The following is a 72,089-nucleotide window of genomic DNA, read 5'->3' on the forward strand; positions in this document are numbered from 1 at the left end:
TATTTTCAAAGCCATGTGACAAGGGAAGTGGATCCCTAAAATAGGGCAATAGCATTGTGCTGACATTTGGGTACACTTAATTCCAAAAGAAAAAACAGGAAAGAACTTCCTAGTGAGCTACCATAATGACTCTGTATCTTAGATCTGATGCTCTCTGTCACCCTTTGATTCCATCTTGGCTTTTTAGAAATGTCTTATTTGGTATAAATGTTTATTTGAGAGTGATGTTTCTGGAAAATGAAATTGTGGCACATGAAAGGTGTCATTGAGGGGACTCTCCTGAGTCTGGGTGGGCTTATGACTTATTTGACCAGAATTTACTTTGTATTATAAAGTGTTAGGTTAGAAGAAACCTTGCTCTCGTAGAAATCCTGCTTTCTGAGTACAAAGGGTCAAGTCCACCTATGAGCTAAGACATACCCAAACAATACTTCTGAAGACTCATAGGAGTTTTGTCTAGAGTTCAAAACTAAAACAGAAAGGACAAATTTCAGATATTTATCACAATGCTAGGGCAATAGGGAGAACAGCATAGATGGAGTTAACCTAAGCTAACACACTGACTGCCACACTAGAAAAAATTTTTTTTCCTTAGAGCCTCAGTGTTTTATTACGAAAAGAGAATAAAAACTTTGAAAACAAAATGATCCTTTCTAATTTAGTGAAAAATTAGGGTTTTTTAAAAATTGTTTTCTGTGTATGAGTTATATGTAACTTGAAAAATAGTTCACATGGCTCCCGAGGTAAAGAGAAATGTGAGTTACATATGCTTCACAAGGCCCCAGGCTCAAAACTAGCATGAGTTAAATATAATTCACATGGCAGTTAATGTGTGAAACAAATGGATAATTCATCCAAAGAAAAGGATTCAAATGACTAAGGGTATAAATGACTAAGCAAAACATGTCTATATTTGTTTTATCTCTTGCCATCCTGGTCACAATCCTCATGAAATCTCAAAATGTTACAAAGTTGAAAAAAATTTTTAGAAGGACAGATCAACATTCACTTCTTATTTTGGGAGATATAAGTAGGCTTCTAAGGCACATGTTATTATTATAACCAAATGTTAATAGGAGTTTTAGGAGAAGACTCTAAGATCATGAGAGTACCATTAGAGTAATTTTTATTAAATTCTAAAATACTTAAAAGGGGCTAGATCCCTTAAGATATAAACAAATTTTAGAACTATTTTAGAATGAAAAAGATCTCTATTTTGTAGATAATAGTGAGCAAAGCAAAGAAAAATCAATAGATGATAGACACATACACATTTATTATTTATTATGCTGTATAACATTTTACAGAGGTGACTTGTCTAAGGCCTCACTGAGATACCAAGTGGTGGAATAAAGAAGAGGATTCAGGTTATAGTCATATTCTTTTGCCTACACCTGGCTGCATCTCTATAGCACACTGTTTCTATGGAAACCCAGATGAGACAAAGACATTTGAGAAATAAACAACTTCAAACATGTAATCTGATGAGCTCATTGCTATGACATTAATCTACTAGAATTTAACTGAAAAATTGGTTCAGGCGTCTAAAGTCATAGATTATTCTGTTTTTCTTGGTGGTTCAACTGGTAGATATTATGAAGTTCAAGGAAAGATTGCAAGAACTTTTTTTTACACTCCAGCCTCCATTTTATCTTGGATTCATATTTTGCTGGCCACACATTAGGTTTTATAAGTGCTTGAAAAATAAATTTCAAATAAAGGACGAAGAGTCCACGTTGGTTCTATAGAGATATGTTAATGAAATTGAGGTTATTTCCCCCTCTTTTTCCTGTCACTTTGAAATGGTATACTTTTCAAAGCTTATAACAATAATAGGCTTATACAAAAAGGTAAATCCATGACTATATATATTTATTAGAACAAAGAGGTATCAGAAGTGAGGTGTGCATATGTGTATGAGAAAGCTTAGAAATATCAAACATTTTGTTACTAAAGAGCTGTAAATCTTCCAAAGTCAACACAAGCCAGCAGGTCATATACGGAGCCTGGAACACCTCTGAATCAAACCGCCAAGATCAAGGCCATTGGCTGATAAGAGCAGACCTTGAACAGTATTTATCAAGGTCTTTTTTTTTTTTTTTAAAAAAAAAAAAAGCACTACAGCTATTTGGGAACACTGACACCGAATTGCACTTGCATGTAGCCTTGATCCTTTGTGTATTGGACTTCTTTGGTTTATATTGAGGTAGTTCCATATTCTTAGGTTTAAAAATTCTAGTTAAAGGACATTTAAAAAAAAAACCCTGCAATGCTATAACCTCACTTTTGTTAAGAACAAGATCCAAACCATTATGTAATGGATGGGGAAAATGCTATCTACTACAGCTTCTAAGAAAGGCAAATACCATTGAATGAACTCCCAACTTGCCTTGTTCTGCTGAGGACCTCGACTGGTTTGGCTCAGTGGCTAAGCCTGCAATTAGAGGCAGAAAGGAAGTAATTGGCTCTATTGAGCAGAGAGAATTTGGAGTTCCAGGAAGCATCTACTCTCCAAACAGAGAGCACTGAGTCTCTGCAATGGCACAGGCCTGGGAGTGTGGCATGGACAAGGCAGCCAAAGAAAAATCCCTAGTGAGGGGGAGTTAGAAGGACTTTTGAAATAGAAATGTTGACTATTTTATTGCAATTATTTGTAATGCTGTAATATTTCTTTCTCCTTCCCGTGTAATCTCCTTTTATTAAAGTTGGCGGCCAATAGCAAGAAGGCCTTGTGTGCAAAGTTTTGTTTTTTTCCTAGGCTTTGCTTTTTAGGGATGGCAGGGTGGGTGCAGAAACCACAGAGTTCTCTAAGGCGATGTCTGTGTCAGTGTGGTGTGAATAGGGACCGCATATGGGCAGAGGGGTGATCATTCATGAATGGAGCTAATTAAACAGAAGCAGGGGTTTCAGGCAAGGATGCTCATGAAAATGAAGTCTGCTGGGAAGGCAGAGGAATGTTGGGAAGGGCTTTTGAATTCCACAGGATGTGAAATGGAAGTTTGAGCCAATCTTAGTAGGAACTAGAAGGAGGGGAAACTACTGCTATTTCTGGTAGAATTACCTTGTCTGTTTGCCTGTCCCTCTTTCTTTTTTGGGGGAGAGAGGAGTGTGGTTAATACATATGTAAAGATATTTACATAACTTTTAATTTTATCATCCTTGGAAGATATTATTAGCTTCTATTTCATTTTAAAAATGAAGACACTAGAGCTCTGAGTAACTTTTCAGAGCCACCCAGGAACGAGTGGCAGAGCTAGTAGTTAACTGAGACGTGCTGGACTCCAGGGCAATGTTTATTCCACCAGGCTACATGGGAGTGACATGAACTCTTCTGGAACCGATGAAACACACACCTATAGGGACAGTGAGAAAGGCTGGGGACTTAACAAGACTAAAAAAGACTAAAAAAATCTCAGTTTGCCATGTATTAGCAATCCTAATGATATACTGATATATATTCAGATCCCTAAAAAATAAGTAGGTTTCAAAGGAATTAATTACTTTTGCTATATCATAATTTTCATTTTATCTTTCAACATTGGTTCTTCACCAGAGTCAGTTTTCTTAGGTGAATTTGCTCCAGAAAACAGAATGTTTCTGCTCTTTTTACAGACCTTGGAGGAATTAGAAACTAAGTATAATGAAAATATGGGACAGCATTATTGACAAATGAGTGGAGAGTGGGAATGACAAGTAGGCTGCGTTCAAATAAGAGTGCTAAATTACCGCAAAAGTAAGAAAGCCAGTTAGATGGGAATTAATATAGATGAGATAGGATTTCAATCACAATCATGAGCAACTGAAAAATTTGAAGATGAAAGATCACAATGAGGATTTTGGATTTAGCTAAGAAAGAAGACACTTAAAAAGACTTATGATAAGAGGTACATACATGTGTGTGTGTGTGTGTGTGTGTGTGTGTGTGTGTGTGTGTGTGTGTGTGTGTGTAGAGAAAGAGAGGGAGAGAAGATAGAGAAGAAAGAAGACAGGGTGTCAGGGAATGAATGGCTATGGAGATTATGAAGAGCCAATGAGAGAAAAGACATCCTAAATGAAGAGTTACAAAGTGACAAAGTGGCAGGGATTGTTGAACTTTTAGTCACAAAAAGACCTAAGAGAAGTGAATAATTATGCAATAGTGCTACTTGGTGGCATAAACAGAGATAACAAAGAGCAATTTCACACTGAGTTCTCATAGTACACAGAGAGAAAACAAAATCAAGGGTGGAAATAAGGTGAAATCAAGTGAAAACTTAAGACAGTAAAGAACAAAAAAAAAGAGATTAAAAAGGATTAAGAATAGAAAAAAAGTAGACAGGTCGAGCAGCAGGACGTTAATGGGAAAAGTGCAGTAGTTTGTTGTTAAAACTATGCATTATCTCATACAATTCCCACTACTTAGCAAAGACGAGAACAGTAAGATGAGGTTACTAAGGCAGAGAGTTTAAATGCCTTGGCCAAAGGTCACAAGCTGGTAAATGAAGTCAGGTGTCAAACCTGGCCTGTCTCCAAAGCTATATTCCATCACCATGAACATTTGTGTGTTAGTGACCATTATCATTTTTTGAATGTTTTTACTTTAGTATGTATTTAAAAAGGAACATTTTCTACATAGCCAAAATATTATCACACTTCACAAAAACTAATCATATTTTTAAAGATATCCTGTCCATATTTCACAAATTGCCTTCCAAATGTCATTTACAGCTGGTCTATCCAAATCAGGATCCAGTCCAAGTCATACTACTCTGGAGGCATTTCTTACCTCTCCTTTAATCTAGAAAAGTCTTTTCTTTTCATGACACTGATCTATCCTGTCAAGTGTTTCACCTTCTGGATTTGTCTGATTGCTTCTTTGTGGCAACTTTTATTCTTCTACGTATTTTCTGCAAACTGAGAGCTACATCTAAAGTCTTAATAGATTCAAGTTAAATGTTTTAGTGAGGGTACAGCAGAGGTGATATGTACACACAGCAGGCAATTATTAGGAGATGGATAATACCTGGCTATTCCACCAGTAGGGGTGCTAAATTTGGTCAATGCATTAGGATGATGATGGCCTTATTCTCCATTGTACAATTTTAGCTTCATCCCTCCTCTGCCATTGCAGTTATGATTTCTTCCTTGTGATGAGAATGTAATTTTTCATATGTTACTTGGGCAAACCACATACAAAATTTATTTCCCCAGCAATCAATCACCTAATAATTTTAACACCAACTGATAATCCTTGCATAACTCAGTAATTTTATCATGGCTGCAAAATGGCGATTTTATGTTTCTACTTATTATTGTCTACATGTATTAGCTGGCATTCTTCCATAAAATAGAGCTTTGACTTATTAACTGGGGCTACTGGTTGCTCAGAAATACAGGTCTTACTGAAAAGGCAGGATAAATGCATAGTTCCCTCTACTTACTAATATTCAAAGTAAGGAGTTGGTTTAATGGTCACCTCAGATGGTGACAAAGAGGTTTTTATGACTTATTTGAGAGTCATGATGAACGGATGGAGTTTTGTAGACCCAATGTTTCAGTTACCTATAATCTTGATGCTCAAATGTGCCAAATACAGCCAGTGGGTACCACATGGACCTGGTTTTTGTGCCTTTTGGATACGACCCCACTAGGCTTTGAAAGCTTCCTTACCTTTGGTCACAAGATAATGTGGGCTCACCTTGCGCTTCCCTGTCCCAAACCAGGAATCAGCCATTTCTTCAAGGAGCCCTGCTGACTTTTAGTGAGGAATGATACTAGAGACCAAAATTTGGGTTCTTTTAAAATGGTAAGCAATTGTTTAAAAAGTATAATCTTACGGTAAATCTGTTTTCTAACTTGCCTTTATTCTTACGGTGTATTTTTCCATACTATTAAACATTCTGAACATTTCAAAAATGACTGAATAGTGTTCTATGAAGGCATTATAATTTTTGCTGAATACGTTTGTGTAGTTAGACTCTGACATAGTTTTTTAAAAAGCGATTAAGCATCAGGCCTAGAAAAATTGTAGTGGTCCTACAATATTTTCATTGACTTTAACCTATTTGCTAATATTATCCTTTAAAAGCTATTCCACAGATCTTACTAGACCGTAAGAATTCTTACTGCTTTCAATAAGAATTTTCAAATTTTCCTACCAGAAAATAACCCAAGAGAATAAACAACACAAGTTAAATTTTCCCTAGATTTACTTACTCCTCTTCATTGGGCTGTATCATTTGTTTATCTTTACCCCCATAAAACATCTTTAGGTACATTGTTGGTCAGTGCTTAAATTTGTGAAACAGAATCAGAATTAAGAACTGAAGGATTGTGTTCTTTTTTTCTTCCAGATTTATTGAGGTATAATTGACAAAAAAATATAGTGTACAATGTGATGTTTTGTTATAAGTATACATTGTGAACTGATTTACCACAATCAAGTTAATTAACACATCCACCATCTCACATACTTTTTTTGTGGTGAGAACACTTGAGATCTACTCTCTTAGCAAATTTCAAGTATATAATACATTATTATTAACCTGAGTCACCATGCTATATGTTAGGTCTTCAAAACCTACTCATTTTAAAACTGGAAGTTTGTATCCTCTGATCAATATCTCGTTTCCCCCACCTCCTAGCCGCTGGTAATCACCCTGCTGTTACTGTGAGTTTGACCTTTTTTTAGATTCTACATATACGTGAGATCATGCAGTATTTGTTATTCTGTTCCTGGCATATTTTACTTAGCACATTGTCTTTCACCACGTTATCACAAATGGCAGGATTTCTTTCTTTTTTTGTAAGGAATAATATTCCATTGTATATATAAGCCACATTTTCTTCATCTATTCATCTGTAGTAGGACAGACTATTGTAAAGTTGAAAAGGGACAGGTAAAGATCAAAGTAAAATTTACTATGGTGAGAACTGGTGACTGCAAAGGTAGAAAAGAACCAAGAATTGAAATCCAAGCAATCAGAATTTAGTTGAGGAAAACAAAAGGAGCACGTATGACATGGGCAAAAAAAGAATAAAGAGGTAGAGACTAAATTTTTATGGCAGTGCATTTAAACCAAGAATGTATTACTGAGGGAGTTAAAGCATGCAGTGGGGTATTTATTTATTCAGCTATTTATTTCTTGAGACAGGGTCTCACTCTGTTGCCTGGGCTAGAGTGCAGTGGCATCATCATGGCTCACTGCACCCTTGAACTCCTGGGCTCAAGCCATCCTTCTGCCTCAGTCTCTTGAGTCGGTGGAACTACAGGTATGTGCAACCACACCCTGAGACGGGGTCTTGCTATGTTGCTCAGGCTGGTCTTGAACACCTGGCCTCAAGCAATCCTCCTCTCTCTGCCTCCCAAGGTGCTGGGATTACAGGTATGAGTCACCAACCTGGCCCAGTGGGACATTTTAAATGCTGTCCAAGGAGCATGGTCCGTGAGCTATACATTCAAGTAATGAACATCTGGATGATGTTTAATGGGCAATACTACACTGAAAAGAACCCAAGGCATACTATAGCATAATATTTTAACAATTTGACATTACCTGTTTCTGAAATGCTAATCATATTTAGCCACATATTCCTTATCTATACTGCAGGAAATCAAAAACGCTAAATGATAGTGATGCCAGGGTAATTTCTAATTCTTATTTTAACAAGTAACTTAGGTCCTCTCCCTTCATTTTATTAAAGCAGCTAAGGGAAAGATACCGATATAAATTCTTTGCCAGGACCTACACACCCCCTGGTGGAGATAAGAATAAATAATCAAATTCCCACACCCTGATGTCCTAATGTTAACTTGTTTGTTAAAGGTAACTTCTGTACAAGATTTTGTTTTACTATCAGTAGCAGCTTGATCCTTGTAAAGAGTAACAGGCCTGTGGACTTAAATATTTATTGCCAGATGACAACACATTGGGGAAAACAGTATGTGTCTTCCCTCACCATTACCTGCTGTGGCTTCTCCCACATGCATACATGTTCTTCCTTCATCTTAAATTCCGGGTTGTTGTATAAGATCCAAGTCATATTGTGAAAGAAGTGAAAATGTAATAAACAATGATACTTTTGATGTTTCTTACTGCTGTCAGCTGATGCTATCTGATGCAGTAATCTCTTTTCTGGCTTACCACTGAATAAGAATACCAGATTCTTGCACTAGATCAATGTAAAAAAAGAACTTGATATTCATATCTCCAGTTAAAAAAAAACCATGATATTCTTATATAAATTAGTGCCAGAGGTTTTCAAATACTCTGCTTTTTCTGCCACATCATTCTTGATGTGATAAAGTTGCTAGGATAGGTTTGAAACATTGAGGAAAAATATAATAAAATTGAAATGCATTACAATGCTTCATGCATGAGTTAAATAGAGCCAAAATTACCAAATCTGCATAAATTAACATTTCATCTGAGGATGTTTTTGGCAGGGAAGCCAAAAATTGTCCTGTTTGCTGAATATCCTTCAGAAAATTACTTAGTATGCTGAATACTCACCATATTTGCTGAATATCCTTTAGAAAACTACTTATCCTTTTATAATAATTTATAAAATGAATATCCCAGTTCTCTGTATGTACTGCCAGTTACTTTAAGAAAGGAGAAAAATGTTTGTTACCCAAAACCACAGGACAGTGGAAGCTGAACCCCACCAAGCATAAGGAGACACTGACTTCATCTCTACTCACAACGTGATTCTTCACATCACTTGTTACCCATGAAAATAATCGAGATAATATTTATTCTGTTTATCTCCCAGGGTTCTGGTGAAGATCACATGAAATAATGCATGGGGAGAAAGCTACATATCAAATGATGTCATAGTAGAGATATTTCAGGATTTATGTTTATAAAGGATTTTAACTTGTTGGTATTTATATATATATATATCTCCATTTACAAATTAGCTACCCAAAGTGTTGCATGTAAACTGATTTTGTATGTCAAAACATTCAACCAGTCATTCAGAATACACTTAAAAGGACTTGGTAGAGAATCATTCAATAAACAAATGTTTTATCTGGCAGTTGAATTGGCACCACTACAAATGTAATTTTATATATAAAGATGACACTGACATAAGCTACGCCTGTGTCCTACAGCTCTGCTCTTCCAGCCCATGAGTGAGAGTCATCGGAGCTGTTGTGCTCTACCTCGGCCCTGCAGCCAGAGGTCCCCCGCACTCGGCTCCTCTCCCAACACATGCTGGGGTGAAGAACTTACTGTTCCAAGGAAAGCGCCCAGTGAGTCATAAAGTTTTAGAAGTGATATTTAGAAGTATATAGAGAACAGAGAGAAAAGCAAACCCAAGAAGAAAAAGGGAAGAGAAATAAGAACGGAAGTGAAAGTTTATGTGTTGGTTGGAGATTTAGAGGTCTATGAACAAAACAAAAAAAATCACTACCTCCACCCCCACATGCATATAGTATGAAGATTTTTAGATATTTTGGCGCACACACACAATGAGTAAAAGCACTGACTATTGCCTATAGCAGGAAGCATAATGAGATAATCAAACATACTTTTACATACATTTAAATATAATTATTTAAGTAAAATCTTAGCTTTGATTGGCAAACGATCTATAAAAGTGGAAATAGGGGACCTATTTGGAAATACAAAAATTTGTCATGAATTTGAAATCATCTAGAAATGAAACCATCTTTTATAGTTTTGTCATTTTCATTAATAGATTAAGGTGTATCCTCTTAATTTAAAAGCTAATTTAGAGAAAAGAAAAAATAGTTTGTGAGTCATCCAGTGGTCCTCTGCATCTGAGGAGGTGAGGTCAAATTAACAGATGCCAGGCACTCTCTGAGGGAGAACGTGACCTGGAAACCAGTCAAGCCTCTTTGGCATTTCCATTACATCTAAAACAAAAGGATTAAGACGCCTGTGGACACAGTCCTGTGCTAAAAAGTAATTTATTTCAAGTACTGCATCTAGGGAACTCCTGATCTCTTATAAGCTTTAGTGACAAATTAAATATCATATATACTTAAGATTTGTATTTATAATACATCAAAAAAAGAAACCTATGGAAATTAAGTACTGGTTGTATATTTTAACATATATAAAAGGGTACTATTAAGGAATATCTATATTAAGAGAGTTTTATCATTTTCTTTCTGAAAATAATTCCAAGAACATTGAATCTCATGCATGTTTGCAGATATCCTTGTCTGTTTATAAAGGTTATCTGGAATTTGCAGCTTCAGGTCATTTCTGCTGTTTCTGCTTGTGTGGAATATTGCATAATTAATTTAGAGAACAAGAATGATATATAATGACAAGTGAGAATTTTTCTTTGTAAGTTCAGCCAAATTGAATGTGTAGCAAAAGTCAAAAACAGCTACTCGAATTGGTTTGATTTCAGCAGCATGAGTGCCTCGTAATTAAAGCCTCTAGTATCATCTGATTTTCTGCAGTTTTTCAATTAAAAAAAAAGGTATTACATGTATTTTAGCACACTCCCAATTTATTGTGATTAAGTCTCATTAATTCCTCTTTCACGTTTTGGGTGTATCAGTAGTCAAGTAACAAATAGTGATGAGGCATTGCATTCTAAAACAAAACACCAATGGCTAAAAATGTTAAATTTGTTATGTGAAATTAATTTAATAAATTGAATAATGACCATTATTCAGGCTAGGACTATATAGCCTGCGTTATTTAATATATATGAAGTTATAAAGATAAAATCTATTCAAAAAATCATACTATAAGTAATCAAATTACATGACAAGTGACCAGCAAATCTCTGGTTGTTTTTGAGTAGCAAGAGTCACTTAACAGGTTGAGGGGCTTCCACGATGTCTTCATAGAACAGTATTCTTCCTTGTCTCCAAACTTCCATTATAAAATCATAGCATCTACTATTAATACTGCTGGGATTCAGAAAATCATAGGTATTCCCCACAGTTCCTCGTATGTGCATTCCTTAACCTTTTGTTAGGTTTACTTAGAGTGAGAACCCGAAAAATATCATAAAGCTTGTGAAACAAAAGCCACTCCTGTGTCTGGAGAGTCCGAGGTTGTAAATTTAACCACAGGCAGCTGCAGCCAACGGCATTCCTATGCCCCATGATAAGGACGAAGCTAAGGCCTCCCCTGTCTCTGCAGGTGTTACTCATGCCCCCGAGAAAAACCCTCTGTAAAATCCAAGACTTTCTCCCCTCCCTTGGGGTGGACACTCTTTGGCGTCCACCCATCTGCACCCAGATGTTCAAAATAAAACAGCATTTTGCTACACATGAGGCTTTGTGTGTCTTCCTCTTGGTTCCGGACCTTACGCTTTCCCACCTCATTTCTACCATGGGAACTGCCAAGGACACTTCACTTAAAGCTGAAGTACATCACTCCCAGAAATGAACCGAGGCTGCCCTTCTTCTAGAACACTTTTTTTCTCCTTTTAAATCCAATCAAAACATACATTTTTCTATCACCAGCATCAACTTTGCGGGCTCTTCTAAATCTCCTCATTTTTAAAATATTAATGCATATATTCTTCCAATGTCCAGAGGATTCTATTCTTTGTTTGCTGATTTATTACTTTTTACCCATCCAGTGAGTGACTCCTGTGGATAAGATACTGTTCGAGGCTCTAGGGACACAACGTTCCTGCTCTTGTGGAACGCTCTGACAGTCTGGGGGAACGGGAAGGGACAATGTAGGTTAAACAAATCAATAGGAAGCTATCAGGTATTGCTAATGCCACGGCAAATGGGGCAAAGTGATTGAGAAAGACAAGGGTTGACTTTAGATTGAGGCATAAAGGCAGGCCTCTCTGCAGAAATTATGTTTATTAAAATAGCTGAGGTCAGAATGCCGAACTGTGCGACAGAGCGTCCTTTACTGTAAGTAACATGCTGCCTGCAAATACAGGACTCTGCTGTTAGTAGGCCCTCAACAAATGACAAACCCAAGTAGTTATCCCTCAGAGATGTGCTACTTACTGAATCATACACGTTTACTATTCAAGAATATAAAGTCAGATTAGTTTGTGCGGCCATAGAACACCTATGAACACACTATTTCAAACGCTAACATCCACTCACATTATAAATATTTATAATAGGTTTTCAAGGAGGAAAAGAAACCTCTTATACCCTTACTATTATAGTATTTTATAAATATGCAAAACATGGTATTTGCATATGATTTTACTATATTAATAAAAATGACCACCTCATCCCACAGACCGTTGAACCTGGTATCAGTCTGTAGAAAGGACCAACAGCTCTGTAAGATGCTACTTCATCCCACTGCCTTCCACATGCAAAGGCCCAGGCCCAGTCACAACTCCCAGGCCACTGAGAGCAGGACTCCCACCTGTACTCGACTGGCTCACGCTGTCACTTTCAAGCCTACTGATGGTATGAGTATCTGTAGAATTTATACTTGTTACTTTTTAATCGACATAGATTCTCACGGAAAACTAAAAATTATAGTTTTTACCATTCCTGATCCTAGGATAAAAATGATAAAATCTGTTAACACCGAAGAAACAAGCTTTTCCCAATGATAAAATCCGTTAACATTTGAAGAAACAAGCCTTCCCCACAAAGATAAAAATGCAGAATAAAATAGGAAAGATATTTAAAAGTACACTGAAAGGTACCCTAGGTAGATAAGGAAATGAACAAAAATTCAATACAAAGGCACAAAATAAAAAGGATATATACTTATATTAAATACTCTTCTATCCTCAAAGTTAAAGTGAGAAAAGTGACTAGTGGTTTAAATATCTACACTAAATGTAAGCCATTTTAAATAGTACTTCCAAGCCAATGTAAACTGAAGGAGGTAAAAAGGATAAAAAAGAAAATTTTGTGAGGAAAAAAATGGCAGTTGCCCCAGACCTTTAATCTCTTAGCCCTCTTTTAATGTTCCCTAATTAACACACATACCTTAGTTCAATAATAAACCAACGGAAAAAGTACTGTATTTGGTAATTACTTGTGATATCTTTAAGCACCCGCTGAGTTACTTGCTTAACAAGCCCTCCAAAGAAAGCAGGAAATCTTGTGATACAGTCAACTCAACAGTGACTTACTAGCATTCTTTCCCTGTAGCTTTCAATTTGACTAGCTGTACTTCGAATTGTGCCAATAGAAGGCACATGAGATCAACTACAGAACTCAAAGGAAATTTTAAGGTAGCAGCTGTCTAGAATGATCCAGAATGTCTCTTCTTCATATAGAAACATTTATCTAAAGGAAAGTAAGTCATCAAGTTTAAACTTTCTAAGTCTCTTCCCTCCCTCCCCCTCCTCAGGCCCACAGGTCATAGCTATAAATTTGAAAGAGGCAAAACTATTAAACTAAGAGGATTAGAGCTAGCTATTAGTTCCAGGTCACACATGCTATTTTCACGTACTATACAAAACACACACATATATACACATTGTTACACATATGCATTGGGGCCTTTTTTTTTTGAGATAGGGTCTCACTCTGTTGACTAGGCTAGAGTGCAGTGTTGTCATGATAGCTCTGAACTCCTAGGCTCAAGTGATCCTCCTGCCTCAATCTCTTGAGCAGCTGGGACTACAGGCCAGCACCACCACTCCTGACTAATTTTTCCATTTTTTGTAAAGATGGGGTCTGGCTCTGTTGCTCGGGCTGGTCTCAAACTTCTGGACTCAAGCAATCCTCCCTCCTTGGACTCCCAAAGTGCTAGGATTACAAGCATGAGCCACCAGGCCCTGCTCAGGGCTCCATTTAATTGGAGTTAGAAGATACTTTAATTAAAAACTTTACACTCTAGTCTGGGTGACAGAGCATGATTCTGTAGCAGAAAAACCCAAAAACCAACCAACCAACAAAACAGCTTTTTAAAGGATTATAGAAATTTCTTAGCATTTATGACAATATTGGCCACATATATATTAATTTTTACTACTGATCAGGGACATAAACTCTTAAGGTACAAACACTACATACTTTATAACAACACAAGTGACAAGCTTTTCAGAAATCCACTGTGGCAAAGCAGCACCCGAACTTTTTTATTTGGGTGGAATAAAAACAGAAACAGTAATGGGAAATTGAGGTAACATTCCTTCGGTTCCTTCTCTGCCCCCAAAAAATGTGCACCAAGGGAAATTCAACCACAAGAAATGTGACTCATGTTTAAAATAATCTATTCAGCCACTCAAATAAAACCACAAATCAAAGAAATTTTGAAAAACATTTTGATGAGTTTCAATGAAAACATTCTTTATTGGTAAACAGATACTTCAAACTTTTTCATTATATACATCATGCGAAATGACTGATTTCACACATGGTTGTCTAACTGCTCATTGTGACATACTATTTTTTGAGATGATTATAAATTTTAACAGTTACAATAACCACAGTAGTAAAAATAATTCAGGAAAATGACTCTCAATGAAGCAAAACACTGTAGCAAGTATGAAAGTACTGTTCATTCCTCCTGGATGTTTAATTCTCCCTCCTAATGTAAATCTCTATACTTTGGAAGACTACTATATACACAAATGGCAGTTGTTTTTGTACGGGCATCTATAGGCACTCCACTGACAAAAACAAGAAAATTTCAAATAATTTTACAATGTTTGGTTAATTTCTTTCCTGCTTTGTTAATCCAAAACAAGACAATGCCCTTTTATTTAAAACAGTCATTTCTGTCTAGAAATAGTTCCCTCATGAAGATGATTTTGCCCCATGCAAAGGTAGTTTACCCCTGGTGATCTTTCTGAGTTGGAGCTGTTACGTATTATCCAAGTTGTTTTCAATAAGTGGAAAACGAGCAGGGCTTCCTATTCTGAGGCGAAGACCTAGGAATAACCTTCTTTCTATTATGACACTGAGAAAAATTCTTCCTTGCAGTAGTGGGATCAACACTTTTACCTTGTGGCAGTTCTGGAAGCATTCTCAGTATTAAAAACCCTAGCACATGTAAATTCACCTCTTTGAAATAACCAGAGAAATATCCACCTGGAGGAAGGTGGATTCCAAATCCCCTAGCAGCACATTCAAGTTAATTGGCATGCGAAGGTAAAAAAGACTTTTCTAGATACCTGGCAGTGGGGTGCTGCTGTAACAAATACCTGAAAATGGAGAAGTGGCTCTGGAATGGGGCAGTGGGTAGAGGCGAAGAATTCTGAGGGGCATGAGAGAAAGGAGCTACACTGACTGAAACAGACTGTTAGTAGAAGTATGGAATGGTAATGGCGGCGAGGGCTTGAAGAACCAAAGTTGCCACCGAGAATACCTAAATCATCACGAAATAACAACATTAAAGGTGCTGCTGTTGAGGGCTTGGAAGAAAATGAGGAATATGTTATTGGAAAACTGGAAGAAAGAGATCCTTGTTACATAGTGACAAAGTTTAACTGAATTGTGTCTTGCAGTTATGTGGAAAGCAGAATTTGTAAGTGATAAACTTAATATTTAGCTGAGGATAGTCTCAAGCACACTGTGGAAGGTACAGCCTGCCTTCTTGCTGGTTGTAGTAAAATGTGAAAGGAGATAGGTAAGTTGGGGGAAGAAATGTTAAATATAAAGAAACTAGGACTTGATGATTTGGGAAATTCTCAGCCTACCCAAACAGCAAAAGACACGAAAGTTAAGAGATTCACTGTCAGGAATGCCTGCTTTAGAGAAACAGACAGGATATGGCTGTACAACCTTCTGCTAATACCTCAGAAGGATCAAAAGGTTTGACAATTCAGTCACGCAAAAGGCTCTTTGAAGACATTAAGGGTGTGAATCATAAATTCTCAGCTACGTTAGAAAAAGTAAAAAACAGAGATAGGCGTATCCGGGAAAGATACATGAGGAGACTCCTGTGCAATGGAGCGAATCCCCGTGACACACAAAGGAGACCCACAAGTTCCCTGACAACGTTACACCAGCAGAAACACTGCCAACCTGAACTGCAAGGTATGGAGAATGGAAGAAGAAACAAGCTGACAAAACTACTCAGCTACAAGCATGTGCCTTTTGTGAAAAAAGGAAAGATGACTGTGAGATGGAGTTACAAGCCCAGAGAACTGAGCTGGGAGCCAAGGAAGGTCAATCTCAGGCCTTAAAACCTAGTTAAGTGTGACTGGCTGGATTTGTAAATTCACTGGTGCTGGTGGCTCCTTTTTTCATTCTATTTTCTGCTTTTTGAACAGGAATGTATATAACTGTTATTCCATGCTTGTCCTGCCATCATATTTGGGAGCAGATAACCTGTTTTGTAGGCCCACAGGTGCATAGACAGGAATTACGACCCAGGCATCATACCCAGATCCTCTTCCCATGCTTAATTTAGATGATGTAAATGATGAGATTTGGGACTTTTGAGGTGGTGAGCTTCTGACAAGATCTTAGACTTTGAGCTGATGCTATAATGGGTTGAGACTTTTGAGCACCTTTGTTAGATGTGAATCTTTGGGACAGGGAGTGGACTGTGGTAGTCAGGCAGAATAATGTCCCCCCTAAACTGTTCACGCCCTAATCCCCAAACCTCTGTGTAACCTTAAATGGTAAAAGGGATTTTGCAGATGTGATTAAAGTTACTACAGATCTTAAAATAGGGAGATAATCCTGGATTATCCAGTGGGCCCAATCTAACCATATGAGTCCTTAAAAGCAGAGAACCTTTCCTGGCTGTTGCCAGAAAGATGCGATCACAGAAGGGTCAGAGAGATACAATGGTGCTGGCTTTTAAGATGCAAGAAGGGCGCCACAAGCCAAGGAATGCAGGTGGCCAAAAGTCATCTGTAGAAATAATAAAAATAACCTGGTTGTTTTTAATGCTGGAAGTATTTTCCTTATTAATATGGCACATTATATATTCTCACATGCTACTGCATGTAAGGGCAGTATTATTTTAGTTGCTGGAGTATCACAGTATTAAGAATATCTGCTTCTTGTAGTGTCAGGCTTTCATCTGTTAGCTCTTTATTTGGAAATGAAGTCACAAGAATAAAGTCAAGAGTTGCAAATTCAGGACGGGACTGTACAATAAAGTCCCGGACATCCAGAATCCTGAAGAAATAAAATAAAAATAATTTGTGATACAAAGAACCATATTTTCATGTAAGTTTTTTTTAGCTAAAATTAGATATTAAAAATCACACAATTTTAACTCTTATTTAAAAGTGTTATAACTTTAATATACAGTATTTCAATGGAAGAATTTATCTTAGCTTTAAGGTAAAATGTAAGGATTAACTCTGGAGTGTGCATAACATTTAGTGTAAAATACATACAATCTTTAGGTGAATAATACATAAAATAAGTGTAATAATGTTGCTATACTGAAAGGGCAGGTCCTACTTTTTTCAGAGTGTAAAATATGTTAGCAGCATATGATCCAGAAAAAAGGTAACTATGATCGGCCTGTGGCAAGGTGAGTCAATAACTACGAAAAGTGTTAAGTCATGAGAATAATTTTAAAAAATTATTGTCACATATACATAGTAACTCAACAAGGATCATCAATGTATCCTTTAGGGTCTTACTCAATGAACAAATGCAAATAATATGAGAACAACAAATCTCTACACACAAGTAAATGTTAAAGGACATTTAAAAGTTTATCTGTAGAACTTAACAAGAGAACAATTAAGCTTTACTTACACTATACATTTCTATTACAAAGAATTTGCTACACAGAATGTTAATCCCCATCAGAATTATCATAAATTTTTAAGTAAGGTCCAAATAAGCTTTTACTATATTAAGGTAAATCTGATTTTATTTCATATAGTTTTACCAACAATCCAAAACTATAGCTCTTAATTTATTTTTGTGTGATATCTGAATTTGTATTAGTATTTGGATGGTTTACAGAGATCATTTAAATACCATGTATTTCACTTCTTATATACAGCTATTATCCTTTAAAAAATTTTTCTTCTGTCAAAAACTTCAAAGTATATCTAAAGAATATCAGGTCACATACAATTTTACTAAGACGAGACACTTGGCATGTAACAGCAAACTGAACACTTTGCCAGTAAAGAAGTTTACCTGTGTGTACTATTGAATCTTTGTATCAAACGACTTCCATCTGCTAACCTGATTTGAATTTTTGTTGTTGGCATGGAATCATCAATGAGAACAACTGCATTAAGTATTGATTTATCCTCCTCTTCCGGGGAGGAAGGTGTACTGACTATTTCAGGTGTAAGGCTAAGAAAGAAGAATTAAAGAATTAGAACACAAATCTGAATACATAAGACACAAGACAAAATGAAGGCAGTTAGATCTACAGTTGATTCTCAAGTGATCCCCACATGGCTTTTGGACTAGCAAGAACATGGCTTCATTTGCATCTCCTACACTTTTAACCTCTTTTGTCATATAAAAATTATTTGGATCCTATGATTATGATTTAATTTACCCAATCTCTCTCAAAAGCCTAACTTTGCATCCTTTCCTCCTTTATCTCTTTGAAATTTCAGACTGTTTAGCACAGCAGTTTCTTTAGTTAGAAATCTGAACAACTCTGAATTAATCTCAAAGAATGATTAAGAGCACAGACAGACTTGGTTTCAAATCTTAGCTATGTCAATTGTGCAGACTTCAGTGAGTACATCAATCCCAGCTCTATCACTTATAAAATGAGCGGAATAATATGTTATGAAGGTATATTATACGAGTAAGTCCTCGATATAGTACCTAAATCACAGTGTTTCAATAGGTGCCTGCTATTTTGCACATATTATCAGCACTATTCATTTAATTTCAACTTGGTTAATATTACTTAAAAACATCTGATTGTAGTTACTGCAAAAGAGAAATAACTCTTAAGTTATTATTAGCAAGGAAAAAATTTTATGCATGGTGATGAATTTATAATGAAGCTTATCTGATAGAATTTTACCATTTGACTTTGATTACTAGCGACCTCAGCATTGCTTTCTTAGTCCCTTCTAACATCTACCAGGATGATCAGTCAGTGTAAGTCAAAAGTGAATGTCAAAAATAGAGTGCTCTTTTGGTTAAAAGATTAAAACAAATTCAGCCAAATTCTTTCTTTCTTTCTTTTCTTTTTACAAGTGGGTTCTCACTTTGTTGCCCAGGCCAGAGTGCAGTGGTGTGATCATAGCTCAGTGTGGTCTTGAACTCCTGGGCTCAAGTGATCCTCCCACCTCAGCCTCCCAAGTAGCTGGTACTACAGTATGCACCACCATGCCCAGCTAATTTTTAAAAAAATTTTTGTAGATGGGGTTTTGCTCTGTTGCCCAGGCTAGTCTCAAACTCCTGGCCTCAAGCAATCCTCTACCTCCCAAAGTGCTGGAATGATAGGTGTAAGCCATGTGCCTGGCCTAGCCAAATTCTTTACAGTCATAAAATCTTTATATTCTCTCAGTCATCTTGAGGGACTTTGATAGTCTTGATGTTTATTCTCTTGAATACTGAGATCTAGATGGCTTCCTACAAATTATCTCCTTTTGACTAAAAAGAAATATATCAACATATTTATTAGTATAAAAGTTCTATGAGCATTTGGGCTTTAGTCCAACGCAAATCTAACTCATCATGACTCTTACTCCCATTCAAAAAGTTTCTCTCAGAGCATATATGATAAATTAGTAAACTTAAGTGGTACTTACTGCTAACATTTCCCCTTTCTTTAGCTATTTCCTGACAGATTTTAGAACATATTTGGGAATATAAATGATAAAGATATGAAAAAGGAGAAGATGATGATTTATAATAAATGACCAGATACTAAGAATTTTTTTCAAGTTCAGAACTGAGAGCTTAAATAATTGCACTGCCAACCTGGTTTACTGTGCCAACAGTTCAGCATGCCTAACACAGGGATTTTTTTTAAAGAAGAGTGGGAAATTAATTGATAAAACAAGGTTTCTAGGCAAATGGGAAGAAAGGATGTGGGCTATAATTGCCTCAGACAGGAGGGGAAACGATGACTTCTCCAAACTTAAGGAGAGATGGATACAGTTATTAGTAAACTTGGAGGCTGAGGGAAACATATTAAGAAAGTTAATTCCTGTCAGGCTTTATTTTCTCAGTGAAGCTGGAAGCAAAGAAATCTTTTGAGAGGGAGGGCAGGGGTAGCATCTGGGGCTTAGAGAAGCAGGGAGCAGGGGGGTCAGCCCTGGAAGACTGGAGGAGGCCAGCACGGCCTGCCCAGCATGGCTAAGGCTGCAGTCAGGTGAGGGGCTGCCAGAGAGCTGGGATAAGAAAGGGAAGGAAAGGCAGGAAGGAAGTGGCTGTTAAGCTTTAGAGAAAAGAGCCACGAGGGGTTCAGGGACCAAGAAGGTCAAACCTCAGGTGAATGGGAGTGGCCAGCACAACCTTTTGGAATGAACAGGGAGTAACTGTTCTTAAGCAGAAATCTGCTTCAAATCATGATTTTTATCATTATACATGGCAGCTCAAAAGCCTACAGTGAATGTCTACTTGCTAGTCCTGCCTATCAAAAATGATTCTGTGATTTCCAGGTCTTTTCCTTGTCGGGCTCTACTCTAGCTTACCAAGTTAATTTTTATTCAATAATACAGTTTGAACTAAAATTATAAATGTGCAGTTTTACATCTATGATTTGTTTGCTTCTGTGATATTATGTGAGGGTATTGGGTAATATTTTTAATGTATTTAAGTTTGTCCCATAATTGCTTGTATATCACAATAAAAAATTAAGTTAGTTTCCATCTAGACTGCCATTTATGGAAGACAATGGATTATTCCCATTTCTATTTTACTTGATTATTTTTATTTCTCTGTTCAGTAAATTAGTTGTCTGGAACCCTTGAGAAATGAGCTAACACTACCACACTAATCTTCTAGTGTAACTTTCCTATACACTAGTAGCTGGAAGTTCTAAAGACTACATTTCGCAGACTCCCTTGCAGCTAGGATTTTATAGGATTCTACCTTCCCACCAAGCAAATATTATTTGTATAGTGAAAGTATATATTTGTGAAGTGGAGGCTATGCAGTTCTTCTGGTTACCAAGGTGGTGAAGACAGTGGTTCTTCTATGACAGAACATTCTAGTATTTGGTCCCTAGCTTTGTGGGCACTGAGTACTTGATTTGGAATGGGGTAGATACAAGTGTTTTCTCTAGAACATTCTTCTATTTTGTTTGTTTCTCCTAAGGAAAGCCTGGTTTTCTATCTCTTCCAGAAATTCTATAAACTACCCAAGACCCTGTAAGAAACCCCTTACTACTTAAACTAGCAATAGATTGTTTTCTAGAATCAAATTCCTGATTAAAATGGCTAGTAATTAACATGGCATTATCACCACTGATCTCTGTCACTCTCTTCTATCAGTTTCTTCTTTCTTTTCTGTCATTTTCTCTAGCTATTTGCTTTATAAGAAAAAAGACTGGCCTTTGTGAGATACTATCACCAGACAATATCTTTATTTTCATGAGGTGAATTTACAGATCATAATCACTGGCTCTTCTTAGCTGCCTTTCTTTTACACTACCTTCAATTCCAATTCTAGATTTACTAGACTTCTACTAACAAAGATGTGCATTCTAAAATTAATTCTTGGTCATAAATTTAAATAATAGAGAAAGAATATGTACATAGCAAAGAGATGACTAGACATTTTATCTATATTCTAAATCAAAATCAGAATCTCAACAAATATTAAATAAAAATGAGAGGTGCTAGAAAATTAAATATATGTATATCTTATAAATCTCATATTTAAATATACTTTAGTATATTTAAAGTAAATATACTTTATTTAAATGTAAAATATTTAAGTATTTTGTAACTATCTTATAAATCTCTATATTGCAAGTATCTCATAATCAGAGGAGGGAGGAAATAGCACAATTCAAGAGAAGCGTGACAGGTGTTGGCAGGAAAGAGATGAGGGGAGAAAATTTCCAAGTAGATCTGTGATTGGGCACTAAAGGGTTTGGGTCCTAAAAAAACCAGGTCAACACATATTCCTGTATTCCCTCTATGTCCCAGGAATCAGTCTCATCAGGAGAAAAGGATACAGAAAGGGAGACAGAGATAGCAAAGACAAGTACAAGAAGCTGATACTGAAGTCTTTCCTATTTTGAGAAATGAGAGGGGAATAGAAAACCAGTGTGCACAAGGCAATTGAAAAGGAGTTGGAAGGGAAGGAATCACATAAAAAGGAACAAAAGATGCACAGTGGGGCACACTGGAAACATTGCCAACGCAGCAATTCCATATCACCTGCAATAATATGTGGACAAGTGGAGTGTGACCTTTACCGACATATTTTACAAGATTTATGAAGATTATGTTAAGCCATAGTAATTATACAGGAGTCAACTCATATATTCTGTCATGTACATTGGTTTTTAAGTTGTGTTTTTCAAAGTCCTAGCGTTCTCTGGAAATGTCTCAGACAATTCTTTCCTTCACCTACAATCAGAAGAACTCGGGTTTTACATATTGGGCTTCCATAACATGCAGAAAGAGTTTGGCTGCTTAAAAACTACTGAAAACCACCAAGCCAAGCACATTGCTCCTGCTGCAAGAGCCAAATAATTACTTATGGCAGACACACACGCTTAAAGTTGTGATGTAAGATACCCATATTTTAAAATCTTAACAATGTTTTATAATATTTCCTTTTGAAACTAGGTAATCTGAAAGAGGCATATGGCATAGTGGTAAAAAGCACAAACTCTGGGGCCAGAATTCCTGGGTATGAATCCCACATGCCAGTTATCTCCTAGCTCAATCACCTTGGGCAAATTATTGCATCTGCAAAATGGAGTAATAACACTATCTACATGAGAGTTGTGAAGATTAAGTGAGATAATGCATGCAAATTGCTTGGAGGGCCAGGATCATGGTAATTGCTATCTAAGTATTAGCTACTAATATTATTACCAGATTGTTATATCTAATTCCACCTGCAAGGTCTTCATTGTTCATATTTCAGTTTTTACTTCACAGGGCATTTTGCTCTTTTTATTATCAAAGAAAATTCACATTGAACAAAGACAAGTATTTTTCTCATTTTAGGATTTTTACCTTCCAAGTTTTTGCCCTTCTCCACTAAAAGCCTTGAACCTCAATCTAGGTTTTATGTATTCTTGATCCTGATGATCTTCCATATCCAAATTCACTTGGCCACCATGAACCAGGCGTTGAAGCTCCAGGGGAATCTCTCTTTTAAAAAGGGGGAAAAAAGGTTTTAATTAAGTTTTTCAAAAATTACACTGTTGAGATGACTGTAATCAAGTCATGAACTACAATGGAAAACAGCAATTTTTGCTTAAATTATAAAATATAAAAATTTCCATGAAGATTGATTAGTCCTTGTAGATTTTTCTTTCTTAAAGTTACCTCCCATTATTCCTTAGAGGTTTTCAGCATAGGGATGTTTTTGGTTGTCGGTCATCTTGGAGTACTTCTGACATTTAAAAAGACAAATTGTAAGACAGCAGTTTATACCTGAATTAGCACTAGACAATTTCTATGAGGATAAATGGTTAATGTGGATATTTATTTCTGAACTCCCTGGAGAAAGTTCTGAAAATTGATACAATCGTTGGGTGATTCATGAGAGCACTGCTGTCATTCAGGGTCAGGGGCAGGGGATGTAAGATGCACAGCAACAGGGGATTTGTCTCACACAATGAAGACTTGGCTTGGGTTCCACAGAATTGCCAAGTGTCCTCCAGGGAGTCACATGGATGACAACACTGTTTATAATTTCTGAGCTTAAAACCTAATTCTATCTTCCAAACAAGCAAAATACATTTTGGGGGCTACTGTATTAACATATGTTGAAATTTCCAGGAATGCACTATCATGTAAACTGAGGTAAGACTGTAGTTGGTTTGGAACTTTGAATGCAATACCACTTGTAGTACTTGAATGCAATGCCACTTGTAGTAATTAAACTTACAACTTCACATACTTCACCACTGTTTTTATACCTGTCATTTTTACCTGAGAAGTACTAGACTGCATACAGGTACAAATTATCTGACTACTTATGTCTCCTGGTGTGGTCATATCTAAGCATTCATAAATTAAAACATATCATTTTATAATAAATTCCTTTATTTCTTCAATATATTTAACGTAGAATACTATATCAATATTTTGGGAAATAGTGTACACAGATGTCATCTATATGTTCTTCTTTGAGGATCGTATAGATGGTGTTACAAAATACTTATTACAAAAAAGTCAATGGATCTTACATAGTTGAAAATCACTATTTGACACCATTTATTTTTTTCATGGAGTCTTTTCTAAAACTCTTCTTTATCATAGGCAGAATTTGTACTCAAGGATATTGTATGGCTCAGATTTAAAAATACTTTTAATATACTATGTCTGTTTAAACATCAGCCTACAAAGTTTATGGATTATTTTCATTTAACGATAAATTAGTTTTTAATCTACATAATAGTACATTCATCATCAATATGTTCTTATCATCCACTATCTTGAAATTAGCATCAATTTCAACAGTTACATTGGTCTTCACTGAGCAGAGGAACACTTCCCCCGCCCAGCTGCCCCAGCTCTTCCCAATGATTCTGCAGGTCTCCAAGTCCATAGCATTGACTTAAAAGTATTATATCCTGTGTTTGCCACCACCATATATCGCTTCCTAGGACAGCTTCCTGCCTTTCTCAGTGACTTCGGCATACTTACAGCATTTCTTGTCTTTATTTGGTACCCTGACATTATCTGCATAGAATTTAAATTCAAAATTCATACTAATTAGTTTTCTAAAATACCTTTCCTTCAGAGTTCATTGGCTGCTTTGACTCCAATGAATTTAATCTCCACTTCGGCCACTCTCCCCGGACACATTTCATCACTTGGAAAAGCTCCACCTTCAATTCCCTTACGGAGTGTAACCCCCTCTACTCTGGTCCCTTCCTGCTACTAATCTACCAGTTTATGATCAACCTAGTGTCTTCAGTTGTATTTCCACTTAGGAATAACCCACTGTCAGCTAGTGAAATCATAACATAGAAAAGCTTTTTATTATCATAGCGAAATCACTTGATTTCTCATCCTTTAGTAAGAAAAGCTGATAAGTTAACAATGTTCTTTGAATGAGTCAGAGCACTGAATATCTGGTTTACTCTCACAAATTATAACTTCAAACTAACTTTTCAAAATCTTCTGCCAGCAGTAATGCCACTTTAAAAAATTTCTAATATCATTTGAATTTCAGGCATACATGCAATGAGAGTCACCCTGTCAACAGTAAGCAGGACAGTGGCTTAGTGGATGGGCAGCTACATGCTAATCAATTCACTGATCAGTACATTAAGATGTTTCTTCTTGGAATTGGGTCCATAGGTTCATCAGATTTCAAAATGGGCCAACGTCCAATGCTCCTGTCCCACAAAGTTAAGAACCAGTGACTTACAGATAGCAATATATCCTTTATATACTCAAGAATATTATACTCCTGGCAACCACTTAACACAATATATTCCAGGAACCAACTCTTGAAAACCAGTAGTGTACTAGTGGTTTAAGTCTGTTTAAAAAAAAGACAGTCCCACTCTAAGTAACAAATAGAATACAAATAATATATCTTACCCTCTCTTAACAGACTCCAGAAACTGAGCATTTGTTGGGTCACTGTAAGGTCTCAATTCTCCATCATCTAAACTGAAACCATTGCTCCACAGTTTAAGCAAAATCTGAACCTTTTGGGCATAAGAACAAAAAATATATATAAGAATACATCTCCCCCAAACAATTTTAAGTTACAAATGCAATATCTTACAACATATTAAACCATTTAATTAATTTAAAGTAGGGAATTATTTGTGCTATTCTTTATTATAAAGACATACGTGAAATCACATGTGTTTTCTTAGCAGATTTGTATTTAGCTTAACAAACTGACAATGAGAGCAAATGCCAAAGGTCCCACAACTTGACCCTGGCCTTGAAGTACAATTACTGGTGGTTCACTAGAAAATAAAAGTAATGAGAAGAGAATATCCAGCTGCACCCCACTACTCCCATCCTCTTCCTTCATCTGCACCCAGACTACACTCTTCTATGCTACAGAGCTTATACAGTCATACCAAGGGGCAAGACTGAATTTCCACTCATCATCCAAGAAAATATGTTTAAAATGAAAATTAAAACTCCAAAATTTCAAAAAGCAACAGAAGCAAAGAATGACTTTAGGTATTCTAACATTTATAACTCAGCTAAAATGTTTATGACAATATACCATTTATAATAATTAAAATATATACATATAAAGTTCATTTTCTTAAACATTTTTTTAAAGAGGTGGGGTCTTGCTATGTTGCCCAGGCTGGCCTTCAACTCTTGAGCTCAAGTGATCCTCCTGCCTCAGCCTCCCAAATATCTGGAATTTATAGGTGTGTACCACTGTGCTCACCTGTATGTTCATTTTGACAGTGAACCACACATTCAACAAATAGTTACGTATCTCTAAATGCAAAGCATGATTGACATACAAAATAAACACTGATACTGAAAATTTACACATTGGTCCTTTTAACCAAGGTTTCAAAAAATAACAACACAAATATATTTATATTATCAATTTTTAATTTTAAAACAAACAGTAGTAACTAGAGGCAAATATTTACTTTTTCATTTTGGTTATTGTACCTACATCTTGTAGCTGATTTTCTCCATAGATATATTCAGATCGCTTACAAAAGGAATTACCCAATCTGTATCCTCCACCTGTAAATGACTAAAATACATAGCAAGTGAGTTAAAAATTCACTAAGGATTATTCACTAAAATATTATAACATATAATATATATTTTAAAACTAAACTGTAATTAGCCAAACTGGTTCATACTTACCCAGAAAATTTTATATTAGAATGAAAGTCTTATGTTATAGAGAAATGTACTTAAGTAAAAAATTATGTCTCTTTCCATAAAAACATTAGTGACTCAGAAGCTGACATAATAATAATACAGGCCAACCTTAAACTAAGCTATGCATCTATACATTAAAATATATTTTTTCAAGTATAGATAAATTTTAAAAAAACTACCCTTAATATTTTATGACAAGTCTTTTAATAAAAATTACAATGATTCAATCATGTTTCATAAAGGAAGTGTTTTATAAATAGGTATGAACCACCCTAAGAAAAGCTCTATCCTTATCTTATTAATTGCTTTTATTCAACTGTAACAAGTCACCTATGACTGCACTTTTTATTTTGCTATACTAATCACAAGGTCTTCTATTCTTCAAGTAGGATAGCTTATGAGGTAAAAATGTCATTCCTTTTAATCACCTTTTATATCACGAATGAGCTTTTTATTATCACATTGCTTTCTTCTCCATAGAATAAACTGTATCAATCACACAATTTTCTTACAAAATTAGAGAATCTGCAAGAGCCAAAATTACCTTAAGACTTGACTAAAAGAGAATTTCAAACTGTTGACAAATAATGAAATGAAAGCTAAAATTTAAGTTTTATAACCTCCTCAAATGATTTTGATAGGCAAATTCCAGGTTGAGAAATGCTGATTATAAGAATATATGACACTTACACTAAAAAAGACACTTGAACTATTCTTCAATATACCAACACTGTGTCAGTTGATACAGTTATAAAAGCTCTATAAAAAAGTTGACAGAAATTTAGAAAGGTACAAAAGCAATTCAACGGAGGAAGAAGAGCCTTTAAACACGTGATGCTGGAGCAACTGTGCATCATAAGCAAAAAAATGACCCTTGATGTAAACCTCACACCTTTTATAAAACCAACTCAAAATGGATCATAGATTTAAATGTAAAATTTTTCGAGATAACATAGGAGAAAATCTTTGGAACCTACATTTAGGTAGAAAGTTTTTAGGCAAGACACCAAAAGCATGAGGTGTTACAAAGAAAAAGAATAAACTGGATTTTATCAAAATTTAAACTTTTGCCCTTTGACAAACCCGATTAAGAGGGTAAGAGGATAAACATACAAATTACAGTCTGGGAGAAAATATTTGCAAACCATATATCTGACAAAGGACCCAGACCTATTAAAATATACAAAGAATCCTCAAAACTCAAAAGTAACAAAATAAAAAATCCAATCAGAAAATGGGCAAAAGTCATAAAGAGACATTATAATAAAGATAATAGCAAATAAGCACATGAAAAGATGTTCAACATTACTAGCCACTAGGAAAATGCAAATTAACATCATTAGTCCTTAGGGAAATGCAAATTAGAACCAGTGTTATCACTACACACTTATCAAAATGGCAAAAATTAAAAATAGTGACAATACTAAATGCTGGTAAGGATGTAGACACACTGGCTTTCTCATACATTATGAGAATATAAAATGGCACAACCACTCTGGAAAACAGGTTGGTAGTTTCTTAAAAATCCAACCCTACGCTTAATATATGACCCAGCAATTGCACTCCTGGGTATTTATTCCAGAGAAATGAAAAGTTATATAAGTAAAATAAAACCTGTACAAAATCGCTCACAGCAGCTTTATTTGTAATAGTCAAAAACTGGAAACAACTACAATGTCCCTCAATAAATGAATGGTTAAACTGTGGTATACCCATACCATGAAATGCTACTCAGGAATTAAAAAGGAACAAAGTATTGATACATGCAATTATGCTGAGTGAAAAGAGCTACTCCCAAAAGGTCACATATTGTATGATTCCATTTGTATGACGTTCTCAATATTATAAAATTGTAGAAATGGAAAACTGATTAGTGATGGCTAGAGGTTATGGTAGGAGAGAGGGAGGGAGTAGGGAGAGCTTGTGATGATGCAATGGTATCTCAATTGAGATGGGTGATTACACAAATCTACACATCATAAAATAACACAAAACTGTACATACACATTGTACCCATGTCAAATTACTGGCTTTGATATTACACTAAAATCATGTAAGATGTAATCATTGGGGGAAACAAGATGAAAGGGACGTGGAACCTCCCTGAATTTTTTTTGCAAATGCCTGTGAATTGATAATTATTTCAAAATTAAAAGGTAAATTAAAAAGTTGCATAGAAATGTAAGAAATTGCCTCAACTGTGAATCATTAATGGAAAGATCATAACCTTATAAAAAGGAAACAAATATTTTAAGAAAAACATAGTTTTTTTACTTCCCCTCCCCAAAAAATACAGTTAGAAAAATGTTTGTAAAACAATATAAAAACCGATAGAGGAAATCAAATATAGAAATAGTACAGTTTTAAAATTGAGTACTGACCTTGGATTTGTCATCACCTGAAGCTCTTGTAGCTTCATTCAGAGGGACAGCCCCATGTTCCCTTGCCTCTTTGAAAAGTTCATTCACAATTTTCCCAGTTGAAGGTCGAACTATATGTAATCCACTGTACTCATTTTCACTTGAATAAAACCTTTAAACATTATAGTTCATAAATAAAAATATGAACTAACAGAGAAGTACTTTAAAGTAAAAAGCTAGTCTTATGAAATAATTTTTATTTAAAAAGAGGCATTCTTGTGACTTCAGTGGAAATAAGCTAGTCCCTTCACCCTAAGAAAGGCCATATTCAGTAGGGACCTAGTTAGTGAGGAAACCTCTAGGTTTAGAGAGTATAAACATCTAACTAAACTACACAGCTGCATATAGAAGGTTTATTCTTCAGAGATTTTTGGATTGAAAAGAAACCTACTCAATTGAAACTCCCTGTATTTATTAAAAGCAAATAATTCAGATAGTTTTTCAATGATTAATTTCTACTCTGATTCCAACTTCATAAATGGTCCTAGAGAACATAAAAATTTCCCTTATATAAGATTAGTACCCTAGTTTTTCATCTTCCAAGTTCTTTTCAATCAAATATAATCAATGAAGTATCAACATAGAGACTTCTAGTATGACGACAAAGCTCATGTTAAACTATTCATACTCTGTAATCCAGTTTCCAAATTCACACTGGACTCACAAAACAAAACAATGGGAGGAAATTATATAAGCACTGGAGACTAGAAACCGAGGTCATCATCAAGACTTTCTTCCAAATTAGTATATGCATAACTATGAAAGAGGGAAGAGCAGACCAGCTCTCACTTCACTGTAAATGAAGGAAAAAAATCCACCTGGACGACAAGTAGACATCAGGTGAACCCCACTAGCTGCTGAAGGGTGGGGGTTGTTCATCCTGCCAGTGCTCTGCAGAAGTATACTGGGGCTCAAGTTTCCCTAGAGCAGGAGCCTATGGAAAAACTCCTCCCAAGCCTAAACTCAAAGGTTCAGGATAGCAAGCAGGGTTGAGCAGTGTCCTACCTGGCTCCTAAGATAAGCGTTAGTATTAGGAGTTTGATGGCAGACATTAGGCAGCTATGACAAATATAGAAAAGCAAAGCAAAACTTCCTGCTGCAACTATCTCCTGTTGTATCTCCCTCCTTCCCTGTCCTAGGTCTCTAATCTCACAAACCAAATAATTATTCTTTTTTATCTCAGTCTTCGTGAGAAAGATCTTACTGGAAAAATCAGCCACAGGAAATGATTTACTAGCCCCTTTACGGTTTATGGTCTTTGTTACTTGTTTAAGAAATCTTTGCCTACCCCAAAGTCATGAAGATACTCTGTTTTCTTTAGAAGTTTCATTGTTTTAGTTTTTACATTTAGATCCACAACCCATCTAGAACTGATGTTCTCAGATGGCATAAAGTAGAGGCCCAAGAATTATTTTTCCCCATATAAATGTCCATTTGTCCCAAGTACCACGTAATGAAATTCTCTCCCCTCACTGCTCTGCAGTGTCATCTCTGTCATAAATCAAGCGTGTTTCTGAGTTCTCTATTTTGTTCCATTCGTTTACTGTTAATCCTTACTCTCATAACTATTGCAGTTTTAAAAGTAAATCTTCATATCCAGTATTATAAGTCCTCAACTTTGTTTTATTTCTTCATGAATATTCTGGTTACTGTTTTCTTTTTTGGGGAGGACTAATATTTATTGACTGTTGAAGCATTAATAATATTCTATGCTCATATAAACTAACTTAATATAAATGAAAAGGAATAAAATTCCCTTTAATTAGCAGAAGGAAGAAATACCAAGACCAATAAAACCATTTTTGATTTCTAGAATACTTGGAAATCCCTTAACCAACTATAAACTACTCAAATTGAGAGACTTCTGAAAGGCAATATTGGTCATTATATTTTCATTCAACGAATACCTGTTTAGTGCTTGCTATATGCAAGGCACTGTTCCAGGTATCATGGATCCAGCATTAAATAAAACAAAGTCCTTGTCTTTACGGAGCTTACATTCAAGCAGGATAAGCCAGATTAAAAACATATATATGTGTGTTTATTCTTGACCCTTTGTATTTTCCTAGAACTTTTAGAACTTGCTTATTAGTTTGCATTAAACCCTTCCCCACCATTTACAGGATATAGCTTAATATTAAATCTTTCAATTCTGTATGTCACCCTTCCCTTGGGTCTTCTGTGTTATAGTTTCCTGGTACTGGTTTTGCAGTTTCTGTTAGATTTATTCCCAGGTATTTGATATTTTTGAATATAAATGCTATCTTTTTAAAATGTAATCTTATACTATTTCTACTTGTATATAAAAAGAAAACTGATTTCTGAATATTGATCTTGTATTTAGTATCAAAGATCTTGCTAAACACACTTATTAAATTGAGTAGTTCGACTAAAGAGTCTTTTGTAGTTTTTTTATATGCAATCATGTTATTGCAAATAAAGAGTTTTATTTCTTTCTTTACAATTTGTATACTTTTGTTTTCCTTACCTCATTCTACTGACTAAAACCTTCAGTACAGGTTGAATGAAAAGGGTGATGGGGTTATCTTTGCTATGTTGCCAACTCCAGAAGGAAATCTTTCACTATTTTATTGTTAACTGTGATCTTCACAGTAGGTTTTCTGTAGATCCTTTAAAATCAGATTAATTTGATCCCTTTATTCTCAGTTTGCTGTGTTTTCTAAAATTATGAATGTTGTGATTTTCACTTTATATATTTTAAGCCATGTAACCAAATTTAGAATCGTTCTATCTTCTGGATGAACTGACATTTTATCACTATGAAATGTCTCCTCTTTAAATTCAATAGCGCTTCTTGCCTTAAGGACTGCCTTATCTGATATTAGTATAGCTGTATCAGCATTCTTTTGGTTAGTGTTTGCATGGCACATCCTTTTCCTTTCAGTTTCTCTGTGTCCTTATATTTAACATTTACCTTTCATAAGCTACAGAGTTTTTTTATTAATTCAACCTGCCAATCTATCCTTTAAATAGATCTAGACCATTTATATTTAATGTAACTATTGCTATATATATTTGAATATATATTTATAATTATGCTTTATACTCCTTTTCTTCTTTCTTGCCTCCTGCTGAATTAGTCAAATAACTGTTGTTTTATTTCCCTTGTTAGTTATACATTATTTTATTTTTCTTTTGGATACTACCCCAGAGATTACAACATATAACTTTCACTTATTAGAGTCTAATATAAATTATGATACTTTTACCACTTCCAGATAATAAAATAATAAATGTTTGAGTAAAACATTTAAAATAAATTAAGTAGTAATATCAATAGCAAGCTTTTTTTTTTTTTTTTGAGACAGAGTGTCACTTGGTTGCCCTGGCTAGAGTGCAGTGACATCATTATAGCTCAATGCAACCTCAAACTCCTGGGTTCAAGCGATCCTCCTGCCTCAGCCTCCTGAGTAGCTGGGACTACAGAAATGAGCCACCACTAATTTTTCTGTTTTCAGTAGAGACAGGGTCTTGCTCTTGCTCAGGCTGGTCTCCAACTCCTGAGCTCAAGCAATCCTCCCACCTTGGCCTCCCAGAGTGACAGCATTACAGGCATGAGCCACTGCACCTGGCCACAAGTAAAATTAAAGGCATAAATATTACATGGTACAAATAGGATAATTTTATACCTATTCCCTGTTTATTTCTCTTATCTAGCTAGCTTCCTTGTTAGATTTTAAACTCTATGAAGTCAAAGATCACCACAGTTTACATCCCTAGAATAACTGACATAACTGAAATTGATGAATGAATAAATTTATCCTTAATGGAGATATAATAGCTATTCTTTGTAAGCTGTTTAATCAATATTCATGAAAAAGGAAATATTAACACTTTTACGCAAATAAAGAAAAATATAGACAAAATTAAACCATGGGACACATAAATTATTTTAAAACTTGTAATTCCATTTTTATCTGGACTTCTTTCTTTCTCAAGCATCTGAGAGAGTGATATTTAAACTGACAAGTTTTTTTTTCTTACATTAGAATTTTCAAAAACAGATTTTAATGTCCTATCAATTATTCAGTTCAGTAATGTGTGATTACTGTACCCTACCATTAAGTAAAAGTGTTTCTATTGAGTGTCAATTCACACTGAACTACTCAGAGAAGCAGTATTAAGAATAAAAGAATCATTATTTCATGAAGCGGACATTTTTAACAATTGAAAATAAATATGAATTGCTGAAGGGTACATTCTCCTTTGCCCATCCCTTATGATGACCCAAAACTTAAACATAATATCTGTACCCGGTGCCCATACTTCCCATGCACTTTCTCCTTGCAGTAAGATTTTTGTTCCCATGTTGCCGCTGAATCTATTTTATTCAAAGGTTCTGAGTTACCTTCTTATCATCAAACCCAAAAGACTCTTCTCAGTTATTACTTTTTGAAACATTTGATACTTTTAAACATATCCTCCTTCTCCTGTTCCTCACTTTGTATTCGAACTGTCTCTCCTGGACTTTGATGATACCAAAATTGTTGTTTCTTTGCCCAGTGGGAATTAATAGCTCCCCCTCTATTTTACTGAGCTTTCTTTCTCCTTCTCTTGCATAATTAAGTATGGCTATGTCCTTGACTCCCATTCTCTATTTAAACTCATTTGATCATCAAAATATTTACCCACTGCTAAAGATAACCTGTTGTATACAGATGATTCTCAACTATATGTTTTCACCACCCTCTTACTTATGGTCCAGTGCTGAATTTAAAAGCACCTACTGGATTAGTACTACTTAAAGTTCACCAACTCCAAAACTAAACCTATGTTCCACATATGAACCCTTCATTAACAATCACATTTTTCTGTATTCCAGACTAAAAACTTTTAAGTTTTCTGTCTTTCCTATTCACTTACTCCTACATCCCATGTCATCAAGATTCTATAATAAATTCCTTGAAAGTATCCTACGTCAATATCACCCTTTCTCCTCCATTCTGTTAATACCACTTAAATCCAAAATTTTATTATCCCACTCCTTAGATTACCACAACTATTTTCTTCTTGATTTCCTTACCTCCTTATCCTGTTCTTTCCATAACAATTTTTTTTTTTTTTTTTTTGAGACAGGGTCTCACTTTGTCACCCAGGCTACAGTGCTGTGGCACAATCATAGTTTACTACAGCCTCAAACTCTTGGGCTCAAGTGATTCTTCCATTCAGCCTCCCAAGTAGCTAGGACTACAGAAGTGTGTCACTATGCCTGGCTGTTTTATTTTTTGTAGAGACAGGGTCTCACTGTGTTGTCCAGGCTGGTCTCGATCCTGGCCTCAAGCAATCCTCCTGGCTTGTCAATCTCCCAAAGTGCTGAGATCACATGTGTGAGCCACCATGTCCTACTATAATTTTATATAGTACTGTCTGTCCTTCTTTCCTACAAGGACAAAATAATAATAGCTAACATTTATCAAGGGATGACTATGTGCTCATTTAACCCTCATAACAATGATATTATACCCATTTTACAGGTGAGAAAACAAAAATAAGGAGGTTAAATAACTTGCCCACTGGCAAAACCTTATTAGAACAGAGAGAAAAAAATACAACTGAGGAGTGTCTATCTCTAGAGTGAAAGACTTTAACACTATATTATAGTTTTATCATTAAATTTACACTAAAAACCATACTGGCTTTCCACTGCCTTCTACACAGGTGTAATTTATCTCCTTGGCTTTCAAGGTTGTATCCAGGACTGGCTACTTAATTTGTGGGGCCCAGTGCAAAATGAAAATGTTAGTCCTCTTGTTCAAAATTTATTAAGAATTTTAGGACAATAAGAGCAGAACATTAAACCAAACATGGGGCTCTTCTGAGCGTGGGGCACTGCATGACAGCAAAGGTCCCATGCCTGCGAAATCCTGCCGGCTGCACCTCCACCTATCCAACCTTATCTGCCACTAAGCCACTACAGTTCTGTGGGTTCCTTTTCTGATTCTTCTGGTCAATTTGATTATCGTCCTCTGTGCGCTTCTTTGTTCCTGGAATTTTGTCCTTTATCTTCTGTGCTCATCTTAATCTTAATAATCTTTTAAGGCCCAGGTAAGGACCAACTTTGTGCTAAGCATCTCATATATTTTATCTCATTTAATTCTCAAAACAATACTTCTATTAATATATAATGACTTGTGGAGGACATTTAAGTTCTGTGATACATAACCTTTTGTGGATGAATACATTAAAACAGGCATCACACTATATTCTTCTGAGGGTTTTTCTATAGGCTATGTACCTCCTTTTGTAAATTAAAAAACATCGGTCATACTAGGCTTAGAGTTTCGCACAATGAAAATATTTTGGCTTAAAGTGACAATGAAAAGATAACTGTTTTGATTTATAATACTGCCCAAAGACCATGAAAATAAGCACTGTTTTCTAAACCAAACAAATCTGTAGAAATACAATAAAACTGGGATAATGTTGATATGGAATATGAAATCAAACGAAGTGCATAGTGTTAGAAAATATCATACTTAGAAAAAAGATTGCCAATAATTTGCTACACATTGTATTATAAGCAGATTAAACACAGTTTGAGTCTCAACCAGTATTTTTTAAGGAAGCTCATTTTTTCCAGATATGTAAATAATTCTACAGATCAAATGTGAGACACAAAATCCTTAAAAACTGGATTACAATTACTAATGGCAACATTGTTTCAGGTAGCATAAAAGAGGAAAACCCTTCACTGAAATATTTTAGTGACCATATTTGAACAGCATGGAAAATATTAATACATTAGTCTTATTGTAGTAACTTAATACTTTAATTTGCTACATCAAGAGAAAATTAAGTCATTCAACATGTGCTCAAACTGGGGAAACAGTGGCCAATGAATAAAATGAATGAATAAAACTTAAACACATCAATATATATTAAGTACTTTCAAAAACGAGGAGAATGTACAAATTAAGGAAGCAGTTAAAAATATTTTATGTATGTAAAAATAAGAATTAAATATATATATATTATAAACATATACACAAAAAATAAAAAGTCATGAAAGGATAAGATATTCAAATAGTGCCAACATACCAACTTGCTGATTACAAAGGACAAACTGTACCTTACAATGGAGTGATGTGGTGGTCAGCACCTTAACCAAGTGACCATATCAACAATAGTGGAAAAACCTGAAATTATATGACTTTTGATATCATATAATAAATAGACAATATGACTCATCTAGCATTCTTGACAAAAATGTTGAATAAGAATCTAATCATGAGGAAATAATGACCTAGAATGTGGGACATTTTATAAGACATCTGGCCTAGATTTTTCAAAAAAGTCAATGTAATAGATTACATAGCTGAGCTAAAAACAACAAAAAGATGAGAAAAATGCTCTGGATTCAAAAATTCAAAACAGGAATAATCAAATGCAATGTGTGGTCCCTGTCTGGATCCTAAATCCAAAGAAATTTCTGACTTACAGACTAGATATTCAATGACATTGGTAGAATTACTGTTAATTTTTTAAGGTATGTTACCAAGGTTATAAAGGAGTGTGTGCTTATTCCTAGGAGACCCATGCTGAAGTATTTAGGGGTGAAGTGTCATGATGGCTACAATTTCCTTTCAAATGGTTGAGTAAAAGAGAGAAAGTGTGCACGAATGCAATGTTATAACGTGTTAACAACTGGTGAATACAGGTGAAGCATATGCAGTATTTATTCACTTCATGCTACTAGTCGTTTAATTTTCTGTGGGTTTGAAAATTTGTAAAATAAAAAGTTGGGAGAAAAAATTATAAATATTATTTGTTTTTTTCATTTATGTCCAGAAAGATATGTTATTTTTATCTCCCCCACAGAAAGAGAGAATGTGGAGTAGTGACAAAAAATAATTTCTGGTGAATTTTTCAACTTTTGGTAAACTTACAGACTTTCTAAGAATGAGATATAATGGGAAAATTCAAGTTTCTTCCTAGGGATGAGATCTGGATACTAAAAATATGTTAATGAAAATATTCCTGGCAGCATGAATATTCACGGCAATAAAATATACCTGGTTCTCATCTCTTAACTCTTCATGGTGGGTTGTTTTGTAGTTTAGGGATTTTTAACAAGAGCAAATACTACCTTATTAGTCGAATCGTCACCAGATGGAGACAGAGACAGACTCCAGAAGTCATAGACTCTTAAGTGGAGGACAAAAGACCCAGAAAGGCTCCATGGATGGACTTTAAGAAAAACATGAACCCTTGAAAATGACGGATAAAGCTGCACATGGATGTTGTTTTGGGAGGTCAGGGTCTATAGCTTTCATCAAGTTCTCAATGAGTCCAATGACTCAAAAAATATTAAAGAAACACTGTGCCCAAGAACAAAATTATTCATGATATAATTTAATACGATGCCCACCAAAACATCAGGTATTTTAAGGTAATTTTTCCGTAAGTTTCTTTTAGCTTTCTGACTGTAAAAGTTTTAGAAGTAGTACCTAAGTAATATTTAAGAAATTATAAATTTAAAAAAAAAACTCCAAGGCCATTTAAAATAATTTGGGATTAGTGAACTAAAAAAGGTTATAATTTGTTTTTAAAACAAAACTTACCGCTGAGGTGGCGTTCGTGGGCTCTTAAAGACTGCAGCTTTAGGTCTATCAGACTTGGAAGATTTGCATTTCACTTCATCTTCATATAATTCTGCCAATGCCAACTACATAAAAACAGGCTTGTTATAAAGTATAACACTAGAAATAAACTCTTCCATACAATAACTTATCAATAGAAAATTAACTTCAAATTAAGTGGTAAAGACTTTTCATGAAAAAATGAAGGCTCCTGCTTCAGATGACTCCTTCCCAAAATAAACTCATTGCATCTCCTATTTTACAGCACCCAAATGCCACATATATTAGAACAAATTTAAGTTATAATACTTATTTATTTTTAATTAACTATTCAACAGTTTCAAAAATTGTATTAGATAACAAATCTTTTTCAAATTTGGACCTATATAACTCTCCTATAATTCTTTTAAGAATTCTTGAAGATGTTTCACACCCATATCAGCTTCTTTAATCAGATCTCATAAAATAATTTCATTCAGCTGTTCAAGTTTTCAAAATCCAAGCACATAAAAAATTTCAAAAGTGTTCTGTTTAGCAGTCTCCCAGACATAAATTTCATCAAGTTTAGGAAAATAACTTTCTAAAAAACAGAATACAATATGTTACATGTATGGTTTAGACAGCAATATTATCAAATTATGCATTACATACGTGGCTAAATATCTTCAAAACAAAACAGAACTATATTTGTTTTTGAAATGGAATTTCAAAAAGTAATCCAAATATTTCAGCAATGTTTAAGTTATATGTTTTCTAACTTTTGAGATCTTTGGACAACTCAGAAACTTTCCTTAAGATCCCTGTGGCTATTCCATTATATAATAATTGTCATGACCATCATCTTTGGGGTTCCTTTCCCTCCCCCAAACAAAAACAAAACAGATAAAGTGCTCCTTTTAGAAGCACAAAAGACATGAAAATAACTCCACAGTTTCTTTCCTCAATAGCAAAAGAACATGAAATTGAGGCAAAGTTAACTCTTTGAAAATTCTATTAGTCAACTTTTAAAATATACACAAAGGAAACAAAAATGAAAGACTGTATTCTATCCTTTAATTTGTTTACCCCCCGATACAATAACTCCAATTTTTTTTTTTTTGACACAGGGACTATGTTGCCCAGGCTGGTCTTGACCTCCTGAGCTCAATGGATCCTCCCACCCTCACTCTTCCTAGCTGGGATTATAGGTGCATGACAGGGTGACTGGTTACTTTCATATTTTTAACATCACTATTTTGCTGGAAATCCAAATCATAAATGTGTTTTATAATCCAAAAGGACTGAATTCAAATGCTAACTTAGACGCTTACTGTGTGATCTTGGGCAAATTATTTAACTTTTCTGAGCCTTAGTTCTCACATCAAATGTCTAGAAAAAACTTACCCCAAAGGGATGTTTGAAAGATTAAATAGGGAAGGGGCAGAGCAAGATGACCAAATAGACAACTCCAGCTATCATCCCTCTGCACGAACACCAAATTCAACAACTAGCCACACAAGCAAGCACCTTCAGAACAACCAAAAATCAAGTGAGTGATCATACTACCTGGTTTTAACACCATTATCTAGGAAAGAGGCATTGAAGAGGGCAGAAAAGACAGTCCTGCACTGCCTATGTCACCCCTCCCCCACCCCCCAGCAGTGGAGAGACAATCTGTGTGCCAGGGGGAAGGAGACTGAAGTGATTATGGCACTTTGCATTGAAACCCAAGGCTCCCTTGTCACAGGGGAACACAGCACAGAGCAGAATTCTGCCACTGCCCATGGAGGAAGCACTCAGACTAGCTTGGCCCCAGAGAAATCTTCCACTCCAAAACCCAAGTTCTGGCTAGCCCAACCACTGGCTGACAAAAAGCAGGCTGGAATAAATTCATAAGGCAGTCAGGCCACAAAGGCTGCAGTCCTTGGGCAATTCCTGCAACTGTGCTGGCTCTGAGCCAGTGGACTTGAGGTGCACTTGACCCAGTGAGGCACCAGCAGTGGTGGCCAAGCCAGTGCCTGTGTCACTCCTCCTCTCCCCCCAACTACAGGCAGTGCGGCTCAGGGACTCTTCTTCTACTTGGGAAAGGACAGGGAAGAGTTCAGGGGACTTTGTTTTGCAACATGGGTACCAGATCAGCCACAGTAAAATAAAGTACCAAGTAGACTCCTGAAGCCCTTGAGTCCAGGCCTTAGTTCTTGGATGGCATTTCTGGATCTATCCTGGGCCAGAAGGAAACATGCTGTCCTGAAGGGAAGGAGCCAGTCCTGGCAGGATTTACCACCTGCTGACTAAAGAGCCCTTGGGCTTTGAATAAACATCAGAGGTATCCAGGCAACAGTCACCATAGGTTTTGGGTGAGACTGGTCTGGCTTCAGGTGTGACCTGGTGCTGGTGGCCATGAGGAGTGCCTATGTTACTCCTCCCCCAACTTGAGCAGCCCAGCACAGTAAGAGACTTTGCCTGGTAATTCCAGGGAATTCTCCCGTATCTTACTCAAGTCCACCAAGGCAGTACTACCAGGATTCTGCAAGAGTCATTACTAGGCCTGGAGCACCCCCAGTGCTCACACAGCTGCAGTAACCAAAGACTTAGATCACAACTCAACTCCCTTTGAATACCTGGAAAGCCTTTTCAAGAAGCATGGGATCAAAGAAGCCCAGACTGCAAAGATTAAAATAAATACCTAACTCTTCAATGCCCAGACATTGATGAACATCCACAAGCATCAAGGACACCGAGGAAAACGTGACCTCACTAAACAAACTACATAAGGTACCAGTGACCAATCCCGGAACAATGGAGATATGTGACCTCTCAGACAAAGAATTCAAAATAGCTGTCCTAAAGAAGCTCAGTGAACTTCAAGATAACACAGAGAAGGAATTCAGAAGCCTATCAGAGAAATTTAATGAAGAGATTGAAATAACTTTAAAAAATCCAGCAGAAATTCTGGAGCTGAAGAATTCAAACTGAGAAATGCATCAGTCTTTCAAGAGCAGAACTCACCAAACAGAGAAAGAATCAGTGATCCCGAAGATAGGCTATTTGGAAATACACAGTCAGAAGAGAAAAATAATAATAATAAAAAAGAATAAAGGACACCTACAAGATCTAGAAAATAGCATCAAAATGGGAAATCTAACAGTTATTTGTCTTAAAGAGCAGATAGAGAGAGAGAATGAGGTAGAAAGTTTATTCAACGAAATAATAAGAGAACTTTCCAAACCCAGAGAAAGATATCAACATTCAGGTACAAGAAGGTCATAGAACACCAAGCAAATTTAACCCAAACAAGACTACCTCAAGACATTTAATAATCAAGCTGCCAAAGGTCATGGACAAAGAAAAGGTCCTAATGGAAGCAAGAAAAAAGAAAAAAATAACATATAAAGAAGCTCCAATATGTATGGCAGCAGACTTCTCAGTAGAAACTTACAGACCAGGAGAGGGTGGTATGACATATTCAAAGTGATGGAGGAAAAAAAACCTTAACCCTAGAATATTATATCCTGCAAAAATTTCCCTCAAACATGAAGTAGAAATAAAGAGTTTCCCAGACAAACAAAAGCTGAGGGATTTCATCAACACCAGACCTGTCCTACAAGAAATGTTAAAAGGAGTTCTTCAATCTGAAAGGAAAGGACATTAATGAACGATAAGAAATCATCTGAAGTATACAATTAACTGGTAATACTAAGTTCAGATACTCTATAGCTGTTATTGTGGTACATAAACCACTTTATCTTAAGTAGGAAGACTAAAAGACAAACCTATCAAAAATAACTACGACTACTTTTTGAAAGATAGTATAAAAAGATATGGATGGCAACAACAAAAAGTTAAAAAGCGGGGGCGGGGGAGATGGAGTTTCAGGGTAGAATTCCTGTTACATTTCTCTTTGCACTTGTTTGTTTGTAAGCAGAGGTGTCATATGTTTAAAATAATTTTTTTTTTTGAGAAAGTCTTGCTCCATCACACCAGCTAGAGTGTAGTGGCATCATCAAAGCTCACTACAACCTCAAAATCCTGGGCTCAACCCACCCTCCTGTATCAGCCTCCCAAGTAGCTGGGATTACAGGTGTGTGCAACCACGCCTGGCTAGTTTTTCTATTTTTCGTGGAGACGGGGTCTTGCTCTTGCTCAGGCTGGTCTTGAACTCCTGACCTCAAGCGATCCTCCTGCTTCAGTCTCCCAGAGTGCTAGGATTACAGGCATGAGCCACTGCACCCGGTCTGGTTATATTTTTTGCAAACCTCATTGTAACCTCAAATCAAAAAAACCTACAACAAATACACAAAAAAAATAAAAAGAAATTAAAACACACTACTAGAAAAAAATCACTTTAAACAAAGGAAGAGGAAGTAAGAAAGAAAGAGAGGACCACAAAACAACCAGAAATGAAATAACAACATGGCAGTAGTAAGTTCTCACCTACCAATAATAACATGGAATGTGAATGGACTAAACTCTCTAATCAAAAGACACAGAGTGGCTGAATGCATAAAAAAATAAGAGCCAACCATATGTTGTCTGCAAGAAACATACTTCACATATAAAGACGCACAGACTGAAAATGAAGGGGTGGAAAAAGATACTCCATGCAAATGCAAACCAAAAAAGAGCAGAAGTAGCTATATTTCTATCAGATAAAATACATTTCAAGACAAAAACTGTAAAAAAAAAAAAAAAAGACAAAGAAGGTCATTATACTAAAATAATGATAAAGCGGTCAATTCAGCAAGAGGATATAACAATTCTAAATATATATGCACTCAACACTGGAGCACCCAGAGATAAACAGCAAATATCAGAGCTAAAGAGAGAGATAGACCCCAACACAATAATCACTGGAGACCTCAACAGTCCACTTTCAGCACTGGACAGATCATCCAGACAGAAAATCAACAATGAAACATTGGACTTAACCTACACCACATATGAAATGGACTTAATAGATATTTACAGAACAGTTCATCCAACAGCTACAGAATACACATTCTTCTCCTCAGCTCATGGATCATTCTCAAGGATAGACCACATATTAGACCACAAAACAAGTCTTAAAAAATTTACAAAAAAATTGAAGTCATAAAAAATATTTTCTCTAACCACAGTGGAACAGAACTAGAAATCCATAACAAGAGGAGCACTGGAAAATAAACAAATACGTGGAAATTAAACAATATGTTCCTGAATGACCAGTGGATCAATAAACAGATGAAAAAGGAAAATAAAAAATTCCTCAAAACAAATGAAAATGAAAACACAACATATCAAAACCTATGGGATACAGAAAAGGCAGTAATGAGAGGAAAGTTTATGGTGACAAGTGCCTACATCAAATAAGTAGAAAAGCTTCAAGTAAACAACGTAATGGTGCATCTCAAAGAACTAGAAAAACATGAGCAAACCAAACCCAAAACTAGTAGGAAAAAAAATAATAATGATAAGAACAGAAATAAACTGAAACACACAAAAATACAGAACATCAATGAAACAAAGTTGTTTTTTTTTGAAAAGTTAAACAAAATTGACACACCTTCAGCCAGAAAAAAAGAGAGAAGACCCAAATAAATAAAATCAGAAATGAAAAAGGAGACATTATAACTGATACTGTAGAAATCCAAAGGGTCATTAGGAACTACTATGAGCAACTATATGCCAATAAATTGGAAAACCTGTAAGAAATGGATAAATTCCTAGACACTTACAACCTACCAAGACTGAACCAGGAAGAAATCCAAAATCTGAATACACCAATAACAAGCAATCAAATAGAAACAGTAAGAAAAAGTCTCTCATCAAAGCCCAGAACTCAGTGGCTTCACTGATGAATTCTACCAAGCACTGAAAGAAGAACTAGAGAGAGTTGGAACCCATTCTATTAAGTGAAGTATCCCAAGAATGGAAAAATAAGCACCACAGGTACTCACCAGCAAACTGGTTTCCCTGATCATCACCTAAGTGCACATCTGGGACTAACACCAATTGGGTGTCGGACAGATGTGGGGGGAGGGGGGAGGGGATGGGTGCATACCTACATAATGAGTGCGATGCGCACTGTCTGGGGAATGGACACGCTTGAAGCTCTGACTCGGGGGGATGGGGGGAGCATGGGGAATATACATAACCTGAACTTTTGTACCCCCATAATAAGCTGAAATAATAAAAAATAAAGAGAAAGAAGAACTAATACCAATCCTACTTAAAATATTCCAAAAAATCAAGGAGGAGAGAATACTCACAAACTTATTCTGTGAGGCCTGTATCATCCTGATACCACAACAAAAGACACAACAAAAAAAGAAACTAGAGGCCAATATCTCTGATGAACATATATCCAAAAATCCTCAACAAAATACTAGCAAAGTGAATTTAACAACACATTAAAAAGAGTACTCATCATGATCAAGTGGGATTCATCCCAGGTATGCAAGGATGGTTCAACACATGCAAATCAATCAGTGTGATACATCATATTAACAGAATGAAGGACAACAACCACATGATCATTTCAATTGATGCTGAAAAAGCATTCGATAAAATTCAACATCCCTTCATGATAAAAACTCTCAAAAAACTGGGTACAGAAAGAACTTAACAGGATAAAAGCCATATATGACAGACTCACAGCTAGTGTGATACTGAAAGGAGAAAAACCGAAAGCCTTTCCTCTAAGATCCAGAATAAGACAAGGATCCCTATTCTCAACACTGTTATGCAACATAGTACTAGAAGTTCTAGCTAGAGCAATCAGACAAAAGAAAGAGAGGGCATCCAAATTGGAAAGGAAGAAGTCAAATTACCCTTGTTTGCAGATGATATGATCTTGTACTTATAGAAATCTAAAGACTCCACCCAAAAACTATTAGAACTAATAAATTCAGTAAAGTTGCAGGACAAAAAACCAACATACAAGTATCAGTAGCATTTCTGTATGTCAACAGCAAACAATCTGAAAAAGAAATCAAGAAAGTAACCCCATTTACAATAGCTAAAAAAAATAAATACCTAGGAATAGACTTAACCAAATGAAAGATCTCTATAATGAAAACTATGAAACACTGATGAAAGAAATTGAAGAGGATACCAAAACAAGGGAAAGATACTCTATGCTCATGGATTGGAAGAATCAATATTGCTAAAATGTCCATACTACCCAAAGCAATCTACACATGCAATGCAATCACCATCAAAATACCAATGACATTCTTCACAGAAATAGAAAAAAAAAATCCTAAAATTTATATGGAACCATAAAAGACCCAGAATAGCCAAAGCTGTCTGAGTAAAAACAAAACTGGAGGAATCACATTACTTGATATCAAATTATTCCACAGACCTGTAGTAACCAAAACAACATGGTACTGGCATAAAAACAGACACACAGACCACTGGAACAGAATAGAGAAGCCAGAAATAAATCCACACAACTTATCTTTGACAAAGATGCCAAGAATATACAATGGGGAAAGGACTGTCTCTTCAATAAATGGTTCTGGGAAAACTGAATATCCATATGTATTAGAGCCTTATCACTTGCCATATACAAAAATCAAATCAAAATGGAATAAAGACTTAAATCTAAGACCTGAAACTATGAAACTACTAAAAGAAAACACTGGAGAAATGCTTAAGGATATTGGTCTGGGCAAGGACCTCTTAATAATACCCCCAAAGCACAGGCAGCCAAATTAAAATTGGACAAATGAGATCACATCAAGCCAAAAAGCTTCTGCAAAACAAAGTGAAGAGACAACCCACAGAATGTGAGAAAACTACCCATCTAACAAGGGATTAATAACCAGAATATATAAGGAGTTCCAACAACTCAACAGGAAAAAAATCAAATATTCTGATTAAAAATAGGCAAAGGATCTGAATAGACATTTCTCAAAAAAAGACAAATGCCCAACAGATACTTGAAAAAATGCTCAACATCATTAGTCATCAGAGAAATGCAAATCAAAACTACAATGAGATAACATCATCCCCAGTAAAAATGGCTTTTATCAAAAAGACAGGCAATAATGAATGCTGGAAAGAATGTAGAGAAAGGGGAACCACTGTACACTGTTGGTGGGAATGTATATAAATTAGTGCAACCATTATGGAGAACAGTATGGAGGTTCCTCAGAAACTGCAAATAGAATTACCATATGATTCAGCAATCCTACTGCTTGGTATATGCCCAAAGGAGTGGAAATCAGTACGTCCAAAAGATATGTGCACTCCCATGTTTACTGCAGCACTATTCACAATAGCCAAGATTTGAAATCAACCTAAGTGTCCATCATCAGACGAATGCATAAAGAAAGTGTGGTACATATAATATATACAGTGGAATATTAGATAGCCACAAAAAGAATGAAATCCTGCCATTTGCAACAACATTGATGGAACTGCAGAACATCATGTAAAGTGAAATAAGGCAAGCACAGAAAGACAAATCTCGCTTTTTCTCACTCACATGTGAGAGCTAAATGTTATAAACAATTGATTTCATGGAGACAGAGAGTAGAATGACAGTTACCAGAGGCTGGGAAAGTTGGGCGGGGAGGTGAAGAGGGGATAAAGTGGGGATGGTTAATTGGTGCATATAGACATAATGAACAGTATTTGATAGCAAAACAAAGTGACTATAAATAACAAGTTAGGGTATACTTTAAATAAAGGACTGAAATTGGAATGTTCTTAACACAAAAAAATGATAAACCCCTGAGGTGACTAACACCCCAATTACCCTGATTTGATTAATTCACATTGTATGCCTGTATCAAAACATCACATGTACCCTATAAAGATATACATCTATTATGTACCCACAATAATTAAAAAGAAAATAAACTGAAAACTGCAAAAAAAGAGAAAGATAAAATAATGTACATAAAGCACAATGCACGTGTTCCACCACTAGAAGATCCTATTAAGTGTTTAGCAATGATTGTATCAGTGTTTCATTTTCCCCAAGATTTCTTTTCTTCCTTCAGTGTTATCTATCTATTTCCTTAAGGCCCTTTACTACCCCATCTCAAGCAAACCTAACCAAACCAAAGTCAGAGTCAGCGGAAGAGGGAGAGACTAGGGAGAGAGAAGGGAGAGACATTCTGACTTTTGGTCAGAGTTTTCATAAATTTTACCTCCCTAAACCTCTTCAAAATAGCATTCTTTTATGGATTTCCTACTGAGCCAATTATATTATTTCAGGTGTATGAATTACTTTTACACTATTCCTATTCTCATCAATGAAAATGTTATCTGTATTTCAAAGAGCCATCTCAGCTGTCCTTTACAAAACCTTTTCTAATTTTCCTAACTAAATATCTTTATTTTCTAAATACTCATAGCACATGCTATCCCTCAATGACATTTATATTAAGCATTACATTGTTATTATCTGTGCACTTCTTTGCTATTTTATCCCCTGTACATTTTAAGTTTCCCAGATTGTTTGTAACACTGTACTTAACAGGCAACAGATTCGTGTAGAATTACAGATTATAACATGAATCATAAACACATAGATGGATTTTTAAATTGAGGTTATGTTTGCTGTACAGTTTTGTACCTTGTTTTTAAAGAAGATTTGAATAAATGCTTCCAACCAAATAATTTTCTTCTCTAAAATAAATAAATAAACCAAATGCCTTTTCGATGGTGGAACATATGCTAACAAAACAATAATATGGGGGAAATAATATTAGAATAGGGAGTTACCTGGCTGAGAGATCCTAGTTATTAACAGTACATCATTAGCTAAGAAGAAAATATGTGATGTTTAGATGCCATGTGGCACCATATAGGCATATTAATGAATATTATAAAGAAATTTAATTTATATTGTTTAACATAGCAGATGATACCACACCAAAAGAGGAAATGATAATTTAAATTGATAAAAATTAATTGAAGTACTGGTCAAAACTAACAAAATAGCAACCAAATCTCGAAATGTAATTAGGATGTTTCAGTAATACAGAGAGAATAAAGTATGATAAGTACAGTATTGATAATCTCATCTGGAATTTTTAATGTGAAAAACTTGAACCTGAAAGCAAAGTAAGAGAATCAAGTATATAGCAAAAGATCAAAAGTGCTGGAATTCTCAGCCTTAGAGTGACATTCTAGAAGCTACAGTAAAGGTTTATTATAGAGAATAGCAACATTGGCATCACCTGTGAACCTGTAAGAACTGCATATGCTCAAACCCCCTTTAGACCTAATGAATTAATTAGACTCTGGGGGGAGGCTCAGCAATCTGTGCTTTAACAAGCCTTCCAGGTGATTCTGATGCACACTAAAGTTGAGAAGCAATGATACGGAATAATGATATTCAACAGGATTAGGATACTGTGGCAACACAGTATCAGACATTGCTATTCTTTTCTTACTTATAGTACCCACTATCAAGCCCACCCTATCAAGCCCAATCCTAACCCCTAATAAGTACTGAAGTTATCCTTCCCCCTCCTCCCATTCCAACCTATATGGAAACAGAATTAAGAACAGAAATCTGTTTTTTTTTTTTCTTTTTGACATTCTGGAAGAAAACTGGGACAGAGTATACAATTAAATACCTTAGCCAACTGTTAAAACCCACGTATGTGGGTGGATTGAGGGACACTAGAAGAGACAAAAATCTTTGACAATTCAGAAATGCTACTGAACACCATGGAGGTTTTTAGGCTTCATCTTGTCACTAACAATCCTGCTCTTAACTTTCCCACTGGCCATTTCCCAATTTGGGGAGATGAAGGGAGCCAAGAACATTTCTTGGTTTGATACTCAAATGAGATTCCCAAGTTTGCAGCTTGCAAATTGCAGGCTCCCAGTGCTGAGGGGCCTTTTGGGAAACAACTGTGTAGCTTTCCTCTGGTTGGACCTGGAACACTCCCTCTTGATTCAGATGCCAACAAACTCCACACCACATGCAGCTAAGATATACTTATTTAGGGGTACTTTTCTTTGTTCCAATTAGTAGTACATCACCCTTTTCCTCACCACGAAAGACTCTTAGAGCAAGCTCTTGGGGAAGAAGTATCTACTGAAAACTGCGCTGAGTAACTTGTAAGCATGTCTAGATTAAACAATAACAAGACAATCTATAAACAATATCCAAGAAACCATTTGGGGAGAACATCATTATCAATTCTTTAAACCTTTGATACATACTTTATTTCTTGATATGTCATCACTTTGGTTGTTTTCAAGTTTCTTTGCAAGTTCTTTACATTCATATTAAATTCTAAAGGAAAGATTGCCAATACTTAAATACTGTATCTTATACACCAAATCACACTCATAAAGGAATCAGTCATCTTCCTACTGACCTACCTAGAAGTACATAGATTAAAAAAAATCCCTATCTTCTAATTAAAAATGGAAACTAAGGCATTCTCAATTAGCAATGCCTACCAGCGTATCTCCAACCATTAATCATACATAGATCCAAATTGTCTGTAAACAATTTAACAGTATCAGGTGATCATTAACCACCTGTTCTCGCTTTTCACATAAAAAGAAGAAACGGATTTAAATTAGGCAAAGGATATTAAGTTACACAGTCTGTATTAACTTTAATGGCATTAGAATGGACTAACCAGTGAAAGTTACAGCATCTCTGTCCTTTGAAGGAAAAGAAACCAAATATTTGCCAAGCGAATACTGAACCAGGATAATATGAAAATTGGGCATAGGCCCTTTACAGACATATTTAATCCTTACACTCCTACCACTATCACCCTCAGTTTGCAAATGAAGACGCTGAGGTTTGAAAAGGTTAAGATATTTCTCCTAAGTTCACACAACTAATAATGGCAAGACCAAGAAGCAAACCAAAGTTGTTCTCACCACTAAATACATTTTTCCTCAACACCCCTCGCTGCCTCTTAGTAATGTTGGTCCACAATAGAAAAGATGAGGTGGATAATAGCTTCCTATTCCTTGACTGTTTACTACTACTGAATTGATTATGGGCACTGGAACTATTCTACATTGATCTCACCGCCTAATCTTACACTGATCTCTCCATTCTCCAAATTTGTTATTTTATGCATTGCCTTATTTTGGCACCCAATCATACCCCATCTTAAAAGGTTATGCTAAATGTATTCATATACTATATCTCAAAACCAAAACCAAAACAAACAAAAAACTCTGTAGGTTTCCAAAAGGTAGAAAGGTTTTTACACTTCCATATCCTTCACCAGTGTCCAGCCCCAACTGTGGATTTGATGTGCTATTTATCTCTGCATTCCCCAGAGCTTAACGGTATGTTATACAGCAGGTGGTCAATACATGTTTGTTCAAGTAAGCGAATGAAAGTGGGGCCATAAAGTAATAGAGCACTGTTCTACCAAGGTTTATGGATTCAATCTCATTCATTTTTAACTATAGCTTCTTACAGACGTTTACGTGTTGAATTTTATCAATGATCTTATAAGGTGATAGAAAAAGCCTAAAATGAGCAAAGTGGTGTTAGCATCTAATAAAAGAGGATTTCGTGAACTCGTATTTAACTAACAAATGTCAGTGTCCCATAACGTTACAAAGTCTTATTTGCTCGTTTCTTACGCGCAATGTTGTATCGCTTTAGCTCACCTCTTTAAAAGAGAAAAGCTACTTGATAAAAAGTATCTTTTTGTATTTAAGTAACCAAGTCAGCATTCAAGACAAAAGAACTCGCAACACGTGACACTACTTTTTAAGTGACTGCCTACTTTACTATGGCCACTGCAAAGCTTTCTTCTGTAGTCTCAAGAAGGAAGCACTGACCAGTGAACTGACCCCGCAAAATGCCATTCTAAATGCACAGTTGGTTTTTACAGCCCACACAGGGTGGAGGAAAAACGAGGCACCGACGCTAGAGACCCGGGCACTTGTTTCCACGACCCCCACAGCGTGAAGCCCCCCCCCGGGACATCCGCGGCACCACAGTCACAATTCCGCCCCCAGATAGGGTCCAGGAAAGGCTTAGCCGAGGCCAAAGGCGGCCTCCGACTCGCGCCCGAGGGCGCTCATCGTCGCGGTCCCTCCCTCGGCTGCTGGCCGCACCTGCAAATCTCGCGCACTCGGGGGCCGCGGCACGGAAGACCTCCTCTCCTGCTCGCCAGGCTCGGCGCCGCCGCCCTCCGCCATCTTCCGCCGGCTAGCGGCGCCCGCCGCGGACTGCCTTTCCACAACTTCCGGGTCGGTTGCCTGGCAACCGCGGGAAGGGCGGAGCTGCGCGAGGCGCATGCGCGTTCCCGCTCCCCGAGGCCGCGGGGTCTCCCCGCCTCAATTTCCGGCCCCGACTCATCTGTCCGGTTTCGTTTTTTTTCTCAAAGGAAATTGGCCCGCAGAATTTCTCTGTAGGCAAATCTCGTTCTTCCGCTTGTTGGACGGCGCTGTAGGCGGCTCTAGAGGGCAGCATTGACTTGCAGGTTCATTTAACCAACACTGAAAACGTCCTCTGGATGTTTTATATGATGAAAATTGCAACCTCCCTTTCTAGTCTTGGTCAGATTCTCATCTCTCCTATCAAGGACTGGATGGTACATCGCCCCCACAGCATGAACTAGTATTGAGGGTGAAAAACAAGATAAATGCTCTATGCAGGCAGAACTGGAGACAGTTAAGCCCTTTGCATTCAACTGTGATTGATTGAAACTCTGTCTTATCCCAGGCACTTTTATGGCCCAGAAATGCAAAGGTAAAAAGAAATAGTTCTGGTCATTATGAAACTCACAATCTAGTGGAGGAAAAGACATGTAAATGGAAGATAAAATGCAATTTGCAGTAGAGGGTTCACAGAAGTGTTATAAAGGCACTTGAAAAACAGCAGGTGCAAGAAGAGCACTCGGACCTATTTTTTTCTCCCTGTTAACAGAAAAAATTCCAAACTCTGTAAAATAATTTGAAGAGATTTATTCTGAGCTAAATATATGTGACCCCAGCCTGGGGAACATGGTCTCAAGAGATATTGAGAAGATGCACCCTAAGCAGCCAGGTTACAATTTGGTTTTATATATTCATGGAGACAGGATTACAGGTAAAATCATAAATCAATACATGGAAGGTATACATTGGTTCATGCTGAAAAGACAACATATCTTGAAGCAGGAGCTTACAAGTCATAGGTGGGTTTAAAGAATTTTTTAGTTGGCAATTGGTTGAAAGGGTTAAGCTTTGTTCAAAGACCTGGAGTAAATAGAAGAGAATGCTTGAGTTAAGATTGTGGGGTCTGCTAGAAAACTTGAGTTAAGATATAAGGGTTTTCTATCTGTTGTTAACAGAGAAGAAGCCAAACTCTGTAAAATAATTTTAAAGACATTTATTCTGAGCCAAATTTGAGGCCCATAACCTGGAGCCATGCCCAAGATTGAGCAGGTGGATTCTCTGTGGTTGGGTTATGGTTTGGTTTTATACATTTCAGGGAGACAGGGATTACAGGTTAAGTCATAAATCAATACGTGTAATGCATACATTGGTTTGGCCCAAAAAGGTGGCCATCTTGAAGGGGCAGGGGTGGCTTACAGGTTATAAGTGGGTTTAAAGATTCTTTGACTTGCAATTGCTTAAAGACATGAACCTTTGTCTGAAGGCTTGGAATGTTTTAAGATAAGGAGGTCTGCTAATCAGAGACAAGCCACCAGACATATATTTGTTGTGTAAATTGAGTATGTGCAGGTTTGTCTTGCATACCCTTAGGCCTGTTAATGGATTACAAAGGATGTCTCCAAGAAGGGAGGGGGGCATGATGAGGCATGTCTGACCTCCCTCCTCACAGTAGCAGGCAATTTAGTTTTAGGATATCACCTTGTCCAAGAAGGGGTCCATTCAGTCAGCCAGTTGGGGGGAAGCCTTAGGATTTTATTTTAGTTCACACTGTTATGTGCTGCTATACGAGATTCAGGTTGGAAAGTAAACCACATTATACCAGGTTAATAAAAACCTGTTTAATGATATTTTATCATTTGTAAGTGTGACTCACCAGGCAAATTCTTAGGAATTTGGGCAAGATAAAAAAAAAATGTCAGAGTTTAGTCCTTATTCCTGAAAGCAGGAAACCAATCTTCCATGTGAAAGATACCCTCCCTACCCTAGGAGGAAAAATACTGTTATCACAAGAAATGGAGAGTTAAAATGCAGATAAATCTATACAAATAGTCTTTATTAAATTAATCCATATTTTCCTAGTTACTTTTCCATGAGTGCTTCTTTGTTCAACTAGTATATAAGCACTTAGGCCTAGCCACCTCTTTGGATTTTCATTTTCCTGTGAGGATGCCTATGTACGTGTAAAATTTTATTAAATAAAATTTGTATGCTTTTCTCTTGTCCATCTGTTTTATGTCACTTTAATTCTTGGGACCAGTTGGAGACAGAGAGAGTAGAGGAGAAAATGTTCCTCCTTTACAGTGCGTTCCATATGCAATTTCATTCATCTGTCAGGTAAGTATTGTTATTACCATGTTACACCCAAGGAAACCAGATGATAAAGACTAAATTCACTCTGTAGTAAATGGCAGTACCAGATACTAAACCTTGCATTTCTTGTCCTGTTACTCTTTTTAATACAACATTCTACCCTCAAAATCCCTGGCTCTTCATTAACAAGAGATGCCCCATAGAGCCAATGACATTTTAGCTGAGTCTTGGAGAAGTACTTTTTGTGGAAGTAGTAGACCAGAAAGAACCATGGGTAAAAGCAAAGATATGTACAAAGGCACAGAGATTTGAAATGTCATGTTCTTGTCAGCAAAGTACTACTTGGTTGAAGCTTGGGAGAAGTGACAGAAGATGGTTATGGGGTGGTTGGGAGGAGACAGATCTAAACTGGAGATATAGGCTTGAGACAGATTCTGAAGGATCTTACCTTAGATTAGCAGTGGAACATTACCCTCTGGGCCAGTGATTCTCAAACATTGTTGCACCTTAGAATCACTTCTTCCCTCCCCTCTCCAGGAACTCAGATTTAATTTGTATGGGGTAGAACTCAAGCATCATATTTTTTAAGATGCTCCCCAAGTGGACTTTGCTACTGGTCGAAACAGTGTCCCTGGTACTGGGCTTGCCCTCCCACTCTTAACAACCCAAAACTCAACAAAATATGTAAAACAACTGTTTTTAGTCATTGAGCAACAGACAATACTAGCCTGTGATACCTGAAAGAAGGAAAATGAGCAAGGTGAGCTCTGTTTGCCCTGGCTTTCTGCATGGAACTCTCAGGCATTGCTGGTGGGGTATAGAATGGTACAGTCACTTTGAAAAATAGTTTGTCAGTTTCTTCTAACATTAAATATTCCATTGTAAGACCCAGAAATTCTACTCCTAAGTATTGGTCCAAGAGGAATGAAAATATTTGTTTACAAAATATTTGTACCCATATATTCATAGAAGTTTTAGTCATAGTAGCCTCCAAACTGGAAAATCTAAATATCCATCAACAAATGAATGGATAAAATTTTGATAAATTCATACAATGGAATACTGCTCAATGCTATTATAAAAGAAGAAATTACCAATTCATATACCATGGATGGATCTCAAAGATTTTATCTTGAGTAAAAGAAGCCAGATGCAAAAGATTAAATATTGTCTGATTCAATTTATATGAAGTTTTAGAACAGGTAAAATGAATCTTTAATGACAGAAAGTTGGTGGTTGCTTGGGGACTGTTTCTGTAGGGAAGGATAAGCTTGGGGAATTTGACTGAAATAGGACCTGTGGGAACTTCTTGAGGTGACAGAAATGTTTTATAGCTTGATTGTCATGGTAGTTATACAGGTATATACATCTGTTAAAAACACATTTAGCTATACACTTAAAATGCATGCATTTTAGTGCATGTAAATTATACATTTATGAACTTGATTGAACTAAAACCCTGCTGAGTTGATTCTGTTGTGCAGCTGTGGTTGAAAGCCACTGCTCTAAGGCAATTGGGAGCCAGGAAAGGGTTTTTGATTTAGGAAGATCACAGAGGCATCAGTGTGTAGGATGAATCAAAGTTAGGAAACTAGGTTATTACAACAATGAGAGGTAATTAAGACTCAAGTTTTATCAGTGGCACCGAGTATAGAGAGAAGCAATAGTTGGTAAGAATATTAGGGTCAGAGCCATTAGGTGCTGAAGACTTCAAAGTGGAATATATGAAAAAGGAGGAATAAAGAGCGACATCTGGGGATTTGGCTAGGTGATTTGATAAATGGTGCTACCTGTAAATTATTGAGTTGAAAGGGAAAAGCAAATTTCTTTTTTTTTTATATTTTTTATTTCAGCTTATTATGGGGGTACAAAAGTTCAGGTTATATATATTGCCCATGTCCCCCCATCCCCCTGAGTCAGAGCTTCAAGCATGTCCATTCCCCAGACAGTGCACATTGCACTCATCATGTAGGTATACACCCATCCCCTCCCCCCACCCCCCACCTTTGTCCGATACCCAATTGGTGTTATTCCCAAATGTGCACTTAGCTGATGATCAAGGAAGCCAATTTGCTGGTGAGTACATGTGGTGCTTATTTGGAAAAAGCAAATTTCAAAGGAAAGAAACAAGTTTGTTAGAGACACTTTGAAGTCAAAATTTATGTGAGACACTCAGATGAAAATGTATCATGGAGCAGCTGCAAATTATGGGTTTAATTTTTTTTGTTTTATTTATTTATTTATTTATTTTTATTTCAGCTCTTCATGGGGGTACAAAAGCTCAGGTTATATACATTGTCCATGTCCTGCCCATCCCCCTGAGCCAGAGCCTCAAGCCTGTCCGTTCTCCAGACAGTGCGCCTGGCACTCACCATGTAGTCGTACCTCCATCCCCTCCCCCCCCCACCTCCCCGAGTCAGCACCTTCAACATGACTATTCCCCAGACGGTGCGCAACGCACTCATCATGTAGGCATACACCCATCCCCTCCCCCCACCCCCTGTCTCAGTCTGATATCCAATTGGTATCCTTCCCCGATGTGCATTTAGGTGATGATCAGGGAAACCAATTTTCTGGTGAGTACATGTGATGCTTGTTTTTCCATTCTTTGGATACTTCACTTAATATAATGGGTTCCAACTGTCTCCAGGAGAACCAAAGAGATGTCGTATCACCGTTATTTCTTATAGCTGAGTAATGCTCCATGGTATACATATACCACAGTTTACTAATCCATTCGTGGATTGATGGGCATTTGCGTTGTTTCCACATCTTTGCAATTATGAATTGTGCTGCTATAAACATTCGGGTACAGGTGTCTTTGTTATAGAATGACTTTTGTTCTTCTGGGTATATGCCCAATAATGGGATTGTTGGATCGAATGGTAGGTCTACTTGAATCTGTTTAAGATATCTCCATACTGCTTTCCACAGGGGTTGCACTAGTTTGCAGTCCCACCAGCAGTGTATGAGTGTTCCTGTCTCTCCGCATCCACACCAACATGTGTTGTTTTGGGATTTTTTCATAAAGGCCATTCTCACTGGAGTTAAGTGGTATCTCATTGTGGTTTTGATTTGCATTTCCCTGATGATTAGGGATGTTGAGCATTTTTTCATATGTTTGTTAGCCATTCTTATATCTTCTTTTGAAATATGTCTATTCATGTCATTTGCCCACTTTTTGATAGGGTTGTTTGATTTTTTCTTGCTGATTTTCCTGAGTTCTAAATAGATTCTTATTATCAGTCTTTTATCTGATGTGTAGTATGCAAAAATGTTTTCCCATTCTGTAGGCTGTCTGTTTATTTTTGTGACTGTTTCTTTGGCTGTGCAGAAGCTTTTTAATTTAATCAGGTCTATGGGTTTAAGTATTAGGAGATTAGGTGAGAATTTTGGTTTAGAGATACAGGTTTGGGTGTTGACTGTCTGTAAGTGATAGCAGAGTAGATGAGGCTTCCAAGGAGCAGTGGGAAATGTGAGAGATACAAGGACCAAGAACACTCAGAAACACCAACATAGAAGAACTCAGTGGAAAAAGAAGAACATTCAAAGTAGACCTGAGGTATAGTCAGAGAGGTGGGATGAAGATGAGAGATTAGAAAGAACTAGTGATGAGGCAGTTTCAAGGGGAAGATCAGCGATGCCATTTACTACTATAATCAAGTAAGATTAGGACTAGATGGTATCCACTGGGTAAGGGAAAAGGAGATTGCTGTCCCCAAAGTTACTACTAATTTCAAAGTTAGAGAAGAAAATCCATATTATAGTAATTTCAGAGGGACACCTAGAACAGTGAAGGCTACATTTCAATGTACTTAATATCAATGGTGTGCAGGGGGTGCCTTATATTTAATACTTGCTCATGAGAGCATATTGTTAAGTTTTTAGGAATTTTTCAAGGCAGTTGTTAAGTACAGTGATTATTACAAATTAAATTATACTAAAACTAATGTATAAATATTCAAAAACTCATCATTTCCTGGTGATGATATATTTTACTATAATCTATGCTCTCGAGGTGATTTCCACCTATTGTATCTGTGTGGTGGAGATGCTGTGATGGCGGCTATTGCACACCTCTTCCCAACCCTGCATTCAGTGACAACATGTTGGTGGCTTGAAATCTACCATGGTGTTAGGTAGGGATAAGGGGAGGGGGAATAGATGCCTTGTCCAAGGGTTTTCCACTGAAAAACAGATGGTACTAGGAGATTCTTTGTCTACAATAGGAGGAACAAATTGACCAGAGTGGGCTTAAGGAATAGATGACATGTCAAGGGGGCTTCCAAGGACTGAACAGATGTTTGGTCTATGACAGGGAGTCTCCAAGGACTGACCAAACAGAAAGGGGTAGAGAGGCCACAAAGTAGAGACATCATCAAGGCTACAAAAGGGGGTCTTTGGAGCATGCTTACAAGTAAGGTGACAGTATCCTCAAGTGACCTACCCTCATTAACATAGTAAAACCCACACCCACCAGCACCATGACAGTTTACAAATACCATGGCAACCCCCAGAAATTGCCTTAGAAGGTTAAAAATGGGGAGGGTTCCCAGTTCCGGAAATTCTCCACCCCTTTCCAAGAAAAACCATGAATATTTCACTCCCCCATTTAACAGAGAATTAGGGAATCAGCATAAAGGGGAGAAATCTTGTCAAACTCAGGGTCTCTTCCACTCAATGGGGGTTGACCCGTTCCTTCTCCTGAACAAACTATGCTTTAATAAACTTTGGCACTTTGCTTGCTCAGATCTGCTTGTTCTGCTCATTTGCTCCATTGACTTGGTACCGATAACCATTCTTCGGTAGTCGAAACTAAGAACCAGGGAACACGGACCTGACATCTTGTTGGGCCTAAGAATACTGAGTCATAGAAATGCCCCCGCTATTTCTGGAGACAAGATTTGATTTCAGAAGTCACATAAGGCTTTGCCTTAAAGAAAAAAGAAATGTGTTAGTTCAAAAGCTGCCTCGTCTCAGGAGGGCGTCTCCTTGGTCAGTACAAGCTGCATTTCAAAGAGACAGCTGTAAACTGGGCCTATGGTTCTCACCTGTTTTGAAAGACAAGACAGGCCTCTTCCTAGAGCCATGGGTTGCCAGAGCTGGCAAGGACCCCCGGAGATGAGAGCTGATCAGAGAGATATGCTAATGCCCAAGCCGGGCCCAGAAGGAGCCATGCGGTTAAAGTAGTTAACACAAAGCACAGCTCATGTTGACTTATGAAATCATCTCTGTCTCCAAGAACACAGTCACAGGAGCCAAGATGTCTCTGGTTCTTGCTAAAGTAATAGCCTTATCAGAAAACTTAGAAGTTTGCCCCAAGAAGATTTTACAACTCATTGTTCCCCTAGTTAGAGTAGTTAAAGGATCCTTTAACTACTTTAACTACTTCTAAAAGTAGCCTTTTAGAAGACTTTGACCCTAAAGCAAACTGCCTGTCAGCTTGTATCTGCCCTATACAATACCTGTGTGGATATTAAGTTTGGGAGATATTTCTAGCGGGAGGAAATATCCCCATCCGGATACCCTCCTTTTATCTATTTTCATAAACCTTTACTTTATAAACTATATCTTTGGCTCTGTGTATTATTACTATTATTTCTGTTTCCTACTATTTTTTCATCCTTTGCGATGACCCCTGTCTGAGAGACCTGATCGGAAGAAAAAACCTCCTTGCTGGGAGCGTAGCTAACTCCCCGCAAACTGGCGTGGTCAACTTAGAGACCTGATCCGAAGAAAGAGATAAAACCCCTTTGCGGGAGCCTAGCTAACTCCCCGCAACATCTGGTCCCCACACCTGCATCGGTGGGAATGTTTACACCTCAGACATTGAAAAATACCACAAAGAAGTTTGTTTGTTGATCATCTACTCTAAATTTAAGGATCTGTTGAAGAAAACATTTACAATGCAGTTGAGACTTAAAAGTGTGCTGTTATATTGTGAACAGTGAAATAAAAAAAAAGAAAAAAGAAATATTCTTCTAGTATTTGAAAATTATTAGTTGATTCATGAAGAAGCTGCTCATGTTACTGAGTTACTACAGATGTTTGAGCTGGTTCATTTACCTCTTACTTGCATGGTGTTAAAATGAACAAAATCTTTTGGCTTGTGATGAAAGTGATAATATCTTTCCTCTTTTTTCTCCAAAGAAATGTGATCAAAAATACCTCAGTCTTCCTTCATTCTCTAACTATTTTATATTCAGAAAGTGGGTGAAGAGTTTCAAGAATTATGGCATTTATTATATATGAAATAGTCTCCATCTATCATTCTGTAAGATATTTGCTGTCCGTAAAACCAACTGTCTCACATTCACTTTGACCTATAATATTTAATATGTATTATTTATTGGGGTGCTTAAACTGGAAACTTACCATTAAACATTAAATTTTGTTATAATTAATATTTCCTTACATTAGACTGGAAGATCATGGAGACCATGGGCCAAGTTTTTATCTCCAATGCCTTAACATAGAACCTGGCACCATGATATGTACTTTTAATAAATGTTTGAATGAGTGAATGCATAAATGAAGGAGGTAGGGATTCATAACTCAGGGGCAGATTTGACTGTCTCCAAATCCCATTTTCGATTCATAGAAAGTCAAGAAATAACAAGATCCATCAACAGAGATCTTCATTAGATATGGACAAGAGAGACAGTATAAAATATAGGCCTCTCCATCTTGGACTATTCAAGTGCATCCAACTTCAACTTCACCTAAATGAAAACTCACATTTGTGTAATTTTACTTATGCTGGACATCACTGAGGCTAAGATCAGAGGTCATTGTAAAATACAGTGGCCTTGTTTCATCCTTGAAAATATTTTCATGTTGTTCTTGTAATATAAACAGAATATAGAATATTTACAGTTGGTAATTTTCATGGATTGCATATGTTATTTCATGCAATCTACAACTTTCTGGGATAGATATTGTCTTCATTTTACAGAAGTAATTGATGAGCAGAGAAATAAGATGAATTTCTTCATGTCACTCAGCTATTAGGTGGCAGAACCAAGTTTTGAATTCAGGTCCATTGCACTCAAAAGTATAAGCTTTTCCTTTTATCCCATCTCTCATATAAAGTTGCTGAGAACACTGAATTGTTGAATACTGAACCATTGCTGCTAGAGGTAGTACAGAGTTAGGTTCCTGTGAACATTTGGTTACATTTTCACCAACTGATCAATACATAACCTTATTTTATGTCTGTTTCTGTTTAAAAGATCCCGTATTTAATATTTACCATTGATTCATTAACACTGAACTCATGGCCACTAGCATTGTATTTCATGGTATGCCTTAGCAAAGCTTATCTAACACACGTATTTTCCCCTTTGAAGAACATCACAGCCTTCTTGTGCTTAGAAACACTAGACAGCACTTTAGCACTATGCTTGGGGGACATTCAAACTGCAAAATCAACAACAACAACAAAAAGAACAAAAATATGGAAAACATAGCACTAAATAGACTGTGAAAAGGACACTTGTTTACAGTATAAGAAGCAAGAAGGCAGAGTGTTGCCTTGTTTAACCTCAGCTGGGAACATGCACGTTGGGCAATTAAAACATTTTGCTTCTCTATGCATGTCTCCAAATGACCACAAAAGCACTGCAAGCATTGGTTTGGAGTTGCTAATAAATTTTAGTGAGTAGGTGAATATGCAAATATGGAATCTGCAAATAATGGGGATCAACTGTATCTAGGATTCTCAAATCTCTTTTTCCAGTACCCAGTTCTTTCCATGACTCCAGATCCACACTTCCAATTGTCTTTTCAGCTGATATTTCCATTTGGATAGCTCAAAAACATTGTGTCTCAAACTAAAACCTCTATTTTTCTCCTACAAACCCACTGCTTTTTCATTCTATCATGTATTAGATCAGATTCAGCTAGAAATCAGAGTCATTATAGATTCTTATTTTGCCTCTAATCTTACAGTTTATTGTTTACCAAATCTTTTGATTTCTTCCATAAAATACCTCTTCAGCATGTCCTCTCCTCTTCCCCCACCTCCACTGTCACAGCCCACGGTCTCAGACTTCCTGCCTGGTCTGCCACACTAGCTTCCCAGCTGTTCCCTCAGCTTCCATTCTGTCTATATCGCTCAGAATCATTTTTCAAAAGCACAAAGACCATCTTGTTGCTCCTCTGACTAAAACCCCACCATCTAGAGGAGGATAAGAGCCAACTCCTTGTTATGGACTATACAGCTCTTCCTAATCTGTAAACTTTTTATTTTCCTGACTTTACCTCATTCTTTCCCCATGGTTAGCTGTCCAAAGCCACTCATTGATTTGCACATCAATTACCTGTCATTTTGCACATCATTACCATTTCCTTTGCTTGGAACTTTCTTGCCCTCTTTATACCTGACCAACATGTATTCATCTTTCATGATCATTAATTTGAAGGCAGCGTTTTGGTAAATCTTCACCACCTTCATAAGGCAGCTTCCCCATGTAACTACAGAACTTTGCAAAGTTTTTTCATGAGGCATTTTTTCAGTGTACATATTATTGCCTGGTGTCTCTATACTATGAAGTCCTCGAAGAGCAAGGATTATGTTCAATTCTGTCTATCTCTCCAATGCTTGGCCTATAATAGGGGCTGGATAATGTGCATTAAATAAATAAAACACACACACACTTGCAATTAATTGGGTGTGCTTATCTTCAATGCTTAATATAAGTTTAAATTTTATACACAAATTCTTTATTATTTTCTCAAATCCCTTTGGCCACCCATTTCCAACTTGAAAATGCACAGGATATATGTTGTAATTAACATATCTAAATTCTGGTGGAATTTGTCAGCAGCGTGTTCACTGACTGCAGTACCTAAGCAGGAACAGGCTCCTCCTGCTTGGATGAAATTACAACTCTCAGAATCTCCTGAGCAGAAAGAGCCTGCAGAGGATTTATATTCAGATCAGAAGGGCTGGCTTTACTGTCTGACTAGACATTTACTGTGTGAAATTTCAGTAAGTATGAAAACTTCCAAATTTTAGCTGCAACAATCTTTATCAATCATCTACCTAAAGAAATGTGTTTTTTTGATCTGGGGGACTCAAAGATGAATAATCTAGCCTTAGTTCTCATGCTTCAAACCTCATTGTACACAAATAATGCTTGTAGAAATCTAAGTTAAATTTGATACTATGAAAAAAGGATTATGGAAACAAAGAGGGAGGAATCAGTCTTGACTGAAGAGAATTGGGGTGGTAGAGAGAGTGGCATCAGAACTGGCCACCAAAGGATTGGAAGATTTCAACAGATGAAGACGATGCAAAGGCCCTCCTGGCAGAGGGGATGGGAGCAAAGGTTAAAGGGGAGAATGTGTAGAGCACGTTGGGGGAATGGTGAGAAGGTCTGGCTTGAGTGGAGGATCTACACAGTGGAAAAAGGAACTAAATGACCAAGAAGGATCACAAATGCAATGTTAAGGAGTTTGGTCTTATTTCCAGAAATTGTTGTGAAAAATAAAGATTTCTAATTCGAGGATGATATTATCTCACTTTATTTTAGCAATAGCACTGGCATATTAGATAGATTGGGGGAGTATGAGCCTGGAAGTCAGACGATGCCTGGAACATTTTGAGGCGTCTTCTGAGTAAAGGGCATGAGTCTGTGAATAAGATCAGGGACAGCCGGGATGAAGGGGACACGTGGATTCGGGGATTCAGCTGAATTGGGCCAGGTTTACTCCTGAATTATTATGCATGAAGATATTTTCTCTCTTTGGCTCTGTGAATTTTCTCTTTAAATCTCAAATCCTGTGTCCTGTTTTTACAATTAAGCCTGTCTGTATTCTTATCCACCCTTGACTCCTAGAGCTTTGATTGGTTGATAATGAAGCCTACATATTCCTGCATAATTTATTTCCTTATATCAGAATTTAATTCATGGAAATTCCTTTATCCCCATAAATTGCCTAGTAAATCATCAAATTATTCTCTTCTTTTTATAATTCAAACTTTATTATTAACCTCTTTTTAGGTTGGGAGCAGAGATGCTTGAGAGAACATTCTATCCAGTCTCCTACTGGAAGCCATAAGGAAGCTGAGATGGTCTTCGGTTGTTTATGTGTGAATGAGTGACTTTTGTAAACACACCCTACAACTAATGTTTCTTAAATAATTTGTTTTCATTGCTTATACCTAAATGAACAAAAATAGTTTGTGGCTTTCTAGTAGATGCTTTTAAGCCAAACTGAATTTATTAAAACACATTTCTTATATATGCTTTACCTTCTTTTTTTTAAAAGAATTGTAAGTAGCATAGAGAAACTCTTAAAATTACTGGAGTAGAAGGAGATTACCTCTGCAACAATACTGGATTGAGCTTCAGGATATCAGAAAGTGTTATTTTCATAAGATGGGCAGAATATCCTCTTAATGATTTTATGCTGTCTTTAAGAACTATAATGATATCCATTTTTTTATTTTTGATTTTGGTTAATTTTGTGTTCTTTCTTTTTCTCTTCATTAGTTTTGCCCGCATTTTATAAATCTTATTTCTTTTCAAAGAACCAACTTTTGACTTTGCTTATCAAGAACCAGCTTTTGACTTTGCTTATCCTCTGTATTGTATGTGTATTTTTTTATTTCATTAATTTCACCTTTTTTCTTCTATGTTCTTTGAGCTTAATTTTCTATTTTCTAAGTTCTTAAGAAAGATACTTAACTTATTGACTTTTCAGCCATTCTTATTTCTCTTATATGCATTTAAGGCTATAAATTTCCCTCTAAGAATGGTCCAGCTTGAAATCCTAGGTGAAAGAGAAATGCTACTGTATTTTATTTCAGCCATCAAAATTGCTTTTTTCTCTTTTAAAAACAGCCAACTTACATTCTAAAAAGAAAGGACTGAGTCTCATATATGAGTGAAAGTTAGATTGGAGACAAAGCCGCAGCTCTAGCATGTAGAGTAGAAAACATAAATTCAACAGAGACTGGAGCTCTAACGGCACCCTGAGGACATACCCATGGTTCCATCTCACTTCCCACAGTGTGGGGGGTGGTTCACAAAATGCAGAAAAGGACATTTCACTTTTGAGAGATTAGGGGATTTAGAGCCACTATATCATGACCTTAGGGAGTGAAGAGGCCCCGCATGGCAATGGGGTACATTTTCTCTTAGCTTTGCCAAGATGAGCTGTGTTTTTCGTATCTACCCATGATTTTGTCCTGAATGTGTACAGGAAGTATTCTGGATCAGAGGCAGAATAGTTATTATCACTTAAATTATGATAATTGTGTTGGTCCCCCCATGCCAGTGCTTACTGTTGAGGTGACAAATGGCCAGAGGTGCTCTGTAGGTGAAGGAAGGAGAAAAATAGATTTTCTCTGCTGATACACAGGAGAAGGGAGCAGGTTTCTCCACTTTCCACCCTGAAGAGAGGGAGAGAGAAACCGTTGTTCCCTAGAGATGGGAGGGACAGGGTCCTGGGGTCTCACGCTAACCTTTTGGAATGGAAACGCATCTCTCAAGGTCCACATGAGCCCCGGTGTCTCTGTCACCACTTAGAGATGTCTTCACAGTCCTGGGTCTCATTTTCCCTTGAAATGTATACATCTCCCATGAGAACCTCTGGAGTCCTCTCTCTGCAGTTTTCTCACTATCTGTAGAGCTGTAAATTAACTTCCCAAGACTTGGTCTTACCCCAGGATCTAAAGATCTCAGCAAAACTTACTCAGAAAGCCCCAACTCTGCAGAAACACAAAAATATTTTCTCTAAACTCCACAATAACTTTATGTGAAAGCAAATGTTGTCATCCTCTTTTACTTACACTTTACCCTCCTAAATACTCAAAAATGTCAGAAGAGTGCATTGCATATCTAAACTCTAGGTTTATGTCTATTATATTTCCTTTGATTTATTGCAAAGACCCCTATTTTTCTATCATTTGATGTGCTTCTTTTTTCTATTCCCAATGTCTAACATTATCTTCTAAAAAGTATCTGCAAAAAGTATGACTAGACATTCATACAGTCTGGAGTCTAAATTTTTGTGGTTGAGATAAAGGAATGAAGAAATAAAACCACTTGTATTAGAATTTCGACTATGGGAAATTTTGGAGTTCGATAGTTCAGAAGCAGTGAGATGAAATCAAAGATAACATCAGAGTCTACTAAGGCAGTGGTCCCAACCTTTTTGGCACCAGGGACGGGTTTCATGGAAGACAATTTTTCCATGGACTGTGGGGATCGGGGAGGGGAGAGGTGGAGCTCAGGCGATGATGCCAGCGATGGGGAGCTGTAAAGACAGATAAAGCTGCTTCCTTGCTGGCTCCCCCACTGCTCACCTCTTGCTGTGCACAGTGGTTTTAGAGGTAACAAGAACAGTTTTCTGGAAATTTTACAGTGATTATTACACCAATTCCCTAAGCACAGACTGTCCCCAACTTACTATGGTTCAACTTAACAATGTCTTGACTTTTTATGATACCCATACAACCACTCTGTTTTCACTTTCAGTATAGTATTCAATAAATTACATGAGATATTCAACACTATATTATAAAATAGGCTTTGTGTTAGATGATTTTGCCCAAGAGTAGGCTGACTTACATAAGTGTTCCAAGCACATTTAAGGTAGCCCAGGCCAAGCTATTAATATAATGTTTGGTAGTGTGAAGAACATTAAGTGCATTTTTGACTTAGTGTATTTTCAATTTGCAATGGGTTTATCAGGACATGGCCCCATTGTAAGTCAAGGAGCATCTGGTCCTTTTTCTTAGCTGCACTTCCTAGTCCACTGCATAGTATCTTTGCCACAACTTCTGAGTACAGCGAAAGAGATTATTTACTCTCAGGACTAGTGCTTCAAGACCACTGCATGGAAAACCTTTAACTCTCCCGTTCCGAATTTGTGAATTGCACTGAAATAGTTGTTAGTGCTACTCACTGAGATGTCCCATTCTCCTTCAGAGCACAAGGTAAGACTGTAATTCCTTGATTGTTGGGTATGGCCATGTGACTAGCTTTGGCCAAAGAAATGTGAATAGAAGTAACATGTGTCACTTCCAGCCAAAAGCTTTAAGGCCTGAGCATGACTTGCCAAATTTTCTCCCCACTGTGGGATGGCAGGGATTGCTCCAGAGGGTGAAAATGGTATCAGTCTCAACGTCTGAGTGAGGGTAACACGGGGTAGAGCCTCCCATCAACTCATCCACAGCTCTGTTGCTTATACGTCACCGAGATTTGAGGACTATTTGCTGCCATAGTATGGCCTTTCCTGACTGATCCATACACACACCCTAACTGTACATATAGAGGAGGCCCGTATCATTCCTCAAAAGGTGTCTTATCTTACCCATGGTCATAAAAACCCATATTGTTTAATATTCAATATTATAGCAAATTAAAAGGTTGTTATATCTATAGGTAGAAATACCAATTGCCTTTAAAAGGAACAGCCAATAGCCAAAAGGAATGTATATAAACTACGACAAGCAAAAGAGGAAGAGATTGTGTCAACATGGGGTTATCTATCAGAAGGCCAACAGACCTATATAACTTAGTACTGTGATGCTCAACCCCCAGGCTGCGGAAGGGTACGGGTCACTGCCCGGTTACAAACTAGGAGCAGAGCTCCGCCTCCCCCCCCCATCCGGACAACCCGACCCTCTCCATCCTCACTCCCCACCCCCTTCCGTGGAAAAATTGTCTTCCATGAAATTTAGGAACCAGTCTTCCCCCTGTCATAGCAGTAGGAGAAGTTAGAATGTTCTCAGCGGTTTCAGAATTACGCAAACATCACATCACTCTCACCCATGCACTTTGTAATCTCTATTTTGGCTATTCAGAGGCATTTTTCTTCCCTTTTTGCTTACTTCTCAGTTCTCAGTTGTGCAACGTGTCACCATCTTTGTCTCTGTTAGTGAAGTGTTTAGGTAAAGAAAAATGACCAGATAAAGCGGGGATAAAAACAAAGGGTAACAAACAGCGAAATTGCAGCATTTCTGTTCACCTGTATCTAAATATACAGCGGTTGGGTAAATGCACAGAGAATTCAAAAGTCCTGTGAACGCCAGACAGAGGGCACTAAGGGACTAGATTCCGATGTGACATGACGGCGTGCAACAGGATGGCCCAGGGAGCCGGATTTCTGAGGGCTGTGAGACCAGGCGCAAGGCCGCGGCCGGTCCCTGGCGAGAGGGCCCCCTACGGCTGCGCCCCGCACCCCACCCGGCCGCACCCCACGCAGCCCACCTGCCCGGAGCCTGCCCGGCGCCCGCAGGGGCTGCGGCTGCGCTGACCACTGTCGCCTCTCGCAGCTGGGAAGCCCCGAAGGACGGGGGTGTCCAGGGGCCTTGCAGCGCCACCGCTATCGGCGAGCTACGCACAAGTCCTCATTTCCTGATTACCTTGTCGTGAGGAGACTGGTCAACCCTGACCGGGAGCGCCGCTTTGTGCCTCGGCTCAGCCACTCCCGGTAGTGGTGATCCAGGGCTGCTGGAGCTTTATGGATGTAGAAATCCCTCAGATGAAGGACCGTGGTCGTGGGGTGGTAACCCTGGGCTCCCCCTCTCAGCCGGCGCGTTAGAGCCCGGTCTGCGCTGCAGCCGGTGCCGTGTCCTTCCCCTCTGTGTGAGTCAGCTGCCCCGGCAAAGCGCCACACGTGGGGCCGTAGCCAACAGAAACTTACCTTCTCACCGTTCTGGAGGCTGGAGGGCCAAGACCAGGGTGCAGCGTGGTGGGGTTCTGGTGGGGCTTGCTGCTGGCTGCCTGTTTGCTGTGTCGCCGCATGGTGGGGTGGTGGTGGTGGTGGGGGGAGACAGAGAGACAGAGAACAAGCTCTCTGATGCCTCTTCTTATAAGGGCACTAATCCCTCCCGAGGACCCTACCCTCACTGCCTAATCACCTCCCCAAGGCCCCGCTTCCCAATACCGTCACCTTGGGGATTAGGGCTTCATATGTTGCACTTAAGAATTTTGGGGGAACACAGATCAGTCCATAGAAGCCCCTAAATCACTCAGGACATAGAATTTGGCCTCTTTGCCATTTTGCATGATAGGACCTGCAAATCTCTGCGGAAGGGAATGTTCAGCATCCCGGAGTACATAAAGTGCTTTTCTAGAACACTCCCTGTTCAACATACATTTTCTCTGTGGTCCCTGTCCTCCTGTGCCAGCCTGTCCCAGGGTGAGGGCGGAATTTCTGTCTCCCCAACATCCAAATTCAAATTCTCTATCCTTTATCAATCTGAACAAATATTTTAAAAAACAATTATTAATGAGCCATTCCCTGTGGCTTTATTCTCCTCTGAGGGCTGTTAACAAGACATTCTTTTCTTCACAAATTCTCTGAGAATTCTGGTGACTACAATCAGCTGAATGCCACTGGATACATGCATTTTTTGATCTTTTAACATTACTGCCTGATTGTTCTTGGCTTTCAGAGATGTTTCCTGGCCTATGAAGTGCTCCAGCATTAAAAAAAAAAAAAAAAAAAAAAAAAGCATGTGCAATATGACAAATGTCCACCGGAGGGAGCACCAGCCCAGTCCACAGACATCAACTGTAATTTGACTTGAGAATCCAACCTCCGGCTCCAGAATCCTCCTAATCTTTACACGTGAGATGAAATCCTGAGGAATACAGTGTTATCTAAAATATGCATCAAGAGAGGATTACCTGTCTTACTGTGACTGTTATTATGTAGAAATGTAAAGGTGAGTTGGTAAAAAAAAAAAAAAAAAGAGATAAACTGTTGTGAAATTTGCAGCTGTTATTTTTATTCATCACAGCCTAGGAAAGAAAGCTCAAAAAGCAATCTTTCAAGCATCTAGTGTAACTGGATTTTGATTGTATTAATTGATTGAATGGAAAAATTTCAACAAGCTATTTCTCAAATTTTCATCTTTTTGTGGAAACGTTGGAGATTCAATAAACATCTTTTTCCCTTCTCCATTCCCCCAATACCCCCTCAGCTCCCATCTGTCCTCCCTCTTCCTCAGCCCCAAGACAGTCGTGCCCATGCACTACCCTCAGCAGCAAGGACCGGCGGAATTAGGGCCGGGAATGTGAATAACAAGAATGCAATAACAAAAATTTCACCCCAAATCCCTGCTGTCACACCGGGACCTCCCTGCCTAGAGAAGCGAGCCTCACAGCTCATGCACATTTCATAGGTTACTCTTCACTGTCAAAGAGAAGCATAAGCTTAGGGGAAGGAAAGCCATCTTTGAGTGAGTTACGAGCTACTTGCCTTAATTTTATTCTGAATATAATGAAATATCTAGCTTGTGAAATTGGGTGAGACTGGTTTGGACCTTCTGCTATTTGACTCTGACTTTAGCCAAGAACAGACTAGATCTAAGGTTAAGCAGCCTCAGCGTTATTCCTGCCTGTATTTCTTTGCTTTTTATAGTAAAGAAAAATAGGGAGAAATTTTTCCTGGTTCCCTCTTTTAAGTTTTTGGCTTCCACTTTTTTCCAGGTAATGTGAATTAATTTGACCAAAAGAGTGGATTTCAGGCTCCCATCGTCTTTCTCCAGCCACCAACAAAAGCATCAGTGAGTGCCTCCAAACAAAGCGCAATTGTGCAAACACAGCGTCTACCCCCTGGGGGGCGCAGCCTGAGACAGAGAAGTAATTAAGTGAATGGTGGCCAGCGGTAAGTGGGTGTATTATGAAGTGGCAGCCTGGGTATTTCCCGTTGTTGTTGGCCCAATCACAAGTCAGAGATTTTCAAAGAGCATTGCTGGCTACTATGAGATATCGCCCAGGGAGATCAGGAGGTAGTAAGCAATTCACGCCGGAAAAAAATTCTAAGGGTTTTTCACTTTGAGGATACTTAAGTACAAAGACCATACAGACAAGAGATAAATAAGGAAATAATTATTTTTAATTTCAGAAGGATCTTTCACTTTTCAAAAGGATATTTTCTATGGCTCTTATAAATAAGAACGTTCTGTAGGATGTGTGTTATATATATTTATAAAGCTTGATTTGTCCATGTTTTTAGGACTATAAAGTACTGTGAAGGAAGTGATGCTGTGCAAATATTTTTATTGTATAAGCATGATATTCCTTTTGAACCACTACCCTCTAGCCCAGTTCTAAGTACATATAAATAGACTGCATGGATATTTGGTGGTACTGAGCCCCAGCCCTGGCTCCAGCCACAGAAGCACCTGAAAAGCTCTGAGGATATGTATCTACCTGCATCCTGAGACTTTTCAGATCCTCTAACAAGTGCACTTTGGTTTGTTTTCCTTAAAGACTGCCTTTACGTACAGAGAGAATAGGGTGGCTAGTGTGTCGTTCAGAGAATGCTGAGTCTCACTCTCTCCATTCTCCTGTCCTTCATCCCCTGCTCATCAGCTGTGCTTCCTAAAATTCCTCTATTTAGATCATTGGGCCATAGAATTTTAGAATTGAAAGAAACTTTAGCAATTTTAGTGTAATTATTTCATTTAACAGTTGAGGAAAAAAGAGACGGATTATGACAAGCCCCAGACAGCACAGACAGTGAGCGAGACAGCGCAGTTTTACGGTGTCTCCTAGTCCATGAACCGTCCCTCCTTGCCGAGGACCCATCCACAGAGGTAGGTCATGGCAGCCATGGGTGGGACTCTGCACCTTGAACACAGATCAAGGTTGGCGCTTGTCACCCAAACTTGGCCAGTCTGGTTCTCTCTCCTGAAATAGGGAACTAGGATTCAGACATGTCAGGTGACGATGTGCCAGAGGCTGGAATTGAAACATGCAAGCCACGGGGTGGGCCATTTTTTTGCCACAGGGACAAGGAGTCCCAAAGGCATGCTTAATGGAGGGAAATAAAAGGAAGCAGACCTCCAGGGGGAAGCAGGTGAAGGGAGAGCACCTTCTGGTTTCTGATATCTGTCCTGTTGCGAGTTCCTGTTCTTGCCTGCCCTGGTAACTATATGCCAGCTTCCTTCCTTTGTGCCAGACACATTTGCATTCATCGTGCCATCGGATTCTCATGACAACTTTGTAAAGTGAGTAGTATCATCCCCACATACAAGGTCCACACTAGGGAACATGCTCAGAGCAGGTGAAGTGCTCTGTACTCTCATGTCCCCGATCTCTGATGCCCCTGGATTTCCTGGGACACTCCCCTGCACCCTCACCTCACCCTGCTCACCCCTCTTCTCTCACCTTCTTTGTGTCTCTGTGTTTTCTCCTTTTCTGTCTCTTATTTAGGGACTACCCTAATCCACATGCCTTTTTGCAAATTAGGGAGCTGTTAGATTATGAAACACTGGGGAATGTTTGATTACATTGGAAATCTATTCATATCATCTGATAAATCTTAACATTACATTTACCAGTTGAAGAAACAGAAATGATATTCAATTAAAAAAACAGACTTTCATCTATGTTACAATTTTGCACAGTTGTAGTTAAAAAATTTTTTACTGACAAAGCAAAGGCAAATAAAATTTTTTATTACATATTAGCGCAAATAAAATTTTTTATCAATGGTGGCCATCAATAATTGGATTAAATAATTTAAATTTTTTTGGCCGGGCGCGGTGGCTCACGCCTGTAATCCTAGCTCTGGGAGGCCGAGGCGGGTGGATCGCTCGAGGTCAGGAGTTCGAGACCAGCCTGAGCAAGAGTGAGACCCCGTCTCTACTAAAAATAGAAAGAAATTATCTGGCCAACTAAAAAATATATATACAAAAAAATTAGCCGGGCATGGTGGCTCATGCCTGTAGTCCCAGCTACTAGGGAGGCTGAGGCAGTAGGATCGCTTAAGCCCAGGAGTTTGAGGTTGCTGTGAGCTAGGCTGATGCCACGGCACTCACTCTAGCCCGGGCAACAAAGTGACACTCTGTCTCAAAAAAAAAAAAAAAAAAAAAAAAAAAAATTTTTTATTTTTAAATTTTATGGAT

General features: G+C 37.3%; 1 protein-coding gene across 2 annotated transcripts; it reads right to left on the minus strand.

Annotated features, from left to right (window-relative positions):
- Nucleotides 1-14,177: 14,177 nt before the first annotated feature.
- Nucleotides 14,178-50,978, minus strand: UBXN2B (UBX domain protein 2B). 2 transcript variants are annotated; one of them, XM_045560924.1, is made up of 8 exons: nucleotides 50,855-50,978; nucleotides 37,802-37,905; nucleotides 29,181-29,331; nucleotides 26,582-26,665; nucleotides 25,519-25,628; nucleotides 22,972-23,109; nucleotides 17,990-18,151; nucleotides 14,178-17,002 (listed from the first exon to the last, which is right to left on the minus strand). In XM_045560924.1, the coding sequence occupies exons 1-8, from the start codon at nucleotides 50,936-50,938 to the stop codon at nucleotides 16,840-16,842; spliced, it is 996 nt and encodes a 331-aa protein (XP_045416880.1). In that variant the 5' UTR covers nucleotides 50,939-50,978; the 3' UTR covers nucleotides 14,178-16,839. The 2 variants fall into 2 exon arrangements, with proteins under 2 accessions (XP_045416880.1, XP_045416881.1); XM_045560925.1 differs by having other exon boundaries at nucleotides 18,038-18,151; nucleotides 50,855-50,955.
- Nucleotides 50,979-72,089: the final 21,111 nt, after the last annotated feature.

The sequence above is a fragment of the Lemur catta genome, chromosome 9 (genome assembly GCF_020740605.2).
Source record: "Lemur catta isolate mLemCat1 chromosome 9, mLemCat1.pri, whole genome shotgun sequence".
Lineage (NCBI taxonomy): Eukaryota > Metazoa > Chordata > Mammalia > Primates > Lemuridae > Lemur > Lemur catta.

Excerpts from the sequence above, each read along its gene's own strand:
- UBXN2B (XM_045560924.1), bottom strand. The coding sequence starts at position 50,938 with ATGGCGGAGGGCGGCGGCGCCGAGCCTGGCGAGCAGGAGAGGAGGTCT. Across the intron at positions 37,906-50,854 it reads CGAGTGCGCGAGATTTGCAG|TTGGCATTGGCAGAATTATA; the intron begins GTGCGGCCAGCA and ends GTTTTTATGTAG. Across the intron at positions 29,332-37,801 it reads CCACGAACGCCACCTCAGCG|GTTTTATTCAAGTGAAAATG; the intron begins GTAAGTTTTGTT and ends TAATGTTTAAAG.